This window comes from Primulina eburnea, chromosome 3, assembly GCF_022965805.1.
Source record: "Primulina eburnea isolate SZY01 chromosome 3, ASM2296580v1, whole genome shotgun sequence".
Taxonomy (NCBI): Eukaryota; Viridiplantae; Streptophyta; class Magnoliopsida; order Lamiales; family Gesneriaceae; genus Primulina; species Primulina eburnea.
The window spans coordinates 44,478,489-44,540,359 of NC_133103.1; the positions used below are offsets into that span (position 1 = coordinate 44,478,489).

The 61,871-nt window shown below is 37.8% G+C and overlaps 4 protein-coding genes across 11 annotated transcripts; 2 read left to right on the forward strand and 2 right to left on the reverse strand.

Annotated features, from left to right (window-relative positions):
* The first annotated feature begins 2,658 nt into the window (after positions 1–2,658).
* On the forward strand, positions 2,659–28,870 carry LOC140827603 (protein SABRE-like). 2 transcript variants are annotated; one of them, XM_073190337.1, is made up of 23 exons: positions 2,659–3,028; positions 4,416–4,527; positions 4,928–5,188; positions 6,957–7,204; positions 7,599–7,821; positions 9,142–9,312; positions 9,380–9,457; positions 10,702–10,953; positions 12,146–14,245; positions 14,958–16,815; positions 17,600–17,700; positions 18,655–19,011; positions 19,115–19,233; positions 20,041–20,290; positions 20,709–20,933; positions 24,011–24,150; positions 24,737–24,809; positions 25,457–25,558; positions 25,653–25,835; positions 26,773–27,102; positions 27,189–27,356; positions 27,700–28,069; positions 28,280–28,870. In XM_073190337.1, the coding sequence occupies exons 1-23, from the start codon at positions 2,958–2,960 to the stop codon at positions 28,387–28,389; spliced, it is 7,902 nt and encodes a 2,633-aa protein (XP_073046438.1). In that variant the 5' UTR covers positions 2,659–2,957; the 3' UTR covers positions 28,390–28,870. The 2 variants fall into 2 exon arrangements, with proteins under 2 accessions (XP_073046438.1, XP_073046439.1); XM_073190338.1 differs by lacking the exon at positions 2,659–3,028 and adding an exon at positions 3,097–3,102.
* A 7,030-nt stretch (positions 28,871–35,900) lies between these two features.
* LOC140827364 (uncharacterized) lies at positions 35,901–38,207 on the reverse strand. Its single transcript, XM_073190026.1, has 4 exons — positions 37,428–38,207; positions 37,037–37,371; positions 36,441–36,575; positions 35,901–36,300 (listed from the first exon to the last, which is right to left on the reverse strand). Exons 1-4 carry the CDS (start codon positions 38,205–38,207, stop codon positions 35,901–35,903), a joined length of 1,650 nt encoding a protein of 549 aa, XP_073046127.1.
* Positions 38,208–39,966: 1,759 nt separating this feature from the next.
* On the reverse strand, positions 39,967–40,932 carry LOC140827365 (uncharacterized). The gene has a single exon (XM_073190028.1). The coding sequence runs from the start codon at positions 40,930–40,932 to the stop codon at positions 39,967–39,969; it is 966 nt and encodes a 321-aa protein (XP_073046129.1).
* A 2,039-nt stretch (positions 40,933–42,971) lies between these two features.
* Positions 42,972–47,601, forward strand: LOC140827604 (uncharacterized). Of its 7 annotated transcripts, XM_073190340.1 has the most exons (7): positions 42,972–43,167; positions 43,303–43,528; positions 44,315–44,401; positions 45,027–45,146; positions 46,395–46,487; positions 46,620–46,726; positions 47,172–47,601. In XM_073190340.1, the coding sequence occupies exons 4-7, from the start codon at positions 45,063–45,065 to the stop codon at positions 47,197–47,199; spliced, it is 312 nt and encodes a 103-aa protein (XP_073046441.1). In that variant the 5' UTR covers positions 42,972–43,167; positions 43,303–43,528; positions 44,315–44,401; positions 45,027–45,062; the 3' UTR covers positions 47,200–47,601. The 7 variants fall into 7 exon arrangements, with proteins under 7 accessions (XP_073046441.1, XP_073046440.1, XP_073046443.1 ...); XM_073190339.1 differs by having other exon boundaries at positions 42,972–43,468; XM_073190342.1 differs by lacking the exon at positions 43,303–43,528.
* The last annotated feature ends 14,270 nt before the right edge of the window (positions 47,602–61,871 follow it).

The following is a 61,871-nucleotide window of genomic DNA, read 5'->3' on the forward strand; positions in this document are numbered from 1 at the left end:
AAGCTTTCTTGTCTAAGGGAGGTAGACTCACATTGATTGCCGCGGTGTTCACTGCATTGCCTATATACTTTTTGTCTCTTTTCAAGGTACCAAAAGGAATAGCGGGGGCGATGGAAAAGGTAATGAGGGATTTTTTGTGGGATGGGAACGAGGGTGATTCTCATTGTCATATGGTTAGGTGGGAGAAAGTTTGTAGGCCAAAGCAACAAGGAGGGCTGGGCATTGGGAATATTTGCTTACGAAATATAGCTTTAATGGGGAAATGGTGGTGGAGGTTTAATGTTGAAAATGAGGCGTTGTGGAAAAGAATAATAAGAAGCAAGTATGGGATGCAAGAAAATGGATGGGATGCGGGGTTGGCTAAGAATGTGACTTTTAGATGTCCGTGGAAGTTCATTTCTAAAACATACCCGGCTTATCACCGATTAGTGAGAGTAGTGGTTCGAGGGGGGAATACAATAAGATTTTGGGAGGATATTTGGTTGGGAGTCTCTTCTTTCCGGGACTTGTTCCCAGCTTTGTTTCGTGTTTCATTGGCACATAATTTACCTATCTCTTATTTTGCTCACCTTGATTGTTCCACAAATGTTTTTTCTTGGGACCTTCATCTTCGTCGATCACTCCGAGAGGAGGAGGTCTCGCAACTATCCTCAATATTTAACATTCTACAGGGGGTGAGATTAGTGGAGGGGGTTGATGATTTTCAGCAGTGGGAGGGGGATCCATCTGGGATATTCTCGGTCAAATCTTTTTTCCAATCTTTTTTCAGAAGAGAGAATGGGGCCCAAGAGTTCAAATTTTTCAATATCATTTGGAAAGTGCCTATTCCTTCAAAGATTCAGATATTCTCATGGACGGCAATCCTTGCTAAATTACCGACATCTGAGGTGATGCAGAAAAGATATCCTAATTGTTCTCTTTGCCCAAACTGGTGTGTGTTGTGTCGTCAGGAGGTGGAAACACAAGATCATTTGTTCATTCACTGCAAATTCACTCATGCATTGTGGGCCAAGGCTTTGGTGGAATTGAAACTGTTTTGGGTTGTGCCGAGGACAATTAATGACTTGTACAGTACAGATCTTGGCAATATGCTCGGTAAGAAAGGAAAGATTTTCTGGAGAATGGTGATCCACGGCGTAACATGGGAAATATGGTTGGAGAGAAATAGAAGAATTTTTCAAGAAATAGAAGAAACAACGGAAGATATCTGGGGGAAAATCAAGTTCACTTTAGCCAATTGGATTCGAGCGGATAAGAACTTTAATGGAGTCTCTACTTTTGACATTTTAAGAGATTGGTCCTATGTGTATTGTTAAAAATAGAGCTTTCATTTGGCTACAGTGGATTGCTAGTCCACTACTTGTAATGTTTAAATAACAATAATTATTAATAATATTTATGTTTCTCATCAAAAAAAAAAAATAATTCTTTCCCGTGATGTCGAGCGCAACAAATTCGAGCTTTGTTAAATTTGACATGGTGGTACTAAAAAAATTACGATGCATTTTATTAGTTAATAAATATTGCAATACAAAGTAACGGATAAACAACAAGTACAAGTATTTGTAAAAATAAGGAAAACACACGAGGAAGATATTCTCCGATAAATACAAGACTCGTGAGTATGATAACCAAAATAATTAAAAATATTCTTGAGAAAACCATCTTCTTTTTTCTTCAAAAAATTTGATGATGAATAATTTTTAGAGAAGAAGAGAAAGTTGGAGTGATTGAATGTGTATGTGAGATCATATTTATATGGCAAAAACTAGCCGTTTTTTACCATTTATGACCGTTGCAAAAAAATAAAGGTATGTATTTGTATAATTTTATGGTAATAATATGGTATATATAATATTAGACATGTTTAAATAATTATGTATATCATATCATAATATTATAATGAGTGTCATAATTTATTTTGTTTAAAAACCTTATAGGCACTTGTCGTATCCCTTACCGGGAGTGTAAGATGTCGTCTTAACATCCTCCCAGGATTTATAACAAGTTTATGAAAAATTTATTTTTATTATTTCTAATAATAACATTATATTGTATATTAAATAAATACACAATAAATAAATAACAGTAAAATAAATATAATTATTTTTGTTACCTTTTTCTTCTGTTTGGAGCTTGGAAAAGTATGTAGGACTTTTAGAGTTTCGTGCTGATAACGTGTTGTGAAAAAGTAAAAATTTATGGTAAAAAATAAAAATCTCAAACTCTCAAAATTTACCAAACTACACACTTTATAATATTTTTCTCTCTACTCAATTGTGATTTTCTTCACAAATGAGAGATCTATTTATAGAGTTTCATTACACATAATCCAAAAAATAAAATACATCATTACCTACATCATCACACACAAATTTCTAATTTTACAACTCTTATTTTCAACATTCAAATATTCAACTATTACTTTTCAATATTCAAATCATTTCAACATATTTCAATATATCTCTTTTTAAAATATAAAAGGCTAAATTTTTAAAATTGATTTTTTTTAAAAAATAAAAAACTAAAAATTTTGAAAATTGAATGTTAATGGGGGTATTTATGGATATTTAATTGCTTCCAAGGGCCAAAGTGCAAATTACAGCTAACCAAGAACCATATATATGCCGGGTCGAAGGAATGCCCGGTTGCCCCACAGTGAGCATCCACATCTCTCCGTTACTATAATTGTCGATTCTCTCTCTCTCTCTCTCTCTCTCTCTCTCTCTTTCTCCTACAAACACTCCTTCACATCTACGACCATTTCTTCCTCACTTTCTGTCTGATCATATTCCAGGATAATGAATGCTCGATTCTTCATCTACCTCTGTAATGGGCTCTACACGGGATTATCTCATTTAGTCGAAAGATTCGTTTTTTAATTTCATTTTACCAAATGCGTGCAGATTGTGGGGAAGATATTGCTGCCGGATCGGAAAAAATTTGATAGAATTATAATGGGGGCTTCCCCGGCCAAGTTCTTGTTTGGATTCCTCATCGTTTCCATCTTACTATGGATTATATTCATGTAATGTCTGTCAGCCGTTTGATTTTATGACTTTTTTAAGTTTTTATTTTTATTCGGAATTCGATTATATTCATGTAATGTCTGTCAGACGTTTGAGTTTATGACTTTTTTTAAGTTTTTATTTTTATTTGGAATTCATGTATGTGGTGTGATGTGCGTGCACTCTTGAGAGTAGTTTTCTTCAAATCATGAGGCGCTCGATATTGCTCTTGCTTGAGTTCTTGATTTGTTAGTAACGATGATCCTTTTCTTTAATTTTGAGGTAGGATTTTGATTACTTATTTTGATCATCATGTCCTTTTGATTCTTATTTATTAACTCATTGGATGGTTAAGATGTTTTATTCTGAATAATGCATCCAAGCGAAGCGTAAATTTATTAAAAAATGGGACATGAAATTTGAAGTTCTTTGGGGGACCGTGTCACTTCCTCCCCGCTGATTCCTTCTCTGGATTATTTTCCGCATTTCTTCTTTAACAATATGTGGTTGTTCGTACTTCAGTGTGGCCCTCGTGGCACATCAAACCTCCTCTCGACTTGAACTTTTAAACTAGTACTGTTTTTATATCGGGCACCAGAATACAAAGTGAACGTCAAATCATCCACATCTTACTACCAAACAGTTGGAAATGATTTGGCAAAATGATGCCTTTTCTATTCTCAAGTTTGATTTCGAAAATAGATGGTGGTGGCATCTTTGTGACACCATGATGCCTGGCGATATATGATCGATGAAGTGCCAAACAACTGAAAAACTTTGAAGTCAGGGCGTATAGATAACTTTTTTTGGGAACAAAATTAAAGACCTAATAACTTATCATTCACAAAAACAGTTGTTAAAAATTGCTCTTGCAAAACATTTAGCTGCAGCTGTTCTTTGAGTTTGCTCTTTTTGGTGGTGAATTGGATAGAAAAACCTGAAGGGTGGCGTAAAATAATGGAAGTTAATTTACATTGAAGGCAAGCTTGCACAACCGAGATGCCTATGTGAATCTTCTTTTGAGTTCATAATAATTTCCACATGAAAGAGACTGATTATATTTGTGTGAGAATTGCATTTTCTTGCTTATCGTTCCATCTCTGCGTAGACATTAATATTGGAGTGGTGCCACAATATATGGTTGCTTACTGTTCTATTTTCCTTCTTGTGTACTGATATCTGCTGTGTTGTACAAAACACGAGTTGTTTATGAGTTTTCTGAGTCTTTGACTTCTTTCTTTCTTTTTGCAGGGGCTAGTTGCTGCTTATTGCACAATTTGAATATAATTAAACTATTCATGCAAATTCTTCATTAATTATTGTGATCCACTACATGATATTCAAGTTTGTATGGCAATGAAGGATTGCTTTACAATCATTTGACTTTGTTGATGCATCTTGTTTCAGGTTTGCTTCCAGGTTGCTGGCATGGGTCCTCAGCCGAGTCATGGGAGCATCAGTTGGATTTCGTGTTGCTGGATGGAAATGTTTGAGAGATGTTGTCGTGAAATTCAACAAGGTATTTCTTTTTTTAATTAGTGTTTCTGACATATCTCTAAATAAAGATTAATTCAATTGTATTATTGAAAGCTGCATTGACTCTTGTAAATGTACGGAATGTTTGTGGACACATGAACTTGGAAAAAATGTTGAGATATGCGAGTAAAACTTTGGAATTTTCCTGGTTATGTGTTGCTCATGTAGTTAAAAATGTTGAGATATGGGAGGAAAACTTTGGAATTTTCCTGTTTGTGTTGCTCACGTAATAACGGTTGTAAATGACGAAACAATGTTTGTTAAATTGGTAATTTTATTGATTTTCTGTTTTGATGAAAGCATTTTTATCAAATGTTCACGCGTACTGCAGCAGTTCATTACTGAAATTTGTTTTGCACGTTCTGACGGGTCTTATGTTACAGGGTGCTATTGAATCCATATCTGTAGGCGAAATCAGGCTAAGTTTGCGGCAGTCTTTGGTTAAGCTAGGAGTTGGTTTTATTTCCAGGGATCCAAAATTGCAGGTGTTAATATGTGATTTAGAAGTTGTAATAAGGTCTTCAAAGAAAAGCACACAGAAATCTAGAATGAAAAAACCTAGAACCTCAGGCAGAGGAAAGTGGATGGTTGTGGCTAACATGGCAAGATTCTTGTCAATTTCAGTGACTGACTTGGGTCTAAAGGTAAAATGAACTTGTTAACATCCATGTTTTTTCTTGGCCTCTCTAGTCCTATATCACTACATTTTCTTGTTCAATTCTCATTCAAAGACATTAGGAAAGTTATTTGCTTTTTCGTCTACATTTATTCATATCTATATATTTGAAATAAGTAAAATAATTGTAATGAAAAGAGGATATATAACCTTTTGGTTGACTGCTGCAAAACTTTCATCCACACATCCATGTCTTTTACATTGGAGGAGGTAGTCGCAATAAATCTGCAAGAACAAGTAACCAAATCAAGCGATCACGAACTTTATTGTTGATAATCTTGTACAAACTATGTAAGAACGCAAAAAAGGGGAAATTCTAGCCCAATAATTACTGAAGGAAATGATAATAAACCTGTAGTTATTTAAGAAAAAAAGAAGTAATGTGTGGTAGCTCCCAAGTAAAAAATAACTGCTGCAACGAACAGTGAAATTTACTTCAGGTCGCTCAGCAATTACACTGTCCTTGCATAACCTCCTACAAAACAGAAGCTTGAATTCACCAAAAGGATTCATTGTACTAAGCCTTTGTTTGAACCTTTCACAAGATAATTAGATACGAAGAAGCACAACAATTTGAAACTCCAAAACTGTTTAATTATAGCAAGAAAATTTCCCCTTGAACATTGTCTCCAATTATACAGAAGCCGTAAAAAGAAAGAAATGAGGACCATCTATTTAGGGTCTGTTTAGTTAGGATGACGTGAATTGTGGTTTGATAGGACTATATAGATAAATAAATTTTTTGATTATTAAAATATTTGAATTGCATGTTGAATAATATTGAATAAATAATAATATGTTTGGTTCAACATGAAACTCAAATATTTTATCATAATATTTATATATCCATATAATCCTATCAAATCACAATTCACATCAACTAACTAAATGGACCCTAGTCAGAGCTTCAACTGTCTTTGACATACCGGCAGATATCTTTGACATACCGGCAGATATCTTGTCCGCTCTTTGTAACTATTATTTTTTATTATCCTAATGTAATATCGTTTCTTATAAAAAAAATATTTGGTTTGATTAATTAATTTGAGATAAGATGACAAAATTACATTTTTATTCTTTTCAATAATTATTAAAAATAAATAAATTAAGATATGAAGGGTAATATAGTATTCATTGATTTGATTGTTTTAAGATAAATAATTAATAATTTGATTGATGTTGGATAAATAATCAATACATAAATTTGCAACCAAACATTTGATGTGATTGAATTATTAAATCTCATATAAGCAACCAAACATAATTTTAGGTTACAAAATTATTATAGACATACAATAGATTTTTTTATTGATTTACTTGAGATCATTTTCATTGGTTATGTGTTTTTGTGTTATTTGAACATTAAAGTCATGATGGATACTACTAATACAAACGAAGAACGAAGGAGAAAGAACATAAGTTTCTGTCGATATATTACAGTTTTCCATAACTTCATATCTCTGTCATTGGGTTGGCACAATAGTAAAATTAGGGTAAATGGATTCAAAGGGAAAAGCTTCCAAATTTTATTACATACTTGGATTTGGATCATGTACAAGTTTATTATCTTTTTTCCTTCTCACAATCAGGATCTCTAGTATTATTATAATATTTAGTGTAGTTCTTGATCTAGTGGATCACTGGTCCACTAATATAATTTGACACTTTATTATCAATAACATATCGTTTCTTATAAAAAAAAAGTTGATATTGAATTCTGTATTTTAAAACCGCAGACATCTAAAGCTTCCTTGGATGTCAAAGAACTGAGAGTAGACATATCTAAAGATGGTGGATCAGAGGGAGGCTTGTTTGTAAAGCTGCATCTTGTTCCCATTAATGTTCACTTAAGTCAATCTCGAGTAACATCTGATCAATCAGTAATCTCCGACGGATCTATCACTACTAACCAGTTTGTTGACAACACCTATCCTCCTTTCAGTTGTGAAGAATTCTCTCTCTTGTGTGAGTTTGGCCATAATAGGTAAGTGTTAGTTCTCCGTTGTTTTCCATTAATTTGCTTTAGTTTTTTTATGAAATGAGATGCATCATAAAAATATTGGTTTTCAAAATTGTTGGATTAGGAATTTATGAAATGGAAAATGGAAATGAATTCGCAGGCTTTTATTTTTATGGAATTTCTACTTCAGAGTAACTGATTTGAAGATATCCTTAATCAGTCTCGCAAGAAGAGTATTATCATTTTTGTTGATTAGAACATAAGGTATTTATTTATTAAGCCATGAATTGGTTGGTTGTTAGTGGGATAAAAAGATTATTACTGGGGTGCTTCTCTTTTGTCCCCAATGATTTCTCTAAATCTCAAATATATAGTGGTTTGTTAAGGTGTTCCATGAGCTTTATTATTGTTGATGCAGGGAAGCAGGTGTAGTTGTTAAGAATTTGGATACCACCTGTGGAGAAGTCCGCATAAATCTGTGTGAGGATCTGCTGTTTAAGGAGAAGGATCAGCCCGACACCTCTCCTCAGCCTTTTCCAGAAGTTTCCCCAGCAAAAGAAGAATCTGTGCATTCAAAAAAACCAAGGGGAACGAATGCATTATCTGCTGTATCCAAGTACAATTCTATATTTCCAGAGAAGGTTGAGTAAATTTTCTGTTCATAGTCTCTCATGTGACATGCGTATCGTTAAGTTGATTGAATGCATTGCTGTGTTTGGAGGACGAAGATATTAGGGCAGCTTTAATCGAGCTATAGTTGTATTTTTAATTGTTAAGTTTATTAGTTTGTCAAAGGATGTTGCATTCTGTAGTGTACATATAGGACAGTTTAAATAAATCAGTCTGTTGTGTGTTTTGAATGAAATTGATAGTTGAAACTTATACTGCGACTTGGTGTATGATCATGGAATCATTTGGATGGAACTTAATCTGAATTTAAAAAATGTCTGAAAAAGAACACAAATCTAAAACATTGCCAGATTATTCTTTCCTCTATTAATTCTGAAATTATGATATGACAAGAATCTGAAGATGAAAAGGATATTCTTTTTTATTATTATTATCAAATAACTACTGCTAGTAATGGGAACCACCGATCTGATTTTGTGCTTTAGAGTGTCATTGTTTGTTTCCGGTATTAATGACTGAATCTCACGAGGAAACACACAAGCTGAAGATGGAGAAGTTTGCTGGAAATATGTACTAATTGAACTGTTAGAAGAGTGTTGAGAGCCATTATACAATATCTGTTTTTGGTGGCTTTGGTCGGTGATTTTACTGTCAAAACCGACGAAGCAAAAGGAATAAAAAATATGTTGGAATATCTATCTGGTTTGATGTTTATACTGACATGAACATTGGTCTAGGATATATATAAAACTTGATGGTTGTGACACGAATCATTTAAGTGGCCAACCGCCAGGAGTATAGAACAGGAACACAAACTATGTTGCATATTTTAAAGGACCGTGGACTCATCCATAGTAGATGCAAGTTACGGGGTTGATTTAGGAATGAAAATATTTGAGACTAAAAGAATTTTTGCCAGATTGCGGATCTTGGATTTTATAAGGCGAACCTCTATTGTGGATGCGGTGGTTTGTTTCGAGAGAGGCAGAAGTTTTGGTCAGTTTTCACGATTGATTATTATTCAGAGTGTGGCCAATAAATGAGATAAAATGCATGGTAACTAGAAAAGGGAGGTTCTATTATGCCAAGTATGAATTTTTGCTTGAATGTTGTCTTCAAAGACCTCGGTTTGTATCCATCAAACCTATGATATTCTGTATGGATTAAAAATTTATAGTTACATTTCCCCTTTATAACAAAAGGACCTAGTGCGCATCTCACAATGTGGTGTTTACAATTGGCTGCTTCTATTTTGTTTGCCTCGTTAAACTGGGTGTTAACATTGGCTATTTTCACTGATTAAATTGATTTATCTGTGATTTTTTTCACAGGTCGGCTTTACCTTGCCAAAACTTGATGTAAAGTTTATTCATCGTGGTTATGGTTTGGTGGTTGAGAATAACATAATGGGAATCCAACTGAAATGCATAACATCTAAATCTGTTGAAGAAGTTGGGGAAAGTGTGAGGCTTGATGTTCAGTTGGAATTCAGTGAGATTTATGTAAGTTCAAAGATTGTGCTTACACTGTTTTTATCCTCTTTTATTAATGTAATTTATCACACTGTAGCTGCTCAGAGAAGTCGGCATCTCGATTGTGGAAGTGCTGAAACTTGATGTTGTTTCCTCAGTTTACATACCCCTTCAGGTATGGTTTTCTCAAGTTTTATTCAGTATAATTATCTTTGTTGGAACAACTGCATCCAAAATGTTAGTCTGTATCTGTTTTAGAAAATCCTCAGAGGTTTAGGGTGACTACCAAGCAACTTATGGATCAAATGGAAATTTTCTTTCATTTCAACTTCTGTTTGAATTAAAAAATGCAACATTTTTAACCTTCACAGTGCACTGACTGATTTCTGTGGGGGGTTATCAAGATTGTTTCATCTGCCTTGCTTTTCCGAACTAATTTAAAACTTATAAAAGATCTGTCTTTTTTCTTATTAACAGGCCATTCTCTGTTTTCCTGCTTGCTTCTGTAAGCCTTTGAGATTAATATTTGTTGCATACTAGAGGAGTGATTTAGAACAAAGTCAGATTAATCGAAACTTTAATAGATGGTTTCTGGTTGTAGAGGATGTTAAGTGGGACAAAACTTGATGCTATTGGAAATTTCTAATGGATTTTAGCTTTGAAGTGCATCAAGAGTATTAACTCGCTAACATCCAGTTTAAAAGTGAGCCCTAATTGACTAATTATTAAAAAGCCCGCATGTGTTTCTTTTTCTTTCTATTTTTGTGTGTCGTATCACCACTAAATGTATTTAAAATTATTCACTCTGTGATTGGGGCTTATCCTTCATTCAAACCAAGACTAACCTTGGAATAATCTCTCTTTTTGTGAGAATTGCAATTTAAGAAGTTCACTTTATGGAAGCCTTAGTTCCAATATTTTGCATGCTGTAGAAATAGAACTGACAGACATCGTAATGCTTCCATAAAGTTGTTGCTCCCGCTCCCTCAAACTTCAACATGCAGGCAAAATTCTGTGCTACCAATTCATCTTAAGTCTAAAATATGCACTTTTCAGCTCCTACTTCTCTACCTTGCTTATCTACTTAAAGAGGGTGTTTCTGCGGATTTACAAAATTTGTTAACGTTTTGACATGAAACAAGCTCTATCCAGTTGGGCTAGCATCTTGACAAGAATAGGACCTGGGTAAAACATCTGTTTGGTTTTGCATGTAATTTCATACTGGAAATTTATGATGTTGACTTTCTCCTTGCTATAAGGCATCACAGACACTCGGCACTTACATTATATATGTAAATGGATCGGTGAAATCATTCAATTAACATCTGCCGGAAGATATAATACTAATTTCAGTTTTTCAAGTCTTTCCTGTTAATTTTAGTCTCATCATTTACTTGCGTGGGATGCTTTCCTTTGCAGCATAACTCTCCCATCAGATCTGAAATTGATGTCAAGCTTGGAGGCACCCAGTGCAACTTAATTTTGAACAGATTAAAGCTATTCATGCGTGTGCGTCCCCCACGAAAGCCTAAAATGGGACTTTTGGAAGAAAATTCTGCTAAAGAAAAATCACAGTCCCCTGAACTGAAAGCTGTCATGTGGACTTGCACTGTTTCAGCCCCAGAGATGACTGTTGTTCTTTACAGTTTGAATGGTTCTCCTCTGTACCATGTAAGAACCTACTGAGAATAAATTACCAGTCTTTCTATCACTTCAAAGAGCTATCTGGTTGTGAACTGTAATTTCAATCAATGGAGGCATGCGGGCATAATGTATTTCTGTTATAATAATAAAAAATCCCTTAATTTAGGAACTTATCGGTCATATATATGGTTCGATCAAACCTAATTTTGGAATTATGGTGCTTTGGGGATCCCTAGCTCCCTGCACATTACATGATTTTGCAGGGCTCAATGCAAGTTATTTTCAAAATCATGATTTTCATTGCTTTTATGCTATGGTTGTTAGGGAATATGTGGCAGGGTCGTGGGGGCTTAGATTGACGAGTTGTATGAGAAGATACCAAAAAAAAGCAGAAAGTAGTGCAAAATTTGTACTAATAAATAGTAGTGTATTAATGTTACTCTAATATTTTTCTTGAAATATCCATAATAAGTTTCGAGAATAAAATAATTTTTGACTAATGGGAAGACAACCAGATAAGCTACTTCATTTATCTATCCTACGTTGTCCTACCTTAAGCCAAAGTCATCTTAAGTGAATAAGACTTGAAATACCTCAGAAGCTAGTTCTGGTACAAGCGCATCTTCCAAATGTTAAGGGCTCCATTCATGTAAATTTTCCTTTTGAGTTTCAGCATATCCCATGGATTGCTTTTTAGTTATGGAGGATTTGTTTGACAGTTATTTTGTTTATATACATAAATTGTGAACTTTTTGTTCTTTTGGTGGATTATGAAAAGTCCTTTATATGTTGTTTTTAATCTCTCTGAATTCTTTCCCATATTTGTATTTCATGGACTCCATGAGGTTTCACAGGCACCAAATATAATTTATGCGGATATGAGAAATCCTATTCAATGAAAAAGTTTTGGTCCTTCGGTTGTCTAAATTATGGTGAGACGTACTTTTTACATGCGGATGTTGATTTCTTAAGATTCCCTTGCTCGTGTACCTTTTACATTGTGGTAAGGCACTATTTTAAAATATTTTTAGCTAGTTACAATAGTTATATATGAAAGACAACAGTTAATTCTGAAAGGCGCCAACAAGTATATTATTTTTAATGATAGTTCATTAGGCCTGCCCTCGTCTTTTATTCCTAAAAGTAGTTGATATGACTCATTTTTCTCTTTAGGATTGCAATGCCATTTACTGAATAATTACCTATTTTGCAACTGCAGGGTTGCTCGCAATCATCACACGTCTTTGCAAACAACATATCCAATACTGGTGCAACTCTACACATGGAACTTGGTGAAATAAATCTACACATGTCTGATGAATATCAAGAATGCTTGAAAGAGAGTTTGTTTGGCGTGGAAACAAACACGGGTTCATTAATGCACATTGCTAAGGTGAGCTTGGACTGGGGCAAGAAAGACATGGATTCCCTTGAAGATGGGTTGAAGTGTATGATGGTTCTTGGAGCCGATGTCACTGGCATGAGTGTCTACTTGACTTTCAGGCGTCTTGAATCACTTATATTAGCTGCTCTATCCTTCAAGGCCTTATTGAAGGATTTAGCTGCTTCGAGTAAGAAACCAGCACAAAGCAAAGAAACAAGGTCTTCCAAGCCATCAAGGAAAGGAATTCAACTGTTGAGACTCAACCTAGAAAGATGCTCTGTAAATATATGTGGAGATGTGGGGTTGGAGGATGCGGTTATTCCAGACCCCAAACGTGTTAATTATGGATCACAAGGTGGTAAGGTTTTAATTACTAACTTGGTAGATGGGTCTCTGCGAACTGCACATGTAATGTCGACTATATCATATGATTGTACAAGGTTGAAGTATTCGCTTTCACTCGATGTTTACCATCTCAGTTTTTGCATGAACAAAGAAAAAAAATCAGTACAGATGGAGCTTCAAAGAGCCAGGTCTATCTATCAGGAATTTCCCAAAGACAACAATCCTGGACCAAAAGTTGTGTTACTTGACATGCAGAATGCGAAGCTTGTTAGGCGATCAGGAGGTCTGAAAGATATCGTTGTTTGCTCTCTCTTCAGTGCCACCGATATATCAATAAGGTGGGAACCTGATGTGCATATTGCATTAGTTGAACTAGGATTGCACTTGAAGTTAATGGTCCACAATTACAAGCTGCAAGAGGAGTGTAACAGGGAAACAATTTCTGTTATGAATGACAATGAACCAAAGAAAGAGACCATTTCGGAATCATCTGACAAACGACTGAACAAAAAAGAATCCATTTTTGCTGTTGATGTGGAGATGCTTAGTGTATCTGCTGAGGTTGGAGATGGGGTTGAAGCCTTGCTTCAGGTGCAGTCCATCTTCTCTGAGAATGCCAAAATAGGTGTGCTTCTTGAGGGACTCTTTCTCCACCTCAATGAAGCCAAAATTTTTAGAACCAGCAGAATGCAAATATCTCGAATCCCTAATGCTTCTGGCAGAGTTCCTGATGCGAAATCTGAAACAGTAACTATCTGGGACTGGGTTATTCAAGCCATTGATGTCCATGTATGCATGCCATTTAGGTTGCAACTGCGAGCCATTGATGATTCTGTGGAGGATATGCTTCGAGCTTTGAAGCTTGTGACTTCTGCTAAAACTAAATGTATGTTTCCAGAGAAGAAAGAGCAGTCAAAACACAAAAAGGGTGGTTTGTCTAGAACCGGGTGCATAAAGTTCAGCATACGTAAATTAACAGCTGAGATTGAGGAGGAACCGATACAGGGTTGGCTTGACGAGCATTATCAACTCCTGAAGAATGAGGCTCGTGAATTAGCTGTTAGGTTAAATTTTCTTGATGAGCGTATTTCTCGGAATGGACAATGCCATGATGTTGTTGAAAAAGACAACTCTTCATTCGAAGGAAAGCTTCATCACAATGGGGAGGAGATAGATCTTCGAGATGCTTCAGCTATTCAGAAATTGCGTGAGGAACTATACAGGATGTCATTCCGGTCATATTACCAGGCATGCCAGAGTCTTGTACAGGGCCAGGGATCTGAGGCATGTAAACATGGCTTTCAATCTGGTTTCAAACCTAGCACTTCCAGAACTTCTCTTTTCTCTGTTTGTGCTACAGAATTAGATGTAAGCTTGACAAAAATTGAAGGTGGTGATGCAGGGATGATTGAAGTTCTGCAGAAGCTTGACCCAGTATGTCGTGCCCATAACATTCCATTTTCAAGACTTTATGGAGGAAACATCCTTTTACATGCAGGCTCTCTTGTAGTTCAGATAAGAAACTACACATGTCCTCTATTTGCTGCAAATTCTGGTCGATGTGAAGGTCGTCTTCTGCTGGCCCAGCAGGTCTGTGTTTTTTGGTGTTTGTCTCTCTTTCATGCTCTTTTATGCCCTGATTTGGCAGTTAAATGATGGATAAATTTCAGCCTTCACCAAGTCCTTTTGTATAAATGTTCAACAAATGTCTCCTAAATCCTACCGTTATTTGTACTTGGTAAAGCTGAGACATACTTCTAGAAACTTTGTGAACAATGCGGAGTCGAATTTGTTAATTCTCGGATATGAAGATACCAAACGGTTTAATTAAAGTATTTTCCATCAACCAGAGAAGCTAAAGTGGGAAATATTATCTTGCATAAATAAAAAGAATATTGGTTCTGGTTGACATGTGTTGCAAATAATTTTTTGGTCTGACGGCTAATTCACACCTATGTCAAAATCATACGCCGGTAGCAAAGGCACTTACATGTTTGACATCTCAGTCGACAACCTGGTACTCTATTTATTATATGCATTTGTAATTCTTGCAGATCCTTCAGTGCAGGACATTCTCTCAATAACTGATTCACGCTGCCTTGTAACTGAAATGTTTGAGTGAACTGATTCACCTTGTCTATGTTAGAAAATTTATTGCCTAGACCTTTTGATAAGTCTTTCAATAGACGAATTTGTTGATTTAAGCCTTACCCCATCTGTTATGCAGTTTATTTTTTACTATCTTGAGACAACAACATGAGCATATATACGACATTCTCAATTATGCCAATTTTGATTGCAGGCGACCTGTTTTCAGCCGCAGATTCACCAAAATGTCTTCATCGGAAAATGGAGGAAAGTGGATATGCTACGTTCAGCTACTGGCACAACTCCTCCAATCAAAACTTATTGTGATTTGCCTATTCATTTTCAGAAAGGAGAAATTTCGTTTGGCACTGGTTTCGAACCATCTTTCGCTGATATTAGCTACGCTTTTACTGTGGCTCTTCGTAGAGCCAATTTAAGCACAAGGAATCCAAATCCAGATGTTCAACCACCTAAGAAGGAAAAAAGTTTACCTTGGTGGGATGAAATGAGAAACTACATTCATGGACACACCGCCTTATATTTCTCTGAGACGAGATGGAACATTCTTGCAACCACTGATCCCTACGAAAACTTAGACAAACTTCATATCATATCAGGCTACATGGAAATTCAACAATCAGATGGTCGTGTTTACTTGTCCTCCAACGATTTCAAGATTTTAGTGAGCAGCTTAGAGAGCTTACTAAAGAATTCCATGTCGAAACATTTTGTTGGATTTTCTGGGCCTTTCCTCCAGGCCCCAATTTTCACAGTTGAAGTGACAATGGAATGGGATTGTGAGTCTGGAAATCCCCTAAATCATTATTTGTTTGCACTTCCTAATGAAGGTAAAGCTCGTGAAAAGGTTTACGATCCCTTCAGATCCACATCTCTTTCTCTCAAATGGAATTTCTCCCTTAGGCCACCTGTTCCTTCCGGTGATCGCCGATCACAATCCTTTTCCATCAATGATCAGGTCATTCAGGACGGAGCTTCAGTTTGTCCATCACAATTAGAAAATAAATCAATTGATTCACCGATTATGAATCTTGGACATCATGATTTGGCATGGTTGATCAAATTTTGGAACCTAAACTACCTTCCTCCCCATAAGTTGCGAACCTTTTCTAGGTGGCCTCGTTATGGGCTCCCTAGGATTCCGAGATCAGGTAATCTGTCGTTGGACAAAGTAATGACAGAATTTATGTTCAGGGTTGATGTCACCCCCACATATGTTAGGCACATGCCGTTACACGACGATGACCCAGCAAAGGGACTAGCATTTAAGATGACAAAGTTGAAATATGAACTCTATTATAGTCGAGGTAAACAAAAATATACCATCGAATGCAGACGGGATCCTCTCGATCTTGTGTATCAGGGTCTTGACCTACACATACCCAAAGTATTTATAAATAAGGAAGATTGCCCAACTGTTGCAAAAGTAATTCAAATGACAAGGAAGCAATCCCTGCCCGCGTCAACGGGCAGAGTTTATGGCGATAAACATAGCTCCTCTAGCAACCACACAGAAAGGCATCTTGATGATGGGTTTTTGTTATCATCTGATTACTTCACAATCCGCCGGCAAGCTCCAAAGGCTGACCCTGCAAGGTTATTAGCATGGCAAGAAGCTGGAAGAAGAAACCTTGAGATGACATATGTGAGATCTGAGTTTGAAAATGGGAGCGAGAGTGATGAGCATACGAGATCTGACCCCAGTGACGATGATGGATATAACATTGTCATTGCTGACAATTGCAGGCGTATTTTTGTTTACGGACTGAAGCTTCTGTGGACTCTTGAAAATAGAGATGCTGTTTGGTCTTGGGTAGGTGGGATATCTAAGGCATTTGAACCTCCAAAACCTTCTCCTTCTCGTCAATATGCTCAAAGAAAATTGCATGAGGAGAACAAGGTCCTTGATAGACCTGAAACACCCAAAGATGATAACCAAAAGTCATCGTCTTCCTATCATGGTTCCGGCTCTTCTCAGTATATCGAGACTTCTAAAGCACTGCCTTCACCATCAGAATCAGCGGCAATGGAAAATCCCTCCTCAAGTTTGAATGGTAAATTCAAAGTTCTCTCTCTCAACACACAAACATATATATTTCCATTATATTTGAGACTTTTGAGTGTATGCATATTTCTATTAATGTTACTATAGTGTGTTTCACTTTTGATTTGGTTTTAATCGTAAATTATAGTTTCAGTCTTGTAGATTGTAATTTTTTTTTATAGGAAACTAAACTTTATTATAATAGTAGAAGTGTTACAATAGAGTGGATGAGTAATCCGCAAAACAAGTTACAGTTGAAATCGAAAAAACACTACCACACTATCGTTATGAACATATAAATTTCCAATCCCTAACTAATTCTGAAATAGCTAAGTTATTAAATTTTGTTAGCTTAGTCATTCAATTCGCAACTTTGAATTTTATCTTCTCCCAGACGTCATCCATGGATTCTGACAAATCTGCAAATATTCTGTTTTTACTTTCCAGCCATATTGACCAAAAAATGCAATGGATTGCCAGATACCAGAAGCTCGTAAATCTTCTCCCGGACATGACCACTTTAAAAATCAGCCTCCCTTTTCGCAAAGTTATTACATGAGTTAGTAATTTTTACATGATGTCACATATTTGAATATATATTTTAATTGAGCCATTAATTGCATTCCTAGACAATATTAGTGTTGTTACTTAGTTAAAGTCTTTCATGCTGTGAATCTATCCTCTATTATGAATTAGCCACATCATGCCTCCTTTATTGAAATCCTCCACAATTGCAAAATATTAGCTACCTTCTTTTCTCCTAGTTAATGTGTATCTTGTGTGCCTGTCTACAGCAAAATATAGCAATCTTGATGACTCCGAGGAAGAGGGGACACGCCATTTCATGGTGAACGTCATTGAGCCGCAATTCAATCTTCACTCAGAAGAATCTAATGTGAGTTACTATATGCTACTAAAGTGTATGGGACAACTTTGGGGAACTTATCTTCAAAACCTTGGGGAACTTATCTTCAAAACCTCCTACTATAGATCTCATGGTGCCTCATTTACCAAAAAAAAAAATTTGGTATTCTGTGATTACATGGTCCATGGGTTTGTATATTTGTTAGAAATGATATTTGAACTGAAGGAAGGATTTTAGCAAGTTTCTTGGCTTTCTGGTACTGATGTACAGTGACAATAATCCTTTGAAGAGAGTAAAGATGGAGCAAATACGAATACCACTGATCTTATCCCCTAATCTCTCAAGCAATGCATGTCACATTTTTTCATCCAACGACAATTAATATTTAATGATGAGCTGGCGAATCTTACTTGAGAATCCTAATCTTGTTATTTTAGATAATTGCTACAAAACCTATGGCCTTTGGCTATTCATTATATTACTTATTGATACATCATGTACACTTGACTGTCAAATGCCATAAATATTAACTAAGACTTCTTCAACATCAAATTAAGCTACGTATTTCCTTCTAAATGTGCTTATTTTCACTGCCATATATGTAACGTCTTGTATCATACATGAAATTGAAGTGTTCAAGCTTGTTCAAGGCCACCTTCGTGCCTGTAATTGTAATATTCGATTTCACTCTGATTGGGATGGAAATAGTATATATCAACAGGGGAATCTAATATACAACACACCTGATTTGTGGTCTTTAAATGATAAAGTCTTGGTTTAACCACTGATTAGCAAGACGGGCCTACAATTTTTAATAAAGGGCTTGATCTATATCAACTTGCTCCACTAATGGAGGGTCACAAATGAAAATAAAGTAGAAATCAACAGAAAAGGGAAAAATCATGTAGATGGATGATTGCAATATTAGTAATAAATTCTTATAATTTTTTGTCATGACTAACGCAGTAAATCATTGTTTGACAGGGTAGATTCTTGCTTGCAGCTGTAAGTGGCCGTGTTTTAGCTCGGTCATTTCATTCAATCCTTGCTGTTGGTTATGAGATGATCGAACAAGCACTTGGGGGAGAAAAGTTACACCTACCTGAATCTCAGCCTGAAATGACATGGAATCGCATGGAATTCTCTGTTATGTTGGAGCATGTGCAGGCTCATGTAGCCCCAACTGATGTGGATCCAGGTGCTGGGCTGCAGTGGCTTCCTAAAATTCGTCGGAGTTCACCCAAAGTGAAGCGCACTGGAGCTTTGCTTGAAAGGGTTTTTATGCCCTGTGACATGTACTTTCGCTACACACGGCATAAAGGAGGAACTGCTGATTTGAAAGTAAAGATCTAAGTTTCATGGGATAAAAGTTACTAATGGCTGAAAGAAAGTTAAATATGCTAAATATAAATGATGAAGTTCTGACATTTACTTTGTATTGCAGGTAAAGCCTTTGAAAGAGCTGTCCTTCAATTCTCATAATATTACGGCTACAATGACATCCAGGCAATTTCAAGTCATGCTTGATGTGTTGACCAATCTTCTGTTTGCTCGGCTTCCTAAGTAAGAATTCCACAATCTACTATTTGATTTTTTTACGTGATATTCTGCCAATGTAGTACATGTGAATGCCTTTACATGGGGTTTTGTCATTTCAATTATGCCAATGCCAAATTTGATGCAATGATTATGTAAGGGCATATGTTTTGGCACTAGTTCTCCTCTAGATCTTATAGTATGGAGACTACTCATATAATATATGGTCGAATCATGAAACTTTTAAAGTTTGAGGCATTAAATGATATGGGTGGCCAAAATTTTCTTTTTATGTGCACTTAGATACTTCTATCACTTGAGAACTTTTGCTGGTAATTCTAATTGATTCCATCAAATATGGATAAAATATTTATTTAACCCGTTCTAGATTTGAATGAGGTGGTTATCTGTCACATATAGTAACTTGCTGGATAGGGTTCTTTTTATATGACTGATATTATTGGATTACCTATTTTGAATTTTTTTTTCACCAACCTATTTTGAAAGTTGTGTGTTTGTGTGCACGCGTGTGTTGAAACTTGAAATTAATCATTAATGTAGAATTATGAGTTGATGACTCAAATTGAGGTTGATAAGTGAAGTCTTGATGTATATTAAGCTGTCTATGGTAGATTGTGTTCCGAATTTAAACTTGGAAATAACCTTTTCGAATAGTACTAAGTTTGTCCTTTTAGGTATAATTTCATACTAAGCAGAAACTTTGTAGTCTATGTAGTATTAACAGTGCACTTAGATTTGACAGTATTTAGGTTTGTAGCAATTTGTGGTTAATTTCTTGTTCATGGACTTCAAGTGACGAGGTTAATTATTCAGGCCTCGAAAAAGCAATCTGTCATATCCTGTTGATGACGACGAAGATGTTGAAGAGGAGGCAGATGAAGTGGTACCTGATGGTGTTGAAGAGGTAGAACTGGCTAAAGTAAATCTTGAACAGAAAGAGAGAATCCAGAAGTTGATTATTGACGATATGCGGAAATTGTCTCTCCGGCTTGACAATTCTGGGGATCCATACCCTGAAATTGAAATGGATCGATGTATGATAACTGGTGGAAGATCCACATTAGTAAGACTTTTAACACGTCAAAGTGCTTTTATATTTGCGATAGTTCTCTTTGGGATAGTGTCCTTTTTGGTGTGCTAGCATATGCTTTGTTACAGCATACTTTCTTTCTGTGTTGTGTGCTTCATGAGTTTTCACTTGCATTGAAACTGCGATCTACAAATATTGCAAGGATACAGTCGATGTTTGATTTTGCTGATTATAAACAAAGGGCAATCTTTCTTGGAAATATTATGAATATGAGAATCTAAGTATTCAAAGTCAAAAAATTTAGTCCTGAAAATTGTGTTAATACTTTTTCGACTTGAAATTTTAATTAAAAAAATATAGGCACCTACGACTAGCTCTTTGCTTTTCTGCGTACCTCCATATGCCTGCTTCAATGTGATGGAGTTTATTACTTAATGGGGGTCATTCTCAGGTGCAAAGACTGAGAAAAGAGCTCTTGAATGCACAAAAGGCTAGGAAGGCTGCATCAGCTTCGCTAAGAATAGCTTTGCAGAAAGCTGCACAGTTACGATTAATGGAAAAGGAGAGGAATAAAAGCCCATCTTATGCTATGCGAATTTCTTTGCAAATTAATAAAGTTGTTTGGGGCATGCTTGTTGATGGAAAATCTTTTGCGGAAGCAGAGCTAAATGATATGGTGAGTCTATGTTAGTATAAAGATATTGCGTGGTGCTTGCTTGAATGTCGGTTATAGTGTCTTTTGTGTTCAACTTCAATTAAAGAGCTGGAATTGAAATTATTCTTAATGGTCAGCTTATGTGAATACCAGCAGAAATGCGCATTTGTTTTATATTAACCATCTTCTGTATATATTTTTGGTTTCTTCATGGCTTATAATTTGTGGAGTCCTGCTATCTGCCATATTTCTGCAAAGCAATCAATAAATTACCATCTGCTGACATCAATATTCACTTAATATTCTTAAGCACTGCTTGGCTTATGGGATGGATAATAAAGGATTTATGCTGTGTGGATAATATATTGATCTCCAATTATTGTAGAACTCAAGCCAAAGGAGGGATGAAACAATCATCCTCCCTACAACACCCACTCCCGACTCCTGTGCCTCAACTTGAGGGATTCTCCCCCCCATCTCCTCCCTTCTGAATTTATCTCCCTCCTTACCCGGCTCAAACCCACCCACCAGTGGCTGCCCTCCCCCACCTAGTAGTCCTCTAGACAACCCCAGAACAGAAAAAAATGATGGGAAGATAGAATTTAGGTGGAATGAATGTTTAAGAATTGAAGTTTGGAAGCAAGAAAGTACCTTTCCCACTAGAATTTAGGTGGAATGAATGTTTAAGAATTGAGGTTTGGAAGCAAGAAAGTACCTCTCCCACTGTAGATGTCTCATATTCCTGTGGAAGTAGCCTGCTTGTATCTGCTTCTATGCGAAAGAGCTGGTGTTGATGCAAACAACCTCTTCATATCTTCCACGATCTCCTCATTAGGTTCTGGAAAACCTGATTTAACAGACTTGGGACTATCTGACACATAACATTCAGACCCTTCCTCCGACAATCTTCTTCTAAATCATTTAGAATTCTGTCTTCCAAATTATCCAAGCCTACATCCCCCAACACTTGATTCTCCAGAATCACTGGATCTTCTTTTTCTAAAATTCATCCATTGATCCAACCTTGTCATTTTTGTTTAGATATTTCCTTCGACAGTAGGTCTTCTCGAATTTATGCACCGTCTTCCCTTTCCCCTCCTTTAGTCTACTGCCTTCGGCCCCCTCTGAATCTTGCAAATTCATAGATTGAATAGACAATCTTCCAAATTCGGTAGCCCCTTTTGGAATGATCCTTTTAAAAATCTTGATTTGTTTCCCTCCTAATAATGGTGCCGACACAAAAACATTACTTGCTGAACGATGATCTTCCTCCTTCAACCTGTCATGCTTGTTTATCTCATTCACACTGTACCCATTTGCTTCCACACTGTCGTGTTGATGTGATTTTTGCTCTTGACCTGTGCCAATCTTCATTTCTGCTCACCATTTTCTTTTTTACAAACATTCGAGTTCCCCCATCCAGCCCTCATCCTCGACCCATTAATCACCACTTGTGCATAAGACCGTCGTTTGGAAAACTCATAAGCTGCAATGTCAACGGAATCCACCACTAGTCGAGTATCTTTAATGCATGCCTTAATGGGATTTGCATCACACCATTAATGTATCCACCTTCAGGCCCTCTCACTTTACTCTTAGCTGCCAATAAATCCTTTAGCCTTGCAGTGTCATTGCTTATATCCAACAAGCCACCACAATGGTTCCCAATACTCTTGAACGTATTTGTCGTCCACAAGTTCCAAGGGATTCCATAAATCCTGAACCAACTATTACAGCATTCAAAGTCGATCTCCTTCCTATTCATTTCTGGGTTCCATTTCTCAAAAGACAGAGTAACCTTCCTTTCAAGAAAACATCTCTTCAAATTCAAGTAATACGTAGCTTCTTCATTATTGTTCGGCCACCACATTGCGTTATTAGCTTGGAATGGAAAATTTTCAATCCCCCTCTTGACTGCTTTACCAAGAACAGACCGAACCAGCTCCCACAGAGTATAAACCCGTCCCGGTAATAACAGGTGCTTCATTCCAATTCTTGTCCTCACGATGACTACTACTGTTCTTAGCTATAAACTTCCCTGGCATTTGAATCCTCTGTGCTTGGTTTTCTTTCTGAACTGCATGATTTACTTGCCCTCTATCTATACCGTGCTTCATCGACATCTGTTTCTTTCCTTCACAAGAAATCGGACAGACATTTTGCTAAATGTTTCCAGCCACACAGGTTGTGTCCACTTGGCAAAATGATGTGCTGTTTTCCTAAATGTCAACATGCCCAAGTAGCATCTTCCTGGCTATGGAAAACCTCTTGTCAGATTCATTTTGTTCACTATTTTTTGTTTTATTAACATGTCTATGCTCACTTTGCTTATGAGTATGATTATATTTCTCCAAATGATGAAAGATTAAAAAAAGTGTATGTGGGTTATTGTTTATGAGTGGTAAAAAGTGGTGCTTTGCTGCTCTATGGACTAAAACATATAAGTTCCACTGTTACCACTAATTATTATCTTTGGTAAATTGGTAAGTATTAGACTTTTACAATTGGTACCGGAAACGATATCATGTGTTCAATTCCCATTAAGTGGAAGTTGGTGCAACATTTGGAAAGAATTGTAATGGAGCAACAATTGGCCCTATCAAGAAAGTAAATGTAATGTGGCATTTGGGATGTCATGTGATTAAAAAAAATTTGAGTTGTATAGCTACCAATACCTATAGTTTTTGTTAAAGCTGGAAGTGTTGGCTCCTAAACCATTATATATAACAAGTACCTCACCTTGAACAAAATAAAATCATCTTAAAATTCCAACTTAATCATATCTCTAGTGCTGGTACGGTGGTACCCATAACCCACCCAATTTTTTTATCAAATACTGATAATTCCCTAATTCAATAGTTCTCTGGTAACCACTTGTTGATCTTCACATCTTTAAATTTAAGGTCTTCCAAGTTGGCTTTTCTATGTTATCTTCCCAATTTTTTGCTCTTTCCATATAGTCAATGAATACATGGTAGCTAACCAGTTGTGTTTGACTCCTAATATTTTGTTGTATAAAATACTTACATTAGATCTTATAAGGACTGTTCATTATCCTTGTAACAGAGATCCTATTTGAAAAAAATCTCTTGCTGCAGATCTATGATTTTGACCGGGATTACAAGGATGTCGGTGTTGCGAAGTTTACAACAAAGTACTTTGTTGTAAGAAATTGTCTTCCCAATGCAAAGTCTGACATGCTTCTATCTGCGTGGAATCCTCCTTCTGAATGGGGAAAGTATGCATTTCTGTTATATGAATCTCTTCACGGGTCATTTCCTTGCTGGTTTACTTTTCTTGTTGCTTTCTTACATACCATCCCTTGTTCCAACGTATGATTTTATGATTGGCGTATGGTTTAATTTTATGAAAGAAATTCTTTTGTGTCCTTAAAATCACTCCGGGTTTATTGAATCCCTGTCTTACTGAAATATCAGCTAACTCTGATGTGCAGCAGTTTGTGATAATATACATGATGAAATTTTTGGATTGGCATTCTTGCATAAAATATACAACCAGAACTGTTCCTTCCTGTTTGAACTAATGCAGAGTCACTCTCCGTTTATTCCTAGTCGATATCCCTTGAAATATATCTTCTCTTTTTGTGAAAGGACATTGTCGCCCCACTTTTGTATGTATAAGAAAAAAAGAAAACTAAAATACTGCTTACAGTGTATGCTCACGATTGTGATATGGCATGGCATTTTATATTTATCAATTTCATGGGATTCAGTAAGGCATTCAAAAGGCTCGAAAAGTTTGATGGATGTTCCTCTTGAATAAATCAAAAGTTTGAGATGCTGCTTATGTCATCTTGAATGCAGACAAGTGATGCTTCGTGTGGATGCAAAGCAAGGATCTTCCAAGGATGGAAACGCACCTCTTGAATTATTCCAGGTCAGCAGAGTAATGAATTCTTATATATAGAAAAATATCATCTTATTTTACTGGTGTGTAATATCGCCAAAACCGGACCCCTCCATGCATGACATCAGCTAAACTGCTAGTCTCAGTTCCGTGGCCCGTTATGTAGGCCATCCCTACTGGAAAGTCATGGGTGTATTACTTGTGCTGTAGTGAAGTTTTACTCGTAGCCCAAGTATTTAAGAAATGATTCGCATAAATTTTCTTGGGAGTATTTCTTCATTAAAGAGAAGTGTCCTACAAGTGAAACTGGTCTAAGTATTGCATCAACGAAAACTGGTCTTCTTCGGTAACTTGTGAGGGTTTGTATCTGACAACAGACGATGGTAGTGAGTTGAAGTAGCTTATCGATGCTACAGAAGAGAATAAACTTGGAATTGACTAAGATGGACTGCTGAATCCGTCCTTTCTGTGGAATGGATGGTAGTAGTGTCTGTCAGTTGCATGGTGAAAGAGTATGACACTTTCTTAAAAATTTGGCAGCTTAAGTTTGATGTATGTGAATAGTGGAATCACTTTTGACTTTTAAAGTTCTACTTGGTAAATGAAACATAGTTTGAAATGTGGTCGAGAATAGTTTTCTTTTTTCGTGCATAACAAGATTCTGTCTCCCTGTATAGGTGGATATTTACCCTTTAAAGATACATTTGACTGAGACATGTTACAAATTGATGTGGCAATATTTCTTTCCTGAAGAAGAACAAGACTCCCAACGGCGACAGGTTGGTATAACTATGTTTTTGAAGCTTTCAGTCAGATAATTACCTTAAAGATAAACGAAAAATTAATATCTCCATATTTCTATGTGATGTATAGGAAGTATGGATGGTTTCAACAACAGCTGGTGCAAGGCGCATAAAAAAAGGGTCCACAGTTCAAGAGGCATCTTCATCTAGCACCCATTTAACAAAAGATGTTGATGTTACCAAATCAAGCACATCTACCCTCTCTGCAGTATCTTTAACTATCCAATCTGGCATTCATGATGATGCTCTGCAAGTGAGTATCTTAAAGTTGCAATAATCTTGAATATGTTTATTATTTAGTGAAATAATTTTATTGAAAAAAAAAATTGATCATGAAATATATAACGTGAATCTTACTCCTAAAAAAAACAATGGCCTTACCTTAAAGAACATAGAGAGGGAAAGATCACAAAGCTTCCTGATCACCTTTCAAGATTAGACTCAGGAAAATTATCCGTCCCTGTAAATTTCTCGAGGTTTGTCAGCAAATTTACGAAGTAGTCAGCTGGAGAAAACCTACAAATAATGCCTTCATCAGCTTCATTAGTAACTTGTTAATAATCTGTTGGTGCTGTTTTCAGTTTTACCCAAGTATCTTAAATGTCCCAATTTTAATGGTGGATAAGTTTTGTTTGTGCCTGTTTCAATATTTTCAACTTACATAATTATTGCATGATATTGACAAGATGAACATGATTATATACGCAAGAATCGCAGAGGCCTGAGCTATAATAATGAGTACTTTTAGAGTAGAACAAGAGGGAAGAATCCAACAGCCTCTCAGCCACCTATAATAGATGAAGTTGATCAAGTTCAGATCCTGACAAAGCCCCGAATCTCCTTATTTATAGTAAGATGCTATGGGCTCATATTATCTCATCCATTTAGTTTACTAGTGACTAGTGATAGAGATGGAGAATTTTCACGGTCCAACTACGCAAGTTAGATTGAAATCCCAACACCTCAACTATCCATGTCACGACCAATGAGGAGTATCACTTAATTATGCAAATTGTTGAAATGGGAAACATAAAAAACACGATATAGCCAATGACTTGTAGACAGGTGGATCCATCTGTTGGCACTCCAAGTAACAAATGCAAATTGTCCACAGTGTTGGCTTATTTGAATGTCAACATAAAGACAGTGCAGATTATCTGAGTGTTCCTTGCAATGTATGTTATGTTTAGGTATCAAAGCTTCAGAATCTAAAAGCAAACAATGTCGGTGATTCAACCCCTGAATTAAGAAGAACGTCATCCTTCGATAAAACTTGGGAAGAAAATGTGGCAGAATCTGTTGCTGATGAATTGGTGTTACAATTGCACACTTCAACAAAAAGTGGGCCTCTTGCTATTCTTGACCAGCATGATGAGCCCATAAAAAATAAATTGAAGGAGATCAAAGTAGTCAAACCTGGTCGGTCCTCTCATGAGGAGAAAAAGGTGGCGAAAATGCAAGATGAGAAAAGGTCCAGACCCCGAAAACTGAGGGAGTTTCACAATATCAAGATTAGTCAGGTTGGTTCTCTGTAAGATTGATGTCCCTTGTTCGTTTTCTTTTTATTAGGCTCTTTGTATCTTACTCAAGCATCACCATGGAGTAGGTTGAGCTGCTAGTTACATATGAAGGATCAAGATTCGCGGTAAGCGACTTAAGGTTGCTGATGGACACATTCCATCGTGTTGAATTTACTGGAACTTGGAGGCGGTTGTTCTCTCGTGTTAAGAAGCATATTATTTGGGGAGTTCTAAAATCTGTCACGGGCATGCAGGTAATATTGTGTGTACTTTATCTGCTATCTCTCGTACAAACACATATACCCCATGTACAAGCATGGTATGGATCCTTGCAAAAGTCGGAAATGGTGTAACTTATACTGCGAATGTTTTTCCATCCACCAGAAAATACACAACCCCATTCAAATGTGTAAAGCTGCCCACACAAGCATGATATATATTGGCTATAACTGATTGAAAGCATTGGTTATACGCTGCTTGGGCAGAAAAGATGAATGATCTAGTTTTTCATCACCCAGGGACTGTCTTAAATTATTTGCATGCCATGTAAGGTTTTACCTCAGCGAGATTTCATGCTGGTACTGTTGTCATTCACAGGGGAAAAAGTTTAAAGATAAAGCGCAAGCCACTGGTGTTACTGTTACAGAAAATGATCTCAATCTCAGTGATAGCGATGGAGGTTTAGCTGAAAAATCTGATAAGTATCCAATATCCTGGCCAAAACGTACTGGTGATGGGGCAGGCGATGGTTTTGTTACCTCTGTGAGGGGCCTTTTCAATTCTCAGCGTCGCAAGGCCAAGGCTTTTGTTTTACGGACTATGAGGGGTGAAGCAGAGAGTGAGCTCCATGTGGATTGGAGTGAAAGTGATGCAGAGTTCTCTCCATTTGCCAGACAGCTAACTATAACCAAAGCTAAAAGGTTAATTAGACGGCACACTAAGAAGTTCCGTTCTAGGGGACAGAAAGGTTAGTGCACCTCACTCTCTTTAGACTTCGTCGTATCGTATCAGTTATATATCTTAGTTTTGTAGGCAAATAAAATCCAGTGGTAGTGTCTAAACATGTAATTATTCGGGGTTTAGCTCAATTCTTTTAATTACAATATCTCAATTCAACAATACTCTATTTTTGTCTTTTGTTTGATGAAAAACAAGCTAACTGTTGTTTCTATGTCAGGTTTATTGTTGCAGTCAAAAGAATCACTTTCCACGTCTCCTAAGGAGACCACACCCTACGAAAGTGATTCTTCGAGTGGATCCTCTCCTTATCAGGATTTCCACGAGTAGAATTTGAAGATATCATCAAACAAGTGCATTTCTTTTCAGGGTAGATTCGTCACACGAGTTTCAAATGGTCTTCTCTTGCATTTTCTCTGTAGCTGGATAAACCAGATGTGGCTTGTCTGAGCCGTTACCGATAGGATTCAATATGCTGTAGAGCATGGGGATTAACTATCTTCAAGGTTTGGTATGGACAAAATGGAGGTATATGGTGATTATGTTAGCATTTGAAGTTGACCACTCTTAATTTCTGTATGAGAGTTGTGTTGACTGCTCATCTCCATGTGTTCTTTTCTCCAACTCGTAAAGAATAAATTTTGTATCGTAGTTAGAGGCTGAAAGATTGATAAGTTATACTATCATATTTGGGTGACAAATTCAACCGAAGAACCATTTTTTTAATCTGCATCCATATTTATATGTTGGATCTTTGGTGAAACATTTTGTATTTATATTTTTCTTAAAATAGTATTTATATTTTTCTGTTTTTCGTTATTGACATGCAACCTGCATCTTGCATCAGAAAGATGATAATTGTTACTGTATATAAGGATTCATGATGATGTATTAAATTTATAAAGATTATTGATGTATGATAAAATTGTTATAAACAAGTTAATCAGTTAAGTTGTTGGTAACATGTGAAAATTAATTTTCATTTTTAGGTATTCGAATTAGAACAAAATTAATAGTAAAAATATAGATTCCATATTAATTTATCCCAATTCTCCGTTATCTGGTTCTTTTACTTTTAGATCCTTTTTTTAAAAAAATATTAATTCCCACTTTTCAACTTTTAATATGTTTATGCCTTGCTTGTTTAAAATCACATTTAACCTATTTCAACTAATTTATTTTGAAATTATTGTTTTTATTTTACTGAAACAATCATGTTTTTTGTTACAATATGTACGAATATAAAAATGATTATTATTTTGTATTATATATTTTTATAATTAGTTATGAAAAAAATCAATTTCCCTTAATTTTTCTAACTTCGTTCTTATTATATAACTCATTTATTATAATTATATACAATATTATATGAATATTATTAACATGTATTTTTTGTTCTAATTGTCTAGTGAATCATTAACATGAATTTTGAAGAAGTTTGGCGTGACAAATTGGAAAGTATCATTTAAATAAATATAAATATACGGCGTGACTAATTGATAAATATAATTTAATTTCTTATGAAATATTATTATGAATTCAAACATAATTTTAAATTCAAAGTACCTCAGAAATTATTAAAATTAGCCGTCTAGTATAGGCGTCTCAATTATATAATTAATACATAAATATAATGGAAAACCTAAAACATATAACTGTAAAAAATTTAATATTCAAATTTAGCTTTTATTTACATGAAACTGGAAACTTTGAAAATAAAAAAAATATTATATAAAAAAATACATGGAGATGAAAGATATGAGGATAGTTGGAGGAGAAAATAAAGATGACAATGACTCGGGTCAAAATCCAGTCTTTTATTAAACCCACCCCGACGAGAGGGTTTAGATTAGTCTAAACAGACAAGCATGTTGGAACGAGTCCCCAATTTAGCCAGATGCGCTCGGATCCAACCCATATATATATTGATGCAACCCGGGCGAAAAGAAACGAGTCAGGTCGGATACTCTGCCGGATTTGCTATCAAAATGTTGAAGGAAATATGAGTTGGAACCTTGAACTGAATTTCTTTCTTCCCTGAGCGATTTGAGAGATCTGCGAACAAGAAAAGAACCACGTGAATGGGCGTCGGAAGGGTGTCCAGCGTGACCACTCCGATGCTTAAGTCAGCAGGTAACTCAAGCAAGAAAACCAATGTAATCAAGTGATGGCTGTCAAATTAGTGTGGAGAGTGGGGAGTAAATGAACAATAAATGAGAGCATTCAATGTGTGAATTAATATCTGAATAGAGAATAAATGCAAGTAAAGAATCTGGTATTTATAGTAGATGATGGAATGATGACCTCGTTTTTTGTGTTGAGCATTAATTATAGTAGGGCACCCTATTGTTCTGACATGTCAAATCTCATACTAGTCACATCCAGCCCACCTCATTTTGTCAACCATTTATTTTACTTTCAGAAATAGGTCGACTATACACATCTTACTTTGTCGGTGTTTATTAAATGCAGCACACATATCGAAGTGGCCCGGGTAAAATGCTTCTCGGGATTTCTTTTGAGGGCCCGGACATACAACGTCCCGAGGAGATTATGTTCCGGGTGCTCCCATGGCCCGGCCTCTTGATTGATTGCCCACTCCATGAAGTATTCACGTTGTACTCTCCTCGTCCCGGGCAATCCTATAACTCGGGTTTTGATCCCATTTTGTCGCCTTATGGACCCGGGAACCGTCCATGCTTCTGACCCGGGCGCTTTCTATGGACAGTCTCCATGGCCCGGGATATCTCGGGCACTATCTATGACCCGGGTCATCCCAGGGTATCATCACTCCCTCCTTAAATAGTCGGGCTAGAGTCTTACTCGCTGTCCCGATTAATCTTATGTGCCCGGTCAGGAGAAATATATTGTCGTTTAGTCTTTCCCGGGCTAACTGAAGTGATTGTCACGTTACCATTGCTGACATACGCCCTAATGAAAAGCTGTCAGAGTCTTTTCGTATTCCGAGAAGATAAATCATCATGACGCCTTGAATCTCGCGCCCGTATTTTCAAATATCCCGCGTAATTTCCTATGTCGATCTCGTCCGTTCATTAGTTTCGTGATCAACGGCTCAGATGAATCTCTTCCCCCTATATTTAGTAGATAATCGATTTTTCAAAAAATATTCGCAAAATCAAACTAGTGGCCAAACGCTGCCAAATTTTTCTCTCCAGCTTTCCGATGTGCGAATCTTGTTCCAGCGATTTCTCCGTTCATCAACTACTAGTTATTTCCAACTCGTAAGTTTTCTTCCTCCTTTGCACCTGCCCTCCTCTTCATTTTGCTTTAGCAGTCATGTCCAACTCTACTTCTTCTACATCTGGTAAAAATGTCAGGGGTCAGTCGGAGGATAACTCCCCGACCCCTTCTGAAACTTCCACCTATATTCCCATAGGTATTCCTATTCTTTCTTCCCGACCTCCTTCCAAAAAACAGACCAAAGCTTCTTCCTCCCGACCTACTGGGTCTCTGGCAAGGGGAAAGACAAGGTAGCAGGGCATTTGTGGTTCTCTACTGTGACTTCTACCCTTCACCCGAGTAGCTTAAAAGAGATAAGGTCTCTGGGCTCTATTCCTTCTACCTATAAAATATTAATTCCTCAACCTCACAACCACCCGGACACCCCTCCCCCCGGCTACCACACTTTCTTTGTGGAACAGCTTAAGAGTGGGCTTAGATTTCTCATTCACCATTTCTTCGAAGGGGTTGCCCGGCTCTTTAAGCTCCCTATTAACCATCTTCACCCCAACGCCTTTAGAATCACGGCGGATACTTTTGTTTTGTTCCGCATGAAAAATTTACCCATTAATTCTTCTATTTTTCATTATTTCTACTCATGTCGGTTTAATGACGGGGTTTTTTCCTTTCATGGCCCGGATGCATTACCGATTTTTGACCGGCATCCCTTCATCTTTGAAGGGATGGAAAACCAAATTATTTTTCTTACAATTCCCCACTCTCCCGGCTTGTGATTCAGGCTTCTTATCTTCAATGCCCGAGCCACCTGAACTTCCCCGAGACTACAAATTCCTTCCCTTATTTACCCAAGCTTGGGATCTCTTAGAGAACCGGTCCTTTTTGTCTTCATTGTTAATGGGGGAGGGGGGTAATCTGATATACTATGGGACCGGGTCCCGGCCTAAGGACCCCGTAGATCAGATGATAGATGAGTTCGATCAAGCCGGGTCACAGGCTGGTAAAAATTATTTTCCTTTGCATTTTTTGAACTTTTCTTTTATTTCCTGTTTCTGACTTTTCTATGATGCAGCCGAGGAAGAAATGATCCGGGCAAGTCTTTTGGAAGTAGTTGCCAAAAATAAGGCCGAGCAGCGACAGGCTCGAGCAGCAAAGGGAGCCGGGGAGGCTCAAGAGCAAGAAGAACGTCGAGCCCGGGCGGAGGCAAAGACCCGGGAAGTGGAGGAGCGTCGGGCTGAAGCAGAAGCTAAGGCTCGAGATGAGACGTCCCTTACCTGGGAAGAGACCTCTTCTCGGGTTGATGAGGAGGACTCGGCCCCTCTGAATCAGCGTATGAGGAAAGCTATTCAAGAGCCGGTCCTTGAAACATTGACTGTGGAGGAGGAACCTGTGATAACCACCCGCGCCAATCCCCTTCCCGGCTCGTCTACTGGTCTTGTTCAGGGTGAGATGCCTTCAAATTTGCAAAACATCTTTGGCGACGATGTAAGCACGGACCTGACCAAAATGGTGCAGGGTTTGCTTCATCCTATCGAGGTAGATCATCTCAAGGGACTTCACCCGAACCAGAAGCTATATGAAGGGGTTTCCCGGTCCTTCTCAGTGAGTGCAATTCTTTCATGTTCTCTTTTTATTATGATTTACATAAACTATTAATGACTCCTTCCTTGATTAACAGGGCTTGCAGATGCTCATATCTGCGTACGAGCAAGTGGCTCTGGCAGCCAAGAAAGCCAACCAGCAAGCCTCCTCCACTCGGGAATTGCATGATAAGCTGCAGGAGGAACTAGGCCGGGTGAAGGAGATCCATGAGCATGCCTTTGCCCGGGAAAGAGCCGGCTGGAGACAACAAGTTGATCTGATCCAAGCGGAAATAGCCGGGGCTCGGAAGACTTTGATGCCCAATCAGAAGTTGCTCGGTTAGAGATGCAGGCTGCCAGGACAGAGGCGGAGTCCTCCCTGGTTAGGGCTGAGGAGGCGCAGGCTGCTTTTGAACAAGCACAAATTTCCCGGGAGGAGGATAGGGCGAAGTTCCTGAAGTCTTCGGAGTTCAAAAAGATGGTGGCTGATAAGGCCTTCGTTTATTTTGACCTAGGCTTCAACAAATGCCTTGAGAAGTTCCAGGAGGCAGGCCTGGTTCCCTCTGATCGGGAAGATTTCCCGGACTTAGAAAAAACTGCAACTTCTCTCCCGGTCGAGGAGGAGGACGGAGAACAAGAGAAGAAACAAGGCCCCGAGTAAGAGGAAAGCTATTCAAGAGCCGGTCCTTGAAACATTGACTGTGGAGGAGGAGCATGTGATAACCACCCGCGCCAATCCCCTTCCCGGCTCGTCTACTGGTCTTGTTCAGGGTGAGATGCCTTCAAATTTGCCAAACCTCTTTGGCGACGATGTAAGCACGGACCTGACCAAAATGGTGCGGGGTTTGCTTCATCCTATCGAGGTAGATCATCTCAAGAGACTTTACCCGAACCAGAAGCTATATGAAGGGGTTTCCCGGTCCTTCTCAGTGAGTGCAATTCTTTCATGTTCCCTTTTTATTATGATTTACATAAACTATTAATGACTCCTTCCTTGATTAACAGGCTTGCAGATGCTCATATCTGCGTACGAGCAAGTGGCTCTGGCAGCCAAGAAAGCCAACCAGCAAGCCTCCTCCACTCGGGAATTGCATGATAAGCTTCAGGAGGAACTAGGCCGGGTGAAGGAGATCCATGAGAATGCCTTTGCCCGGGAAAGAGCCGGCTGGAGACAACAAGTTGATCTGATCCAAACGGAAATATCCGGGGCTCGGAAGACTTTGATGCCCAATCAGAAGTTGCTCGGTTAGAGATGCAGGCTGCCAGGACAGAGGCGGAGTTCTCCCTGGTTAGGGCTGAGGAGGCGCAGGCCGCTTTGGAACAAGCACAAATTTCTCGGGAGGAGGATAGGGCGAAGTTCCTGAAGTCTCCGGAGTTCAAAAAGATGGTGGCTGATAAGACCTTCGTTTATTTTGACCCAGGCTTCAACAAATGCCTTGAGCAGTTCCAGGAGGCAGGCCTGGTTCTCTCTGATCGGGAAGATTTCCCGGACTTAGAAAAAACTGCAACTTCTCTCCCGGTCGAGGAGGAGGATGGAGAACAAGAGAAGAAACAAGGCCCCGAGTAAGAGGAAAGCTATTCAAGAGCCGGTCCTTGAAACATTGTCTGTGGAGGAGGAGCATGAGATAACCACCCGCGCCAATCCCCTTCCCGGCTCGTCTATTGGTCTTGTTCAGGGTGAGATGCCTTCAAATTTGCCAAACCTCTTTGGCGACGATGTAAGCACGGACCTGACCAAAATGGTGCGGGGTTTGTTTCATCCTATCGAGGTAGATCATCTCAAGGGACTTCACCTGAACCAGAAGCTATATGAAGGGGTTTCCCGGTCCTTCTCAGTGAGTGCAATTCTTTCATGTTCCCTTTTTATTATGATTTACATAAACTATTAATGACTCCTTCCTTGATTAACAGGGCTTGCAGATGCTCATATCTGCGTACGAGCAAGTGGCTCTGGCAGCCAAGAAAGCCAACCAGCAAGCCTCCTCCACTCGGGAATTGCATGATAAGCTTCAGGAGGAACTAGGCCGGGTGAAGGAGATCCATGAGCATGCCTTTGCCAGGGAAAGAGCCGGCTGGAGACAACAAGTTGATCTGATCCAAGCGGAACTATCCGGGGCTCGGAAAGACTTTGATGGCCAATCAGAAGTTGCTCGGTTAGAGATGCAGGCTGCCAGGGGAGAGGCGGAGTCCTCCTGGGTTAGGGCTGAGGAAGCGCAGGCTGCTTTGGAACAAGCACAAATTTCCCGGGAGTAGGATAGGGTGAAGTTCCTGAAGTCTCCGGAGTTCAAAAAGATGGTGGCTGATAAGGCCTTCGTTTATTTTGACCTGGGCTTCAACAAATGCCTTGAGCAGTTCCAGGAGGCAGGCCTGGTTCCCTCTGATCGGGAAGATTTCCCGGACTTAGAAAAAACTGCAGCTTCTCTCCCGGTCGAGGAGGATGACGGAGAACAAGAGAAGAAACAAGGCCCCGAGTAAATTAGGACCCCTTTTCCTTATATTTTTGCTTCTTTTTTTATTTTATTTTTCATTCCCGGGCTTCCAGGCACCTTGTAAATATTTTTCCTATTTTAATGAAGTATGTTCTGTCAACTTTTCTTGCATTTGATAATTATTAAAATATTTCCAAGTGTCATAAAACTCTGCTTCAAATACCCTTGTAGATTTTAATCAATCTTCACCAAGAACTTTTAAGTTGGGGGCATGATCCCTTAAACAACTGATTTTGATAAATAATTAGGATGGCCAGGGTAACGTAGGAGATATCCGAGGTGCGGTTCCCTGGGCCAGGGTACGGGTCCTTGGACATAAGAGATAATTGAGGTGCGGGTCCCCGGGCCAAGGTACGGGTCCCTGGACTTAAGAGAGAACCGTGGTACGGGTCCCCGCACCAGAGTATGGGTCCCTGGACTTAAGAGATAACCGAGGTGCGGGTCCCCGGGCCAGGGTACGGGTCCCTGGACTTAAGAGAGAACCGAGGTACGGGTCCCCGGTCCAGGGTACGGGTCCCTGAACTTTGTAGATACTTCGTTTGAACAATTTCTTTATTTGATGTAGAACAGAGCTTTAAACATAATATTTCTTCAAATGAAATGTATTACATGGTATCTTAAGAGTGTGTCCCTGAGAATCTTCAAGATAATAAGCTGCCCCCGAGCTGACTCTTCGAACTATTTTGAAGGGCCCTTCCCACCGTGCTTCTAATTTACCCACATCGCCCATTGGTTTGACCTTTTTCTTGACTAGGTCCCCAACCTGAAAATCTCGTGATCGAACATGCTTGTTATAGGATTTCATTACTCGGCTGCGACAAGCCTCCATTCGAATAGCTACCCAATCTCTGCTTTCTTCAACAATATCAAGCTCAATGGCCCGAGACTGATCATTGTTGCTCGGACTAGATTCTATCCGAATAGAAGATTGCCCAATCTCCACAGGTATGACTTCTTCTGAACCATAGAACAAGCTGTAGGGAGTTTCCCGAGTAGATGTTCGTGTGTAGTTTGATATGCCCATAATACACTCGGTAGTTCTTCCACCCAATATTTACATATTCCATGGAGCCGGGCCTTTAATGCTTGCACAATGATTCTATTGGTCACTTACGTTTGGCCATTGGCTTGAGTGTAGGCCACTGAGGTGAAGGATTGAACGATCTTCATTTCTTGACACCATGAGGTGATTTTATTTCCCTGGAATTGCCTCCCATTATCTGAAATCAATTTTCTTGGGATGCCATATCTGCAAACAATTTTTTTCCAAAGAAATTTCATGACCTCTTCCGCAGTAATTTTGGCTAATGGCTTGACCTCTACCCACTTAGAGAAATAATCCACAGCCATAAGAAAGAATTTTTTCTGTGCTCAGGCTATGGGGAAGGGACCCACAATATCCAACCCCCATTGATCAAAAGGGCATGATGTTGAGATTGGTTGCATGTTAGCAGCGGGGCGATGATGAAAATTAGAATGATGTTGGCAACCCTGACATTTTTGAACAAATCGGGCAGCGTCTTGATTCATTTGGGGCACCAAAATCCGGCCAATATAGCTTTCCGAGACAGGGCAGTCCCACCGAGGTGTTCACCACAGCACCCCTCGTGTATTTCTCAGAGGACATACTCTACCTCATTCTCTAATAAGCATTTGAGCAATGGGCCTTGACATGATCGCCTGTATAAAACATCATTCAAAAAGACGAACCTGGGTGCTTGTTTTTTGATTTTTGCGGCTCGGGCCCGATATTCTGGGAGCTTGCCATGGACTATATATTCAATGAGAGGAGTCATCCACGAGCATCTCTGAATCAGGGGTACTTCTTCGTCAACAGAAAGCACCAACCGGGTGAAACAGAGGACTTCCCGGGTGCTTATATCCGACATGGAGGCAGGCAATTTGGCTAAGATATCAGCTTCTTCATTTTCCTCCCTAGGAATTTGTTCAATGCTCCAATCGGTAAAAGGGGAAGCCCGGGTTGTGATGAGTCCCAAATACTTGAGCATTTTCTCGTTCTTGGCCTCATATGTTCCCTTGATTTGCTGTGTGACCAATTGAGAGTCGGAATAAATAATGACCTCTTCTTCTCCCGATTGACCTCTTCTTGCAACCCTGCCAGAACGGCTTCATACTCTACTTCATTATTGGTGACCCTGGAGTCGATCCTCAGAGCCAGGTTGATCTTCTCTCCTGATGGGGCAATCAGGACCACCCCCACTCCACATCCTGATAAATTCGATGCACCATCAACAAAAACTCTCCATACCTCTTCTTCTCTCGATTGAATCATCTCTATTAAGAAATCTGTTAATGCTTGGGCCTTAATAGCAACTCGAGGTTTATATTCAATGTCATACTCCCCGAGCTCTACAGTCCATTTAACCATTCTTCCTGAGACTTCTGCGTGTGTCATTTTCCTCTCGAGTGGAGAATTGATGAGGACCACAATTGAATGTGAGAGAAAATAAGGCCTCAGCTTCCGGGCAGTCATCAACAGGGCCATGGCTATTTTTTCCACTTCACTGTATTTTAAATGCGCTCCTCGAAGGGCGTGACTGACATAGTATATTGGCTTCTGGTCGGCTCTTTCTTCCCTGACAAGCACGGAACTAACGGCGAACTCAGTGGCGGATAAATAGATCCATAATTTTTCACTGGGCTCGGGTTTTGCCAGAATATGCAACTCAACCAGATGCTTCTTCAAGTCTTGAAAAGCTTGCTCACATTTGTCATCCCAGCCAAATTTTTGTGCTTTTCTCAAAACTTGGATGAATGGATAGCTTCTATGAGCATACCGAGAGATGAAGCGTGACAGAGCCGCGATCCTCTTGGTTAATTTTTGCACATCCCGGACAGATTGAGGGGAAGACATGTTCATTATTGCTTTGATTTTTCTGGGGTTGACCTCGATTCCCTGATCAGTTACCAAGAAATCCAAAAATTTTCCCCTTCTGACCCCGAACACACATTTGACCGGGTTGAGCTTTATTCCATACTGTTCAAGGTGACGAAGGTCTCAATCAAATCGTTAATAAAGCAAGAGACTTCCCGGGTCTTGATCAGAATATCGTCTACATACACTTCAATATTCCGGTCTATCTGCTTTTGAAGACATGATTCATCAACCGTTGGTACGTGGCCCCAGCGTTCTTCAATCCGAAGGGCATAACAACGCAGCAGAAGGTGCCCCGGAAGTGATAAAACTGGTTTATCTTGATCTTCAAGAGCCAAGAGGATTAGATGGTACCCCTGATAGGCATCCAGAAAGCTTAATAACTCGCATCCAGATGTGGAATCCACCAGCTGATCAATCCGGGGGAGTGAATAACAGTATTTGGGGCAGGCTTTATTCAGGCCCCTGAAATCGACGCACATTCTCCACTTTCCGGTGGATTTTGGAACGAGGACCACATTTAAGAGCCAAGTAGAGAATTGTTCTCTGATATGGCCGGCTCGCAACAGCTCTCCCACTTGCTCTTCAATGACTTTATCTTTTTCAGGGCCGAAGTGCCTCTTCTTCTGTTTCACAGGCTGGGATCTCGGGAGAATATTTAACTTGTGCACAGCCACTTGGGGTGAGATCTCGGTTAGTTCCTGTTGAGACCGGGCGAAAACACTAATGTTAGCTTTTAAACAGTTTAAAAAATTTACCCGGGTGGACGCGTTGATGTCTCGGGCTACCCGGACGTGCTTTCCCGGCTCAATTTCCACCACTTCTTGCTCCTCATCCGCGACAAAATGTACTTCTCTCTCTCTCTCTTTGGCCATCTCCTCTTGACTCTCCTTCCCCTTCCCTTCCCTTATCGCTTTCTTCTGGTCTACCCAGACAATTTCCCCGTAGCATCTCCGAGAAGAGGGTTGATCTCCCTACCCGTCCTCGTATTGGAAATTTAATTTTTTGGTGATACGTGGAGGCCACATCACTCATCTCATTCATAGCTGGTCTCCCCAAGTGATGTTGTATGAGGACGGGGCATCCACCACTGTAAAGACTGTCACCACAGTTCTCCTTAAATCCCCGATTCCCAGGGTCAGTGGCAGGGTAATTTTCCCCTCAGGGTACACGGCATGTCCAGCAAAACCAAACAGGGCAGTCTCAACCGCCTCTAACTGATATTCATGAAAATCCATTTGGACCAGTGCCTTTTTAAAGATGACATTGACAGAGCTGTCATTGTCAACAAATACTCTTAATACATCATAATTAGCCACTCGGGCTTGGATAACAAAAGATCGTTGTGGGGTAGACCGACTCCTCTGAGGTCTTCTGGGCCGAAGCTTATAACTGGCTCATCTCTCCCCCTCCCATCAACTTCCAGGCACTCCTTCCTGCTTCTTGATTTCCGAGCCTGGTTGGAATCGCCATCTGTGGACTCTCCCAAAATCATTTTTATTAATCCTCGGCTCGGGGGAGGGTCCTTCCTCTCGGTTTGTCAACTCCTTTCTTCCCGGGAACTCGCTTCCTCCCTTCTGCTTCCACTCGGGATGTCTGTTGACTTCTGGGGAATATTAGGTCCGGGACGTCTAGACAACCAAGGTGGCTGTCTAGACTTATCTCGAGGAGGATGAGATGCTGGCATAGAACGCCTACTGGATTCCTTCCTCAGAGTTCGACATTCATTCGTGTTGTGAGAACACTATTTGTGAAGGGTGCAGAACCCTCTCTTCTCTGGTCTTGGTGCCCTCGCCATTGGACTGGGAAGCGGGGATATGTCTGAGATGCATTCTTGAATTTCTCGATCTCGGGCGATTCTCAGAGGTACATGAGAGAAATGTCCCGGACCACTTTTCTTGTGAGCTCTCTCCTCAGGTTTGACCGCCTGGTCTCCTCGGGCTCTTTTCAAAACTTCTCTCTTTTGGTTCTGCGTCTCTTCCATGTTAATATATTTCTCAGCCCGGGACAAGAGATCTTCGAAGTCCCCGGGCAATTTCTTGGTCAGGGATCGGAAAAAATCTCCCTCCCACAATCCTTGCATAAAGGCTGTGACTTTCGTCTCTGAAGCACATGCGGGAACCTCCAGAGCTACTCGATTAAATCGCTTGATGTAAGCTCTCAGAGTTTCATCTTGACCCTGCCTTACTTCAAATATACTGAAGGCAGTCTTCTTGTATTTCTTGCTGCTCCTGAATTGATGCAAGAATACCTTTTGAAAGTCTTCAAAACAATGAATGCTCTGCGGTGCTAGCGCTTCGAACCACCTTTGTGCAGAGTCGACCAGGGTAGTTAAAAACACTTTAGACTTGATCTGGTCCCCATAACAATGCAACATGACCATATTTTCAAAGCGAGCAAGATGCTCCTTGGGGTCAGAACTCCCGTCATAGTCCTTGATTTTGGCAGATTTGAAATGCTCGGGGAGTGTTTCCTGGACAATGATATCGGAGAATGGACAACCCTTTAGAACTTGAGCACTACTTTTAGAACCAACCTGCCCTTCTAACACCTTCACTTTCTTCCTCAATTCTTCTAACTCCTCGGCAACAGTAGGAGATTTAGAACCCGCACTTGACTCCCTCTCCTCTTCTCTTCTCTCTTCCTCCTGCAGCTGCTCACGTTGCTGCTCGGGGTGACTGGAATGATGAGTAGTGGTCTTCTTTGCCATGGCTGTCTTAACAGCATCAGTTATAATTTTGGTCAACTCCTCGGGATTTAAATGGATGGTGGGCGGGGGACCATTAGGTGGGGGGCCACCTGCACCAGAAAGACGGGTATTGTTCTCTTCTTGGATTCGGGAAGTTTCTTGATTTGTTCTTCAGGTAGGAGCCATATCAACGCATTAAAACTCAAATTTCCCATAGACGGCGCCAATGATGCAACCCGGGCGAAAAGGAACGGGTCGGGTCGGGTCGGGTCAGGTCGGCTCCAGATTTGATATCAAAATGTTGAAGAAAATATGAGTTGGAACCTTGAACTGAACTTCTTTCTTCCCTGAGCGATTTGAGAGATCTGCGAACAAGAAAAGAACCACGTGAATGGGCGCCGGAGGGATGTCCGACGTGACCACCCCGATGCTTAAGTCAGCAGGGAACTCAAGCAAGAAAACCAATGTAACCAAGTGATGGCTGTCAAATTGGTGTGGAGAGTGGGGAGTAAATGAACAATAAATGAGAGCATTCAATGTGTGAATTAATATCTGAATAGAGAATAAATGCAATTAAAGAACCTAGTATTTATAGTAGATGATGCAATGATGACCTCGTTTTTTGTGTTGAGCATTAATTATAGTAGGGCGGCTGATTATACCCTATTGTTCTGACATGTCAAATCTCATACTAGTCACATCCAGCCCACCTCATTTTGTCAACAATTTATTTTACTGTCAGAGATAGGTCGGCTATACACACCCTACTTTGTCGATGTTTATTAAATACAACACACATATCGAAGTGGCACGGATAAAATGCTTCTCGGGATTTCTTATGAGGGCCCGGGCATACAACGTCCCGAGGAGATTATGTTCCGAGTGCTCCCATGGCCCGACCTCTTGATTGACTACCCACTCCATGAATTATTCACGTTGTACTCTCCTCGTCCCGGGCAATCCTATAACTAGAGTGTTCATCCCATCTTATCGCCTTATTGACCCGGGAACCGTCCATGCTTCTGACTCGGGCGCTTTACATGGAAAGTCTCCATGGCCCGGGATATCTCGGGCATTATCCATGACCGGGGACACCCCTGGGTATCATATATATATATATATATATATATAGTTTAAATTCAAGCCTTTTTAATTATTCATTAATTATTAATTCAAGGGACGTTTAATTCTCGAATTAATCAAAATAAATATAAAAATACCAAAATTTAAAACTTAGACTTTTTTATATTTAATTAGCCCTTGTGAACCATGACAAGACCCCCGTTGAGACATGTTTCGAATTTTTAAACCAAGGAAATCCTAGTTTCTCGAACCAAGACCTACCCTCAAGCCATCTTCGTTTTTCACCAAGCGACACCCAAACCACCCTGAGCTGATCCCTGACCAGCCCTCTCGGAACTCTCCTGGACCCTTAGAACCCTTAGGACTCTAACCCAAGCCCCAACCGAAGCCACAAAATCAGAACAAGCAATCAGCCGAGAACTCCTCATGCGATAAGACTATGTTTTCGCGCCTAGGTCTCTAGCCATTGGACCAGCCCCTACTCCAGACCCTTGTGCACCTTCTTAGGACTCTAAGGACCTAACCTAGCCCAGCCCGAACCCCCTGGCCGAGCCCTTTTCCCTGCACGCGCTGCACACATGTGCGACTCTTCTCAATGGCTCTCGGGTGGAGTCCTAGCTTTCTAGGACTCCTTCCCAGCCACTTGTCTCGAGTCCTGGTGTGGCTAGGATTCCTTCCACTACAAGAAAACTGGTTTTTTGCGACACGACATTAACGGCGTGCATTAAAAGCACGTCGTTAATGTGATTTTTAAGGCGTGCTTTAAAATGCACGCTATTAATGTGGTTGCACCTTACACCAACCACGACGTGCAAAACAAAAATGCCGTAAATATATTTATCAACGACGTACCGGAAAGTGTGCTCTTAAAGTCTTTTGTTTCAACGACGTGCATTTAGTAAGCTGTAAAAAATCATATTTACCGTGCACAATGCATGCTGTGAGTAATAGCAATAAAATTAATACTTTACGATTGAGAAGGCACCAAATTCCCAAATAATCACGCCTCTCGTTTTTTTTCCCGATCAAAACCCTCCATCTTCCTCTATTGTCCCCATCCTTCTTGCAGATCCAAACCCTCAATTGTCTTCTCTTTTTCCCATCGTTCATCGCAAAATCCTCAATCGTCGTCCCTGCAGGTGTTCTTGTTCATGGGTGTGCTTGTTTGTACGAGTGTGTTTTCGTTTCTTGAATGCATTAATTTATTATTTAATTCAAATAATTTCCACTTTAGGATGTTTCAAATTTAAAGTATTTGGGATGTTGTGGTTTGGAGATGGGCCGTTTATGATATTAGTCTTTTTGTAGAAAATCCAATGTTCGCGATTTTAATAGCACCGGTGGTGAGACGAAAAGGACTGTGTAGCGTCATTGATGGTTTTAATACCTTTTTTGGTGACTTGAATTCTATAATCCAAGATTTTCGAATTTCTACCTTTTGGAGCTAGAGATATCATCTTGGATTCAAGATTCGGTAATACTTTGTGGTGGAAGTTCCAGATTATGATTACTTGTTCATCGAATTTACTCGGCAGTCAGTGTTTTGTGAATAATTTTTTTGGGTTCTTGGAATAATTATTTGAAAAATCCCAATATTATTATGGAATCAGATTCATAGTTGGATGGTTTTGATGTTGTTTTGTTCCAGATGTGATCTACCTTTCTTGAAAATTACGATTAATGATTATCGGGTGCTACATTGACTTGACAGTCACAATCAACCGCTCATAAATTCTTGGAGGTTTTGGTTGTTGGTTCTTGTTTTTTACTTTGCGTTTCAAAGATTTTGACTTGCTCAATTGGGAATTCAAAGCTGAGCCCCTTGAAATTTGAAATTTCATCTTTTAACCTTTTGATGCGGTAATTAGTCTGTCTTGGTAATTTACGTTCTTGGATTCACATGTTTATATTTCGTTTTCCCTGTGAAGTTTGACGACCGGATTGTTAAGAGTTATTTAACTTGTCTGTATATTGAAACTTAAAATCTTTAATGTGAAACCACGATACGAATTGTCTCTTGTTAACTCGTATTATATTGAATTAAACTGTTTTAATCCTCAAGAATGACCATGTATAGCTGTCGCTATGAATTTTCAGGACACAACTCGTATTCTTTTTGTTGCTAAACGCATTTTTGTTGTTCCTATGTATTTGATCAGCAAATTGAGTATGCATAAGTTTTAACTAATTTCTTGCAAATTCTTGGAATTTTATGTTGTTGCGTATCTCTATCTACTGTTTTATTTGGGATCTTGAGTTTTTGTCCATCTTTCCACCGAATTAGATTGTATTTCTGAATTTTTTTAGTTGGCATATTCAGGTTGACAGGATTTGTGGGTGAACAAAGCTACAAGGATCCAAAAAATCGAGGGCTCTCAAGAAATGTGTAACATCCCAAATATTTAAGGTACTTATAAATAAATTATGATTAGATTTTAAACGTAAGTTATAAGTATATAAATAGATATGTAATATACTTGAGGAGAAAAGTAATTCTATAAAATTATTATTTAATATAATTGACTTAAAAATGAATAAAAAAAGCCAAAATAAATACTCAAGTATACTACATTTCATACATGCAAAAATATACTAAATTAATAAATAGAATAAGCACTTGTGAAAATCATTGAAATGTCTAACTATTATATTAATTAATGAAAAATTTCTATTATTAATTAATTTTAATAGCAAATAGGTGCCACCAAATTAACGGCGATTTTAATAAAAATTATTTGAAGTCATATATTAATTTGAATGTTAAGGTTTGGGCCATTTACGAAATGAATAAAGAATGGATTCATTTGCCTTCAAGACTTGTACCCGAGTATGAAGATGGGGTTGAAAAATTTCTTGCACAAGCCAAGGACTAAGCCAAAACACGTGACGTAATATTATGTCCTTGCATCGTTGTAAAAATAAGAAGTATATGACATTTGACAATGTACATGAGCACTTAATTATCAAGGGGTTCGATTCTTCTTACACGATTTGGTTCATCCATGGTGAAACTGATACCCCACAATTTGAAGGTAAAGGTAGTTTAGGAGGAGTTCAAGAAGCGGAGGATGAAAGTAGAGAGACATTTCACTCATATAGGGATGTATTTGTCTCATCTGAAGAGGTTGGACACACTATCACCACCATTTCAAGTAAGCATCAATTCATTGTTATGGATTTTTTAACTGTTTGATACATGCATATAATTGTTATTGTTTTTTGGCTTAAATTTAGTAATATATACAATTGGTTGATCAATTTATTCACTTAATATGGTTTGTTGTATTAAGTTATATATTGATGATCATACTTGCAGTTATATATTGATTTATATGCTATGAGAACCTGCGACTTGGTGAGTTATATATATTGGGCTTAAATTTAGTAATATCTACAGCTGCTATGAGAACTTGAAATTTGGTGATTTATATGTAGTTATATATTGATGATTGTATACACTCTGGATGCTGCATGCATTTGAGTTTTGTAAGCAAAGTGTGTTTGGTAGTAACTGTGTGGTTACTACATGGTTGGTGTATGAACAATTTACTAGAGGAAAGGATAGAAGAATGAAAACTAAGAAATTATAATCTGTTTATATAAAATTAGGCTAAGGACCACTGTATACAATAAACAAGGAACATACCCAACTTCGGCCAAAATTGTATCTCTCTTTTGCTTTGCAGCATGCAATTTCCGCATTCTTGAAACAAAATCCTAATCAAGAATTCGCATGACTTCATTGTTAAAATTCAGCTAACTAACTTGCATATTAATTAACAATGGATTATAAACAAAAGAGGATCAATAAGTAACACACAATTCTATTACAGACTAAAAGCATTCAACCCAAACAGTCAATACTTTAAATAAAAAAATATTCAATTGGAAAGCACAAGCCAAGAAATAACGAATCACGACAGATAATGTTCTTCTTACTGCATCACTTGGGAAAAAAGCATAACAATACCATAAATATAGAACTTTTTGCAGTTCCAAGAACTCCCTCACAAGTGTTTGATACTTCAGTTTAGCCACTGCTCCATTATCAACACCAAGAGATTGGTCAAAACCAGCAGAGACAGAATCCCTCTTCATCATCTCGCTCAGCACATCAAAATCATCCAAAAAATCAAATGATTCTACAACTAGAATGGGGAAAATCCAATCTTATTCGAAGAGAACCCTTGTATTCTTATCTATCCTTGAATCTTTGAATTTGATAAACCAACATAAAAACTCCCAAAACAACTTTCCAAGCGAGATTATATATGAATATGGTATAATACTCTATCCAATATAAGCATCAATACAGTTTCGAAAGCAACATAACTGTATTTTTTAGCAATCATGTGACTAATCAATTATATATGAATATGTTATATGTTTTTTATTTTCAGGAAAAGAGTGAAAAATTTAAGACAATGTGGGGAAAGCAAAGACACAACCACACAATGAGCAGGAGATGTTATGCTCGTTTGGCTCACATTATGGTAATTATTATTATTTGAAAAATCTTATAAAAGTTTTTCTCAAAGTTTTCTTATTTTTAATTGTGATGATACATTTTTTGAATTACGTTCATAATGAATTTTTCATATATTTCTATATGTCTCATACTCAAGGAGAAAACAAGTTCTGCTGATATACCAATTACAAGAACAAAAGTATGGGTGGAAGGCCATAAGAATAAAAATGGACAACCTAGTGTGAAGCTGTTGGAGAAAAAATGGTAATAAAGTAATATATGAATACATCTTATTTCTTGAATACATGTTCCGCTCATTTCCTTGAGGTTTCCTTAGGCTTTACATACCCTGCAAGGTATTTGTAACATGGATTGTAGAACCAGAATCAATCTACCATGTATTATAAATCATATCAATCATATTAGATTCATAATTGGCAAATGAAATATGAATACCTTTATTTTCAAGCCAATTTTTAAATTTTTTGCAATCTTTCTTCATGTGTCCCTTTTTTTACAGAAGAAACACTTGTCAGGTTGGGGTGAAATTATTCATTTCCCTTTTCTTTTGACTTTGGCTTGCTTATTATACTTTCCTTGTATAGTCATAAAAACATTATCACTTGTTTCCATTAACACCCTTATTTCATCTTGAACAAACATGGTAATTAATTCATTTATTGATCACTTATCTTTACGTGTGTTGTAGGAATTTTAAAGATTCTATATTGTGGTGAAAAATGCATACAATGTAGCGCACAAGAAAAGTTTCAGACATTTCCACTTCAAGTGTTCTTAGCCGAGCTACTATGTCCTGCATTTTCATGATGTGTTCTCGCATACCTCTCACACTAGTGAGCCTTAATGAAGAGAATTCTATAACTAGGGTGCTGACAAGTGCCTTATCTGAATAATGAAATTGTTCATCAATAGCCTTCAATAATTTTTTGACATTATTATGCTGATCGACACAACCACACTTACAACAGAGATTTTGGTCTTTATGAATATAACGTAGATTCGATTAGATAGCTCCTATTTTTCATGAAGATCAACATCACCTGGAATGTTGTTTTCAGTAATAGCAGATGGTTCGTCTTTCCGTATAGCATAATCAATATCCATCCATCCCAATTGAAGAAGAATTATTTCTTTCCATATTTTATAATTATCGCCCTTTAATTCAGGAATGTTACATTTCATACAAGAAAAATCGCAGGTTGCATAACTGTATAAAAATATAATAAGTTATTATTTTTAATTTTTTTTTTGAGGTAATATCATGTTTTATCAATGTAAATCATGTTTTAAAAATCCAGTGATATAAATTTGGATGTGTGCTAATATTTTAATTCAATAAGATTTTTATGTAATTTTATGATAAATCTATCAAAATATAATTTTTCCTTAACTCATGTGGATAAATTAAGAAAAATATAATTTTGATATTTTAACCTAATTAGTTATAAAAAAATATAACAAAAATCTCTGTGGAGTAAAATTTATTATGTTTATATAATTAATTACAATTGATGTCCATTATGTGATACAAATCTACTTAATGCATAATTTTTCATAATTAAAGATGATGTGGCCATTCCTCAATTTTTTAAAATTATACGGTTCACTGGACAAAATTTTTGCTTTACTTAATGTTTTATATAATAATTATTTAGTAACACAATCAAAACTTTCCAAGAGTACTCCAGGAAAGATAGGTAGAGCCAAGACTTTTTAAATACGTACCTCCTAGACAGAGCAAAGTTCCTCAGGGAGACCACTGGCAAGTCAAGGTAGTTCAAATCGATATTTGAAGAACTATCTCAGATTATGTTATCTCGTGTCTCCTTATAATTATTATCTTAATTATCCATATTTATGTGAATCTTTATAATCCATTTTTTATTAACTAACTTTGTATTCACAATTTTAATTAATTTGTTCATAGAAAATAATATAAAGGTAATAATAATTGAATATGAACAAATTTTGAAACAATATTTATTATTTTAATTTTAGTGCATTAATATTATTCCACTCAATATTGTATGTAACAACAAATTATACATATATATAACTGAATAAAACTTTTATGCATAAATTAAATTATTCATAAACTCTAGAAATATTTTAATGTGTACAAATTATTTAACCAAGTGTTATATGTATATCGAATTATACATATAACTTAATAACACATTAAGTCATTAATTATTATTATTATTTTTATTTATTTTAAAAATAATAATAAATTTGAATTCATTGACCGACACAATGTCATTATATATAATAATAATAATAATATATATATATATATATATATATATATATATATATATATATATTTGAATTCATTGACCAACACAATGTCATTATAATGAATATTATAATAATATTAATATAAATTTGTTTATCAATAAAATCATCAATATTTCATTCATAAATACTTTTCTCATTATAACAATTGGAAAAGATATATTCTTGTTCTTCTAAAAGAACATCCATAAAAGTAGATCTATCGTAATAATATTTGGTTTGGGCAGGTCTATCTGCCCATGTGATTTTATTAATTTTTTCATCAGAAGAATTATTAATTTTTTCAAACTCTTCATTAAGAGTATTTAAATTAAGATTTTTAAATTTTTCTTCTAATAATTTTTCTATATCAGAAACAGAAGATTTAAATTTAAAGTCTTTTATGTGTGGAGGGATTGTATAGAAGAAGTTGCAATAAAAACAATATTAGTTTCTTCCTTAGTTTGTATATGAATATCATGTTTAATCTGATTAATTGCTAAAATAATTTTATCAATATGATCCTTAAGAGAAATGATTTCTTCTCCTATTATAGTAAGATATAAATATGTATAATTTTGTTTTTCAATTATCTGATTAATATGTTTAACAGTTATTTGTAACATATCATTGTCAAATAATTTTGAAAAAGCAGTAAAATTTAAAATTTGTTATTTTTTTTATAATAAAAGATTGTTGAGGAGGATAAACAGATTTTTGAATCTGTCTTGAGGAAAGTTTATAATTTCTTTTAGAAATATAATCTATAATAAATGTTTTAAAAAACCAAGGAACAAAATGTATTAATTTATTTTGATTTTCACAATAATTTTAAATTTTTGGATCAATATAATCAAATGCTTCTTCAGATAAACTTTTAAAATACCAGTATCTGAAACATTCCCACTTGGGTAAATAAAATTCTGCATTTATCTTGGCTTTAGCTATATAACCTTTAGTAAAATCTATTTTTGATTTACTATCCATTAAATACTAAAATTCATTTCTGAAACTGTATCAGTTTCTCTAACATTTTGAAAGTTAATTTTATGAACAATATTATTTTGATTTATAATTAAATCTTCTACTGTATCTTGAACAGAAGATTCTGAATCTTCTCTTATTTGAGAAGTAGAAGCTCTAGAAGTTTGTGGTATATCCACCATATAATCTAGAGGTGAAATAAAAGAATGACTAGATCTTGATCTAACATAGAAAGAAGATGGTAATAATCTTCTTTGTTCATTATTGAAATGTATTTGAACATATTCTTCATTATTTTGTATAACTTGTTGTAAATCTCTATTTATTATATGATTTCTAGGAACATCTTGTTCAATTATCCAATTTTCTGGAAATTTAATTTCTTCCCATTTTATAGATCTACGAGTTGTAATATTAGATCTATTAAAATTAGTTTCTATAAGAATAGTTTCATTTAATTTTTTATCTATTCTTTTACACAAAGGATTTAGTGTAAATAATGGTTTATAATAAATACGATAACAGATACATATGACTTATGTTCCAAGTGTATAATTATAACCATGTGTTTTAATATTTAATGTTAAAAAATCTAATATATTTATATCAGATAAAGATAAATTAGGATAAACATCAAAATATATTGGTCCATGTGCCAGACAAGATTGAATTATTCTCATAAGAGATTGTTTCCAATTTAAATTTCTACCATCTCTTAAAGCTGTTATGAAGATTTCTGGTAAACCTTCTAAAGTTAAAGGTCTAAAGGCAATTTGAATTAAACCTATATGTATAAATTTATAATTTTTCCTATAAGGTAAAATATCTTTATTATTTAATAATCTAATAATCATTTCTTCAATATGAAGAGGTACTGATGATTCTGTAGTTTTAACTACTTTTTTAGAACCATTTTTTTTTCAAAAATTCCTAATTTATAAATCATTTTAGATTCTATTTTAGGAATGATCCATTTATTTAATAAATCCAGATTCTCAGGTAAATCATATTCTTTATTTAAACTGTTTTGAACAGTTTCTTTCATACCAAAAATATTCATTGAATAAAAGTGCTAAATTATTAACCAAACTATTTCCATGGCTCTGATACCATCTGTGGCTTGAAATCAAATTGAATCTGATACGTGGCGTTGTTTTACCAATTTTTTCCTTGGTGGCTTTCGCACACATGGAGGTTATGGTTTCCAGCCTATATATCATTTTCAACTCAAACTGAGCTAAGAAAAGGAGAAATTTAAATTCCAGAATAATAATGAATATAAGGTTCATATTTGGAACTTTTACAAAACATAAAGGATGTTGAGGATCGGGTTGAGTTTAGAAGGGGGTGGGTTGAATAAACTCAATGACCAACTTATTAAATTCTTTCGAATGATGTGCTAAAATCCTGTTAGAGATTTTAACGATTCTTGTTCAAGTATAAAGACCAGCAGATCACAAGATAATGTGCGGAAAACGATCTGTTGGTTAATGGGTGAAAAATGATAAAGCCGAAAAGCATTAGATAGCACAAGGTTTGTTTCTGGAAGTTCGAAGATGAATCTTCTACGTCTCCCCTTCTTCTGTTTCCAGAAGGTATCAATAAAAGACTTTGATGAATACAACACAACAATTGTATATACCCACTTCAATAGGACTTGCCCTTCGCCTATTGAAACTCTTAGCTTTACAACTCAACTTTTTGAATGATCTTAAATTCTGGAAATGACTCTTTTTCAGTTACAAATTCTTCTATCAATGAATTGATGAAATAAATAGCTTAAGAAGATATAACTGAAGTAGCTAGCACAATATGATCTCAATGATCAACAATATGCAATGAAGCATGTGCTGCCTTTTTCAGTGTTGAGCTCTTTAGATAACTGAAAGTTCTAACAATGCTCGAATGATGTTTTTCAAATCAGATTTTTGTTCAATGCTGCGTTTTTCTCCACAAAATTCTTCATCTCCATATATAGGCTCTATTCAACGTTTAAAAACTGAACGGCTCTTTTCTTTTTGGTGTTTCAGCTTTATTGCTTAAAATGGACCCTGCAGAATACATTAAAAGTAATCAGTCGCAGTTCATACCAAAAATGGTATACCGTCTTAAATGTTCTTGTATAGCATTTAATGGCATTTAATGAAGCAATAAATGCTGGTATCACGTTAATAGATCAACGGTAATATTTAGAGACTTTGAGATACGTAAGATTCTGTTAGTGTATATTTCGAATTTTGTATCCTTCTAGTTCTGGTTTTAGCTAAGAAATTATTTGAGCAAGTTTTAGCGCGATACCAGTACTTCTGTTTTACAACATCTACTGGTTTTGTTTTAATCCAACATCTACTGGTTTTTCCTTAGCATCTCCTCAATAAATTTAATTCTAACAATTTTGCGCGATACAAGTACTTCTGTTTTACAACATCTACTGGTTCTATTGGTTTGTACTAATCCAACATCTACTGGTTTTTCCTTAGCATCTTCACAATAAATTTAATTCTAACAATTTCTCCCTTTGTGGTGATGCCAAAACCTAGATGTTCTGTGTTAATAAAATCGAGATAAGAGCGGATTAAATAATCAAAACAATTTATATCCAGAGAAAATCACATAAAACATAAATATAAATTAGTTAATAAAGACACAAAGAAAAATTAGTTTGTTCCAATATCCCTGAAGGTAGCTTGATCTGGATTTTGATCCCTTCCAGTTGGTCTGCTGCTACTTGATCTAGGTCTATCATCTTCCCCCTTTTTGGCATCATCAAGAAGGACCCTAGCAAGTAATTCATCCATTCTCCCAGATAAGTTGTGAATGTCATTTGTCAGCATCTCCAGATAAGGAGTCTGATTGGAAACCCGATCATTAATAGCAGTGAGCGTTTGAGATTGAGAATCAATCTTGGCATCCATCAGGTCCATGGTTGTGGAGATTGATCGAAACATTTCATCATGCTCGGTGATCCTGGTAAATATATCAGATTGAGCAAGCGCGATCTGACTGGAATTTCTGGTTATGACCTGTCGAAAGACGATGGTCTCAGCATGCATTTTACTCAGAGATTCCGCAGTGGTCTGTATTTCCTTAGACATGCGTTCTCGGAAGAATTGAGCATCATGAATTTCGGCGGCATTTTCATAAGATATCCGCTTGACTAAGTCTGCAAGATTTACAAGATCCCTTTGAAGAGCATCAATTTGGAATTCTAGATCAAATGGTTCCACAGCTGGGGAAGGAGTCCTTGCTTGCAATCTTTGTCTAATTTCCTCCATTCGGGCAATGCGCTCAGGAGACTGCAAAGAAGGAATAGAGAATTGTGCAGCTTCTACTTGAGTCGTAACAGCTGGTTCTGGTTCAACAGAAGGTCCTTCTGAAGCAGTAGACCGTTCTGTTGGCCCTTCGTCTGGTTGATGAAAATCAGCAGTAGGTACAGATACAGCTTGTGGCTCAACAACAGAGGGTGAAGTATGCAACAAAATTGCCATCTCAGCTTGGTGAGCTTCTGAAAAATGCTCAAGTGCTTGAAGAGACGATGAAACAATAGTCATAACAGTAGCACTGGCAGCAGCAGTTGCAGTAGCAGTAGCAGATTCTGGAGAAGGATCAGCAGTTGTAGGAATAGCTTGAAGCAATTCATCTTGTGCTGTTTGGGTCGGCATAGTCGATTCGATTACCTCATCAACAGAGGCCAGATCATGTACAGAGATCAGAGATGAAGATTGAGTAGGAGCTTCTACTGGTACAGGAGTACTAGAGACCTTGACTTCAGGAGAAGCTTTGGTCGGTTCCTCAACTGTCTGACTTTTCAAAATTGCGGAGACAGAAGTGAGACTGAACTTTGGAGGCCTAGAAAAGGCCTTTTCCTTATTAGCAATTTGTTGAGAAAGAATTGTCAGCTTCTCCGACAAAATTTGAAAGACATTCTGGTCATGAAAAGCAGTAGGATTTGCAGAGTCAAAATTTGACTTTAAGGTTTTCAGAACAGTGTCCATCTTCTGCATTTTGAATTTTTCCAGAAAGTAAATGCGATGATTTATAGCTTCTATCACATTTCGTGTCCCGGCAGCATCAAAAAACTTTTTCTTATTTTCTACTGTTTGAGCAAAAACACCAGTAGTTTTCAAACATGTGATTGGGTGGTAGACTCGTACCTTAAGCCAATCGTCAAAAAATTTCATATCTTCTCTAGTTGAGATCTCAACTTCTTCCAGATGTAGATTTATTGCTGTTTGGATTGAGGAGGGAGCCACCGGTGATTCAGACACCTCAGTAATCTTACCTTTCCCTTTTTCAGAAGAGGTAGAGATTACTGGTTTAAAAGCAGAAGAACCAGTAGCTGATTCTCGAATGACCAAACTAGAAGTTGGTCTGAAGCTTTGAGCAGGCGAAGGCCCTGATTCAATAGGTTTGGCTTTGGTGGATGAAACAACAGATGGAAAAACTTGGTGGAGAGGAACATTCGCCATTTCGGAAAGAGCCGCTGTTTTCTTGATGCGGATTGTTGTACGAGGCTTCTTCTTAGCTGGGGTGGGAGGCAGTGAAGCTTGCTGAGTGGATGCTGCTGATTCTCCAAATTCTGTTTTGTCAGAATCAGACAAGACCACAACTCTTTTTCGTTTAATTTTCTTCTGCTTCTCAATTTGAGACTCTCCAATCTCCTTCTTAATGGCTACAAACTCACCAACGGTTAGCTTTGGCCTTAAAGTAAGCACGTTATCAGCATCAGTCATTGTTACCGAAGAGCCATCCTCTTCTGCTGTTCCAGGAAAACCAGCATCTTTCAACATTTTACTGATTTGTACAGCAAATCCAGTACTTTTCCTGGGAATCATATCCTTCATAATGCGAAACAGAAATCGTCCCCGATCCATTTTCTTTTCTGATGTGATGGCCACCATCACTTGAACCTTTTCTTTTGTTAGTTTGTCAAAGGTTCCAGCCTTAACTAACAAGGCTTTTGCTACTATATCAGCGAGTACCTGGTACTCAATTTTCAGTAGCTTTTTGAAGCAAGAGGGTGAAAGTTCTTCTCCAGTGGCTCAAAATTTTGCCAAGGCGATGGACATGTCTTCCTTTGAAATGTCCGAGAAGGCGATGGACATGTCTTCCCTATGTATAGGTAATCTTTCCCAAGGCGATGGACATGTCTTCCCTGTGTATAGGTAATCTTGCCTTCCACAACTTCGGCTTTGGCATAGAAATCCAGAAGAGCAGACTTGTAGATAATGGCAGGCGATTCCAAGAATATTCGAAGCCCAGACTTTTTCAATGATTTGAACATCTTGACAAGATTCTCATCCTTAATAGTGAGAACAGAATCAAAATTCACCTGATAAGCATTCAAAGTATATGCTGCGGCCATTTCTAAATTTGAGAGAGTATAGAAGTATGTTAGCAGTAGATGCGAAAAAGCAGTAGAGGCAAGGAAATAATCTGAGTTCGTAAAGCGTAGTGAAAAAAAAAGAACGGTTAAAGCAAAATATACAGCCGTCAGTGAACATAAGGACACGTGTCGATATGTTAGAAGAGAGAGAGAGAGAGAGAGACAAAAGTGTCAGTTACCCTACTCATTTCAAAATATTTTAAAAATTTGGCGGGCTGTCCGAGGCGGTTGCTAAATAAACAGAAGCTGATTTGTCATTTTATGATAATATCTACTGGAAGTGGATAAGGTGCTGAAACAAATGCAGCACTTCAACAACTTCTGGTAGGTATACTGCTTTATCGAAAAGACAAATCAGTTTCTAATATAAATGCCATAAAGATGTTCCCCCTCAATTAATGCAGTAGTAATGGATATTAAATGCTAAACGACTCTTGGCAATCTTTCAATTTAAACTGTTAAATTTGAACAGTCGCAATGATCCTTATCTCCTTTGAATATCACTATAAATACCTGCAAGGGTTAAACAAGGTTAAGTAAACATAAAAATCAAATGAAAGAAGAGGTAACAACTGATCCAGAAACAGAAGCAAGAATGTTCAGAAGACAGCTTGCTGCGATTTCGAAGAAGATGTTGGAAAAAGTCGTTCTGCACATAATGATCCATGGATCATACTCCTGGAGTTGTAATATCAACAATCAAAAAGATTGTTTGCTTTCATTGATATTGATATGTAGCATCGATCCCTTCCAGAAGCATGCTAATGCAATAAGAGAGTGCTAGTGGATCGATAATGCTGAAATCATCTATGATGCCCCGTAAAATATCTGATTATACATTAGTGCTGACAAGACCCAAGCTTGCTAGATTCTTTGCAAGACCTAAGCTTGCTGGATTATTTTCGAAAAAGACTCTCCTTCTTCTGCTGATGTACTTTGCAAAAATACTACAAGCTGCTGATATTACTGAAGACATAAGCTTGATTAGTCTAGAATTTCAGAAGACGTTTCGATTGTCTTGAGATATCTGTAACTTTTGCTTTGTTTAATGTACTGGAAAAGTTCTAATAAAATTTCAGTTGAAGTACTTGATGTTCCTTTATTTCTTTCTGCAAACAACTCAATGTTAGAAGAATAAAATGAATAAATGATTAAGTTCAGAAGGAAGTAAGTCGTCTTATGATAGCTTCTACTGGAAACTGAAGAAAGCCTTGTTTTGTTAATGAGACAAAATATCTTTAGCATCTGACACAGAATCACAGAAGATCAGAATAAAGTTCTACCTAAATTAATGCAATTATTAAATGAAAATACTTGGTAACTGAACCGATGATAGCTTGAGATGGGATGTTTCATATATCTACTGTAGTCAAGACTTTCTCGAGCTTTGGTCCCTGGTTTTCATCTATAAATATGAACTTGGGGTAAACCAGATAATCATTCTTAAGAGAAATAGCAAGAGATAATAGTCATGATTTGGCTGATGAGTTCATGAGGGAGGTGACCGCTGCAAGAAAGAAGGCAATAGAAGACAAAGTGCTGAAGAAGACATTTGCTACTTGGACTAAAATCCAGGAGCTTAAGTCCTCCTTCGAGAGTGGGCGAACATCTTCCACCAAGGAGTTGTTAATGATGACGAAATATTATCAACGTCTCCATAGTGCTGATAGTGCAGACGTTGTGAAAGTGATGAAGATGAGATCAAATTTCTGATGGCAAATACTGATTCAACCTCGACATCCAGGTTTTTCTAATCATTTGTTACCAAATCATGTTTTTAAATTATATAAAGCATTGTATGGTCTGAAACAAGCACCTAGGGCTTGGTACGACACACTTTCACAATTTCTCATTAATCATGGTTTCATCGCTGTTACTGTAGATAAAACTTTGTTTACCTTTTCCAAAAACAAACACATATTGTTAGGACATACAATGCTTTATATAATTTAAAAACATGATTTGGTAACAAATGATTAGAAAAACCTAGATGTCGAGGTTGAATCAGTATTTGCCATCAGAAATTTGATCTCATCTTCATCACTTTCACAACGTCTGCACTATCAGCACTATGGAGACGTCGATAATATTTCGTCATCATTAACAACTCCTTGGTGGAAGATGTTCGCCCACTCTCGAAGGAGGACTTAAGCTCCTGGATTTTAGTCCAAGTAGCAAGTGTCTTCTTCAGCACTTTGTCTTCTATTGCCTTCTTTCTTGCAGCGGTCACCTCCCTCATGAACTCATCAGCCAAATCATGACTATTATCTCTTGCCATTTCTCTTAAGAATGATTATCTGGTTTACCCCAAGTTCATATTTATAGATGAAAACTAGGGACCAAAGCTCGAGAAAGTCTTGACTACAGAAGATTCAGAACTTGAGTCTGCCCATTTGGACTTACTTTTTTCTGCAATCATTGCCTTCCTGTCTCTTCTTGTAAGGCTCGAGATTATTAATCTTTATTGAAGTACGACTTGGAGAATATGAGAATGCATATCGTAAGATGAAAATATCAAATAGGTCATGAATTATGGAATTTTGATTGAAGCATGGCCGAAGCCACACCGCACCTGCGGTGATAGGAAACACCGCGCATGCGGTGTATGGACAGTAAGATGACAGATTTTATTCGTAACATCACCGCACCCGCGGTCTTGTATGGCACCGCACCCGCGGTTGTTAATTTGAGAAAATAATGGAGTTGCCGAAGCATGAGCGCACCCGCGGTGCAAGAGGACCGCACCCGCGGTGCTGCATGCGAGAATGCCACCTTCGATTTTAATGTTGACACAAGGCATATATATATATATATATATATATATATATATATATATATATATATATATATATATATAATTGTTGAGTTGAATCACTTCTTCTTCATTTTTATCAGCAGAACCGAGCGAACCCATTCCAACTCCTAAATTCTTTCAAGCTTATAAGCATGGTTGTATAAGATTTATACCTTCAAACTTAAATCCAAGCATAGATTTAGACTCCTCTCTTTGAAGACTACAAGAAGAGGTAAGTTTTGTTATATTTCAGCATGTTTCAGATATTCATGTTGGGGGAAATTCAGAATTGAGTTAGAATATGTGTTGTTAACATGATGGAGCTTGGTATATTCGTTACCGGATTGATTTTCGGATACCGTATGTGAGTAATTCGAAATTCCATCATGTATTATGAGAGATTATGCAGATTTTCAGAGTTGAAATGATTGTGCTATTGATGTTGAGTTGTTGAGGTTAATAGATTATTGATATGTTGAGATTGAGTTATCGGTATCGAGAAATCACGTCGTTACGCCGTCAAATTGTATTGAAACCGATTTCAGCCTTGTATATTGAGTTGCTTGAGATGTATATTGATAGAGTGCACATTGATTATGCCATTTCAGATTTGTATTGGCTATTGTGAACTCAAGACTTCGACTACGACACCGACTATTCGACAAGAAAGGTATAATTCATGTGGTCACGGGATTGCACAACTCGATTCAGATTTGATACGAGTTTCCCTAAATCACATACTAGATTGTTATTACATTTGATTATGTAATGTCTTGTTTATTGATTTATATTCAAGTCCTGAGATAGGAGATATTGACAGATCGGCCAAAACTAGACGTTTCGGTGTATCGACACATAGTAGTAGATTTTCTCTATGTGTAGACCCTCGATACAGAGTTGACCGAAGTCTAGGAATAAGACGTACCGTCACCCCGAGTGGTTGGGTAGGTGATAGACCGTCTTATTCACACCGGGATCCCTAGATTAGAAATGAATAGAGTCAAGAACTAAATGTTGAATACAGATTTGTATTCCTTTACATGTTTAGATTCTAATTCATGTTACTTGATATATGCTATGCTTTTGTATATGATTATTACATTGCATGCATACATGTTTTATACTGGGATTATTCTCACCGGAGTTATCCGGCTGTTGTCGTGTCTGTATGTGTGCATGGCAACAGGTGGGGCAGGATCTGGGTCTCGAGCTAGATGAGAGATTGATGATAGCGTGGAGATCTCGGGCGTTGAAGATTTCTAGTGTTTTCCTACTAGACTTGTACTACTTATGTGTGTAGTTGGTATTTGAATACTAGTGAATGTTTGTACTAAACAGATTTGTATGTACATTATGTTGGTTAATTATTATAGAGACAGATTATGTTTTAATTATACATTTGAATTAATGTTAAAAGCAAAATTTTGACCCACATTTTCGAGCAAAGATCCAATAAATCCCAAAAGAAATGAGTTAGAGCCCGGGTCCCCACAACAGGTGGTATCAGAGCTATAGGTTCTGTAGACTGAGATAGAATAGAATGAGCGGGGTAGATCGAGTCATCTTCCTTGCTTTTGATGTGCTAGCATGATTTATTGCTTTCCCTATTGTATATTGTTGCATTATCTGAATTGATTTACAGCATATACTTGTCAAGCCTGAATCAGAACCGATTCTCGATCAGAGGTATATGATCAGAGGAGGGCTGAGACAAATGGTATTGATTGTATACTAATCAGTTTGATAATCAGATTTATGCCGCCTAGACGTATACCACAGCCGGAGCAGGGTAGCACATCAGGTGCACAGATGGATGTCACCGCTACGCCGATGGAGACCTTACTGAAGAGGTTTCAGTCTTTCCATCCTCCTACGCTGAAGGGCACAGAGAGTGCAGTAGAGTGCGAGAGCTGGCTTGATGATATCGAGATGTTGTTTGAGTCTATGGCATATACTGATGAGCGACGTGTGAAATTGATAGGGCATCAGCTGCAAGAGGTTGCAAAGAGCTGGTGGTTGACTGCGAAGAGAGCCTTGGGGCACCGAGGCATTGACATTATGTGGAAAGTCTTCAAGGATGAGTTCTATCAACGCTTCTTCCCCGTCTCCTACCGAAAAGACAAAGGGGCTGAATTCGCGAATTTAAGACAGGGACAGTGGAATATCGAGGAGTATGTTGCTAAATTTTCTGCATTGCTTCGATTTGCACCGCATGTGGCAGGGAACGATGAGGCAGTGGCCGATCAGTTCATCAACGGGTTGAACCCAGATGTCTTTACTTTGGTGAACACCGGGAGACCCAATACTTTTTCAGAGGCACTGAACCGAGCGAAGGGAGCAGAGGCTGGTTTGATCAGGCAGCGAGAGGCTTCCTACAGTGTTCAGGGGCAGAGACAGCCACAGCCACAGCCTACTGCCGTTCAGTTTCCACCACCTCCTCCTCGATTTGATAGTGGATCTAGTAGTAGTGGCAAGAAGGAATTTCTGAAGGCTAAGGGCAAGCAGTTTAAGAAATCCGGGAGTAGTTCATCGAGCTCAAGTGGATCTCGACAGAGAGGTCATGGTTCAGATTATAGTGGCGCGTATTGTAGTTCGTGCGGAGGGCGACATGCCACGGAGCAGTGTCAAGGAGTTATGGGACGCTGCAACATCTGTAGGCAACCGGGACACTTCGCCAGAGTTTGTCCCCAGAGAGGTGCACAACGATTCCAGAATACCGGGTCATCAGCACCAGCGTCACAGATTGAGAGACAGACATCCTCTGTACACTCTTTCCAGCCACCATCTGCACAGACCCAGCAGAGACCAGGAGGTAGTCAGACAGTGAGTCAACCTCCCTGACAGCAGGCTAGGGTATTTGCCTTGACAGAGGAGCAGGCTCAGGATACGCCCGATGACGTGATAGCAGGTAACTGTTTTCTTTGCGGTTATCCTGCATATGTGTTGATTGACACAGGTGCATCACATACATTCATATCTGAGAATTTTGCATTGAGAATTCATTGCCTGTTGAGTCTCTGTCGACTGTAGTGTCTATAGCTTCTCCGTTGGGAAGTGGTCTGATATCTGTGACTACTGTTAGACACTGTATGCTTCAGTTTGAGGGGCATGAGATTGATCTAGATTGTGTAGTACTTGGTTTAACTGATTTTGACTGTATAGTTGGCATAGATTTGTTAACCAAGTACAGGGCCACTGTAGATTGTTTCCACAAGATTGTCAGATTCAGACCCGAAATGACAGATGAGTGGAAATTCTATGGAAAGGGTTCCAGATCTCGGATTCCCTTAGTATCTGCTCTGACTATGAGTAGATTGCTTCAAAGAGGAGCAGAGGGCTTTCTCGTATATTCAGTAGATCTACTGAAGTCGAGCCCAGCATTGGCAGATCTGCCAGTAGTTTGTGAGTTTGCAGATATATTTCCAGATGAGATACCGGGGTTACCTCTAGCCCGAGAGGTTGATTTCAGCATAGATCTTATGCCCGGTTCTGTTCCTATTTCGAGAGCTCCGTATAGGATGGCACCAATAGAGCTGAAAGAGTTGAAAGCACAGTTAGAAGACCTTCTGTCCAAGGGATACATCAGACCGAGTGTATCACCTTGGGGTGCTCCGGTGCTATTTGTTCGAAAGAAAGATGGTTCGATGCGGTTATGTATTGATTACAGACAGTTGAACAAGGCAACAGTAAAGAACAAGTATCATTTGCCTCGCATCGATGACTTATTTGATCAGCTTGAAGGATCTTCGGTTTACTCGAAGATTGATTTGAGATCAGGGTATCATCAGCTCAGAGTTAGAGACGTTGATATTCCGAAGACTGCATTCCGAACCAGGTATGGGCACTACGAGTTTATTGTTATGCCTTTTGGTTTGACGAATGCACCAGCGGTATTTATGAGTTTGATGAACCGCATCTTTCAGAGATATTTAGATGATTTTGTGATTGTG

Coding starts and splice junctions, on each gene's coding strand:
- LOC140827603 (XM_073190337.1), top strand. CDS start 2,958: ATGGGGGCTTCCCCGGCCAAGTTCTTGTTTGGATTCCTCATCGTTTCC. Junction 10,954..12,145: donor ATGGTTCTCCTCTGTACCAT/GTAAGAACCTAC, acceptor TTGCAACTGCAG/GGTTGCTCGCAATCATCACA. Junction 19,234..20,040: donor CTGTTTGCTCGGCTTCCTAA/GTAAGAATTCCA, acceptor TTAATTATTCAG/GCCTCGAAAAAGCAATCTGT.
- LOC140827364 (XM_073190026.1), bottom strand. CDS start 38,207: ATGAACATGTCTTCCCCTCAATCTGTCCGGGATGTGCAAAAATTAACC. Junction 37,372..37,427: donor TGGCAGGGTTGCAAGAAGAG/GTCAATCGGGAG, acceptor TTGGTCACACAG/CAAATCAAGGGAACATATGA. Junction 36,301..36,440: donor ACTCAAGCCAATGGCCAAAC/GTAAGTGACCAA, acceptor AACTCCCTACAG/CTTGTTCTATGGTTCAGAAG.
- LOC140827365 (XM_073190028.1), bottom strand. CDS start 40,932: ATGGCAAAGAAGACCACTACTCATCATTCCAGTCACCCCGAGCAGCAA.
- LOC140827604 (XM_073190339.1), top strand. CDS start 45,063: ATGAAAGTAGAGAGACATTTCACTCATATAGGGATGTATTTGTCTCAT. Junction 45,147..46,394: donor CACTATCACCACCATTTCAA/GTAAGCATCAAT, acceptor TTTTATTTTCAG/GAAAAGAGTGAAAAATTTAA. Junction 46,727..47,171: donor AAGCTGTTGGAGAAAAAATG/GTAATAAAGTAA, acceptor CGTGTGTTGTAG/GAATTTTAAAGATTCTATAT.